Source organism: Cibotium barometz, chromosome 34 (genome assembly GCF_041138505.1).
Source record: "Cibotium barometz isolate CiBa-2024 chromosome 34, ASM4113850v1, whole genome shotgun sequence".
Classification (NCBI taxonomy): Eukaryota; Viridiplantae; Streptophyta; class Polypodiopsida; order Cyatheales; family Cibotiaceae; genus Cibotium; species Cibotium barometz.
Window position 1 is genome coordinate 4,519,889 of NC_141079.1, and position 72,089 is coordinate 4,591,977.

At 43.6% G+C, this 72,089-nt stretch overlaps 1 protein-coding gene across 1 annotated transcript; it reads left to right on the forward strand.

Annotated features, from left to right (window-relative positions):
* The first annotated feature begins 13,084 nt into the window (after positions 1-13,084).
* LOC147618635 (beta-galactosidase-like) lies at positions 13,085-58,575 on the forward strand. The gene is made up of 18 exons (XM_086773668.1): positions 13,085-13,727; positions 13,964-14,059; positions 14,306-14,418; positions 14,562-14,628; positions 14,773-14,865; positions 15,093-15,230; positions 15,351-15,439; positions 18,745-18,850; positions 33,712-33,799; positions 44,570-44,691; positions 44,824-45,164; positions 45,460-45,569; positions 49,750-49,859; positions 50,075-50,185; positions 56,566-56,676; positions 56,955-57,166; positions 57,728-58,055; positions 58,279-58,575. Exons 1-18 carry the CDS (start codon positions 13,539-13,541, stop codon positions 58,387-58,389), a joined length of 2,535 nt encoding a protein of 844 aa, XP_086629794.1. The 5' UTR covers positions 13,085-13,538; the 3' UTR covers positions 58,390-58,575.
* The last annotated feature ends 13,514 nt before the right edge of the window (positions 58,576-72,089 follow it).

The following is a 72,089-nucleotide window of genomic DNA, read 5'->3' on the forward strand; positions in this document are numbered from 1 at the left end:
ATCTCGCACCTGAGCTTAACCCCATCCAATCCCACAGGTTAGCCTCCCTGCCCAACCACTTAGGTGGAAGAGTCGGGTGTGTCATTTTTTTATTTAGGCGTGGGGGTTTATACCCTGGTATGAGGGAGATAAATCCAATGCCCCCTAGCTAGCACGCTTTATAAGATTGTGTGTATACTAAGAATAGATATAAGAATCACTTTACTTCAACTTTGCAAGAATCATCATAAATACAATCATTAAAAAAAACAAAATGCTTACTACCATTATGCATCAAACCAATTCCCTTAGGACCAAGACCAATTACTTTAGGTCTTACGATCCGAGTCAGTTACATTGGACTCCCTTTTCATGCCAGGTATTGCTAGCCTCTCGAGGATTGCCCTTTCTAGTTTTGGATTTGAAGTAGGCGAATCAATGAGGAATAAGTACCTATTTCATATGATTATAAACGATCATTCAAAGAGTGGATCACTCTATCGATCATTATTAGGTGTGGCTCACACCATTGACCATTCATATAGCAGCTCATTCTATCAACCATTGTTAGGTACAATTCACACCATCAACCATTCAAAGAGTGGCTCACTCTATCGACCATTGTAAGGTGTACCTCACACCATTAAACATTCAAAGAGCAGCTCACTCTATCAACCATTGTTAGGTGCGGCTCTCACACAATTGACCATTCAAATAGTGGCTCACTTTATCGACCATTTTTAAGTGCATCTCACACCATCAATTAGTCTTTTCAAACAAGGAATATAGTTCTTTTCAACTTCCAAACAAAATTTTCACATTCACATCATCAACAAATTGTGTTGCTAATTTAATAGTTTCCTTATTCTTCCTGTTCAAAAACTTGATAATTTCCATCCTCATTTATGATGTTGAGATCTTTAAGGGAAATTTATTTTCTAGTCTCTCTTAACTAAGGTCCTTTGAGAACTCTTGATTATCATTTATGGTTCCAGTTTGGTGATCATTTGAAATTGACTAGATTAACTTACCAAATTTGATTCCCTTGGCAATTTCCTAAAACATAAAAGAAGCACCAACCTGATTTTTAAGCGATCAAAACTCATTGAGACTTGAAACTATCATGGAGTTAGATTCTATTGATTGTGGCTTTGCTGGGATGTGATTATGAGATTAATCTCACAAGAGGAACCACACACATTTTTTCATTGTATTTAAACAACTACTTCTTGATGTTAAATTCATAAGGAAGGGTGCTATAGTTGTTTTGCTTACAAGAAGATACACTTATAAGAAGATAATAAATCCTCGGTATAAAACAATTTGAAACTGTTAGACCTGATTCTCTTTGATGTAAGACATACACTTAAATCTAGTCCTTTACATTAAATTGGTCATTGAGTCATATGCTTTGTAGGCAACTTTTCAGGGAGACTTTAGAGCTCCAACCATAATTTCACTAGCGCAAAGACTTTGCAGAGTCCTTATGGGTGCAATTTATGTGGGTCACGTTAGCACACCACATGTGATTGTCCTAACAGTGAATCCAACACCATGTGTGATTGTCCTAACAGTGAATCCAACACCATGTGTGATTGTTCTAGTTTCCGTATCCTATCCTTACAAAGTTTAGGGAAATCTCATCCTAGCAAGGTATTTGAAAAAGAATGACCAAATACAACCATTCTACGAATTTAAATTGTGATAAAATACTTAACCTTTCCTTGTAAATATTTTTTGACGATTGTGCATACCCACGAATTGTTAGCATTGTATACTTACAACAAGAAATAAACATGATGAACACTTTTTCTAACATAGTTAGATTTAGATCCTAAGCTTTCTTGATACATTTTCCTTAGATTATTTCCTCATAATGTAGCTTCTATTAGAGCTAATTATTGCTTTCTTTTTAATTGTATCAATGAAAACTCAAACATTGTCCTAGCATAGCAACTCAATATATGGGCATTGGACCCAAACAAGTATTGTTAACCTTTAGAGATTTTCTTCCTTTCCCTAACTAAGGCGGAAGCAAATAAGAATTAAATTATAGCATCTACTTTCATAAAGAGAGATTTATATCTAGTAGACTATGATAGTGTTAATCTAATTCTAGGATTAACAAGAGCTACTGCCATTATCTTACATCAAGGAGTCATGGTAGATACACCAAAGGGTCATACATTCAAGATATGAAGCAATAGTGTCCAAAGCTACAACTTGGACAGGCGCCCGTAATGGTGTGACAGAGTATTTATGGCAATTCCCACTTCAAGAGCGTGTGGTAGTAGCAAGTTAGGATGAAGTCCTAAGTGATGTACTTCATGGATATATTATGAGAGTAGTCATTGTAATAGCGTTAGGCCTCTTATGAGCCTAAAGTTCTCGACCGACCACAGTTTAAGTGAGTGTGAACACTTATGGCCATGTATATAAGTAAATTTCTCTCATAATACAACATACTCTCCCATTGTGGAATTGAGTCTTGCTCTTGCTCCCTATTGAATGCTAGTGAGTGTGTGTGAGTGAAGTGAGGTGAGAGGAGGGACGAGGACCCGTAGTGCATTGTGGCGGTGTGACAACGCTCGCAGGAGATGCAGTGGAATTGCTTCTCAAGGACTTGTAGAGCTTGGAGACCTCAAGGGTTACAAGCTCAGCCATTGGAAAGATCCTCACATGACAGTTACGGTTCACCAGGTAAGCTCTTTTTGGATGTGTTTTAAGGAGAGTTTGGGTGAGCCATAACATTTTTGGCACCGCTGTCAGGGAGCCATCCCTTGGCTTTTTCCATCGTTTTGTCTCTAATCTACGCATAACCCATTGCCCATTATCTTGATTAGTGGTTTCCATGAAAAAGATGTGGGTCTATTCTATTATTGATTTGTCAAATCTTTGAGTCTAGAATAGGTAGATAAGTTCTTATTAGAGAAAGTGATTAAATGCTTTATTTTTTTTAGAAAATTGGGCTTTCCTAGAAGGGGGCCTTGCCATTGTAAGTGGTATTTCATTTATTTCCTTACTAAGTTGTGTGAAGAGGTCTTCACTTGTGTTGATTAATAGAGAAACTTTTCTACTCCAATAGGCAAAAATTACGCTATGATGCTACTACACTTTTTATGCTTGTGAGAATGCTTATAAATGTTTCTGTTACAATGATGGAGGGATAGCTCAGGGAGTGAGGATAAGACTTGGGTATGATATAAGAGTTATTATGAGGACCGAAAAGCTTAAGGAAAATGATCTTGGGAAGAGAAGCATGTAAGAAGATATTGGGTTACATAAATAAGGCTCACCAATAGAGAGAAAGTGACTAGGATGTAGGAAATGGAGTGAAATCAAGAACGTTGAAGAGAAGGAATCAACTTGATGTTTTGGGGAGCCTTCAAAGTTGTTATATAGTGTATAATTCCTTACAATAAAAGAACTCCTATCTTAATGGTGGTTAAAGGTTGGGAATTTGTTCTATAAGTCTTGGGATCAAGACTTGGGGCTTGAATTTTTTTTATTCGCTATCACACCTAAAATTTCCCCCAATTATGCTATATTTCTGTAGCTTCCTAAAAGCTCCAAATCCTACTCTATAATTGCACCCCTAACATCCCTACTCAAAAAATTTGCTCCAAATCCTACTCTAAAATTCTAAGATCAAATAACTTTTTTATTTTGATATGTGTCATTACAAAAGGTAAATAATTTTTTATTTTGATATGAATGTCATTACAAAAGGTAAATAAAAGTTACATTGCCACAACTTCTTTGCTAGCTTCTCTCAAGCAGCATGCTTCTTCCCCTATCCCCTCCCAGTGTCAACTAAAGGGACACTATATGAGGAGGTTAATCACTATGTTCACAAATGGTAAAAGGAACCTCCACGTATCTCCTCACCTACAACATCTACCTCAGTGTTTGAATAGACTCCTAGATACATAGTGACAGTTGTCACTAAGCAACACTACATAACTATTTCTACAAGGAGATGTCTAGGGGCTATAGTGATGCTAGGATATTCAACCTGAAAAGATGCAGGGGGGAAGAGAGCTTGAGCTCTTGCAAGCACACACACACTCACAAAACCCTAATAGAGAACACACAAGGTGAGAGGCTGAATATCTTCTTCTTCTTCACTCAACACTCAACACACCATATACAAGATAAGAGTACACATAATATGAAAGGTACTCAATCAATACATACACGGGTTCTCTATAGTGTGAACCCAACTAAAATGAGCTGGCGCTATAACTATGCCAGTCTCTAGAATGGCTGTCACACAGCCTGTCATCCCACTAGCCGCATATCACCCAAGATCTCACCAACCATGCCAGTGGTGTAAGTGTGGGGCCTAGGGTCATCAGTGTCCACCGCCTCACTAGACGAGCTCGATATCTCAACACTCCCCCTCGAGCTCAACTCCATCTCATGTACACCAAGCGAAGCCCTGAATCTGCGGAGCTTCTCTGTACCCAATGCTTTGGTGAAGATGTCAGCTACCTGATCCTCTGTGCTGACATAAACAAGGTCAAGGTCTCCTGTCAAGACCTTCTCTGTGACGAAATGGTAGTGGACCTCTATATGCTTTGTGCGAGCATGAAAAACTGGGTTCCTGGCCAACTGTATACTGCTAATGTTGTCACAGAAAATGACAACTTGTCTATCCACTGATAGACCCAAATCTGCAAGTAGCTTTCTCAACCAAGCTACCTCACATGCTGCCATAGTAGCTCCTCTGTACTCGGCCTCTGTACTGGATAAAGCAACCGTAGGCTGCTTCTTGCTGCTCCAAGTCACAGCAGCACTCCCCAAAGAAAACATGAATCCACTGGTAGATCTTCTATCGAGATACTACCAGCCCAATCAGCATCTGTGTACCCATGTACACATATCTCTGTCCCAGTCTCATAGAATAGTCCACAATGCAAAGTAGACCTCACATACCTCAGTATGCGTCTCACTGCATCCAAATGCGGTTTCCGTGGAACCTGCATAAACTGACTCACCAACCCAACAGCATAGCTCAAATCTGGTCTGGTGATCGTCATATAGATCAAGCTTCCTACTATGCATCTATACATAGTAGGATCCTCCAAGATCTCTCCTGAATCTGCACTCAACTTGCCATTCTGATCCAATGGCACTGAGATAGGCTTACAGCCTGTCATACCATACTTGGACAACATGTCCAAGCCATACTGTCTCTGCAGTAATCCAATACCATGTGGTGACCTAATCACCTCAATGCCCAAGAAATATCTGAGCTCCCCCAGATCCTTCATCTCAAACTTTTGTCTAAGCAAGATCTTTACATCAAAGATCTCTGCATCATGGTCCCCCGTAATGATCAAGTCATCTACATAGATGACAACAAGCACAACCCCTCTATCACCATGTCTCACATACAGTGAAAAATCTGCATTGGCTACATGAAAGCCAATAGTGACAAGATATTCAGAGATCTTGTCAGACCATGCTCTTGGTGCTTGCTTTAAGCCATACAAGGCTTTCTTCAACCTGCAAACATGCTCGGGGTGACTCACATCCTCATAACGAGGTGGCTGCAACATATACACCTCTTCTTGCAAATCCCCATGCAAGAATGCATTCTTTACATCCATCTGATGTAAAGACCATTGCTTTGATGTAGCCACTGTTATCACAACTCTCACTGTTGCCATCTTGGCAATTGGGCTGAAAGTTTCCTCATAATCAATGCCATATGTCTGCGCATACCCTTTGGCTACCAACCTAGTCTTATACCTGTTTATGCTTCCATCACTGTTATGTTTTACTTTGTACACCCACTTGCATCCAATGGCTTTCTTGCCTTCAGGCAATTGCACTAAATCCCAAGTTTCATTTCCATATAGTGCATCCATCTCCTCATCCATGGCTTTCTCCCAACACACATTTCCAACAGCCTCATCAATGCATGTGTGCTCAACAACCTGCACAACCTTTGCTATATATGCATAGTGATGTGCCACATAACCATCATAAGTAAATCTCTGCACAGGATTTTTCACTCTCCTAGATCTGCGTAGCTTTTCATTCATGGCTTCCATAGCCTTCTTTACACCAGGTGTTCTCATAGCTGGGATCCCAAGTTCCTCATCAAGGCTCATCTCTGAGCCACTAGACTCTCCATCAACATGTGTCAGGCATACCAAGGGGCTCAACCACTTTCTCTTTTCCTTTACATGATGTACTAATCACATTTGCAGCACTGGAATTATGACACAGCCTGCCACTCCATGGTCTATCAACAGACCCACTAGATGAGGACTCTCCTAGTCTACTCAAAGACTGTGATTGCTGACCTGCATTCTGTGCAACCACACTTCCACTCACATTAGCCCCAACACCTTCTTTTTCAGCAGCATACCAGCTGCTCATCTCATCAAAGACAACATCCTTGCTTACCCTCAACTCACGTGTAGCAGGGTTATAACACCTGTATCCCTTTTGCTCAAGGGAATATCCAATAAACACACATTTTTAGCTTTTGGATCCAGCTTAGTTCTCAGCTCATCTGGCACATGCACATATGCAATGCATCCAAAGACTTTTAGATGAGACAAATCTGGTTTTCTGCCAGTAAACCTCTCCTCTGGAGTTACATCATGTATGGCTGCAGTTGGTGTCCTGTTCATGATGTAAACTGCTGTAGAAACAGCCTCAGCCCAATAGCTATGCGGCATATTTTTCTCTTCCATCAATGCTCGTGCAATCTCAACAATGTGCCTGTTTTCCCGCTCAGCAACTCCATTTTGCTGCGGAGTGTATCTACATGTAAACTGTCTCCGAATACCATTCTTCTTCAAAAATTCAGAGAACTCATTGGAGAAGTACTCTCCCCCTCCATCTGACCTTAGGCACTTTACATATTTCCCTGTTTGCTTTTCAACCAAAACTCTGAAATTCTGAAAGTGAGTGAACACCTCACTCTTCTCCTTCATGAAATATACCCACACTTTCCTTGTGTGGTCATCAATGAAAGTCACATATTACCTGCAGCCTCCCATAGACATGGTCTTCGTAGGACCCCATACATCTGAATGCACAACATCTAGTGCATTTCTGCTCACATATCTGTTACGTGGAAACACATGCTTTGTTTGCTTCCCAAATCGGCATGCTTCACATATTCTCTGCATACCTTCCACTTTAAATTTTGGCAGCCCTGTCACAATTTCTTTAGTCTGCATAGACTTCATTCTCTGCACATTCACATGTCCAATTCTTTTATGCCAAATGTCTGTGCCTGCAACAATTCCTGAACCATTTGCAAACATCGCAGCACTCATTTCAGGCATGTCTACATTCAATGTAAACATTTTGCCCACTTTGTTGCCTTTTGCAACCAACCTGCACTTGTCTTTAAAGTCTTCAACATAACAACCATCAGGGTTAAACCGAACCTGCAAACCCTGCTCAATCATCTGGCCAACTGAAACCAGATTCTTTGTTATGTTTGGAACGTGAAGTACATCTGCAAGGTACTTCACTTTGCCATCCTGCATAGACAATGGCACATCTCCAACATGGGCAATTGGATGAGCAGTGTCATCCCTTGTTTCCACAAAACCGGGTCTTTCCCGGTTTTTCATCTCCTTGAACCACTCCCCATGACTTGTCATGTGGTTCGAAGCACCTGAATCCACATACCATACATCATCTTTTTGTGCTGCTTCAACATTTTCAGACATGGCATTCACGACATGCTACATAACAAACAACCTTTCATTATCCTCATTATTTCTGCTTGAGGATGCATAGTTGTTTTGCTGCACTTTCCCATTTTGCATGTCAACCTGCTTCTTATAACATTCTACCTGCACATGTCCAGGCTTACCACAGTAATAGCATTCACGTGCATCATTATACTGCCTTTGCCAATTTCCACGGCCTCTTTGACTCCCCTTGCCTCTGAATTTGCCTCTTCCACCTGCGTGTTGTTGTTGTTGTTGTTGTGTATTCTAGGACTGTTGTTGTTGCTGCTGCTGGCCATAATTCTGATTACTTGTTCGGCCACCTCCTTGACCGCATCCAGGGCCTCCTCTACCTCGTCCTCTTTCTGAACTAGACACCAAATTTGTAAAGTTGGGAATGTTTTCCCGAGTCTGAATAGACGTCTTGAACGCCTTGTATTGTGGCCCGAGACCACGTAGACAGACTTCCACCTTATCATCATCATCTACTGACACACCAATAGATGCAAGGGATTCCACAATACCCTTTATCTTCAATGCATAGTCATTCACAGACATGCTCTTTTTCTCCACAGTATGAAGTTCGTTCTTCAACTGTATCTTGCGTGCCTTGGTATTTGTTTCATAGAGTTTAACCAAGGTGTCCCACGCCTCCTTGGGGGACTTGGCATCCTGAATATGCCCAATCATGGTGTCCTGTATACTAATGGAGAGCCAATACATTACTTTCCTGGCTCCTTGGTTCTAGTCTTTAAACTCTTTCATATCTGCAGCAGCAGTCGGATTTATGTCCCCGGTATCTCTGGTGCCTCTTCATGCTCACCTTCTATGTAGTCCCAATAGCCCTTTCCCATCAGGAAATTCGTCAACCTGAACCTCCAAGCATGGAAGTTATTCTTATCAAGCTTCTCAGCCACAATTTGGGTTATGCCATCATTTGACATCTTGCCAGATACACAAATTTACCAGAAACAGCACTCTGGTTTTTCCTGCACAAACTGCTGTATTTTCTGCAGCGGTACTGTAGTACTCTCAAATGTCACAACCAGTGACTTCAATGTGCATACATACACCCAATGGCAACTGTTCACCTCTTTGCAGCACCCACAGTGTCTGCACAGTCAATCTGTCTTCCTGCAGTTCTTAAAACAGAGTTCTGCAGAGAATCGATGACTTACCCGCAGCGCTCGAAATCGCCTGCTTTCTGAAAAACGTAGGTCCAGACGCGCCCGAAACGCGTTTTCGGCCTTGAAAATTTTTGTTCGATAGATCAGTATAGTTACCCTATAGCTTTACTCCCGCGGAAAAAGCTCCTCAATCAGAGATCGTTTGCCGATGCCTCTCGTAGAGCTCCCGACAAGGGTGTAGTCACCAACGCAAATAGGGAGAGTAGTTGAAGCTCTTACCCTCGTACCGCTTCCTGTGGTTCTCTTGCTTGCAGCTCAGCCCTTAGCACGAACCAGGCTCTGATACCATGAAAAGATGCAGGGGGAAGAGAGCTTGAGCTCTTGCAAGCACACACACACTCACAAAACCCTAATAGAGAACACACAAGGTGATAGACTGAATATCTTCTTCTTCTTCACTCAACACTCAACACACCATATACAAGATAAGAGTACACATAATATGAAAGGTACTCAACCAATACATACACGGTTTCTCTATAGTGTGAACCCAACTAAAATGAGCTGGCGCTATAACTATGCTAGTCTCTAGAATGACTGTCACACAGCCTGTCATCCCACTGGCCGCATATCACCCAAGATCTCACCAACCATGCCAGTGGTGTAAGTGTGGGGCCTATCCCCCAGGCGGGTCATCAGTGTCCACCGCCTCACTAGACGAGCTCGATATCTCAACACAACCTTATGCTCATACAACCGCATTGTACATTGTATTATAGTGGACTTCAAGAGGAGCTCCAGGTCTCATACCACATGCTCACATTAAGGAATAAATATTATAGGCGTGCATATGCTGTTGAGAGAACAAAAGGAACAATTAATTAATGGCAAACACCATGAAAGAAGAACTTTGGCACACATCATCTAATCCTCCTTGTCATAATAAAAAAAAACCTTCATTCATATGGTTTAGCACACAAAAACAATTAGGGCCACCAAGGTGAAAGAGCTCACTCATGCACTCAAGGTGAAAGAGGGCACTCGTGCACAGCTATTTCTTAGCCATGCCACTATTCTTTTTTTATTCTTATCGTGAGAAATCATGCTTGTGGTAAGCACCAAGGTTGAAAAGCAAAGAGAGATGTATCCAAAAGATAGATTAGTCGCTTTGATACCCTTTTTCAATATGCTTCTCTTTCTCTTGACCTTTCTCTCTCTATGTCTCATTGCTTTATTGCCATGTACTCCCACTTTTAATCTTCCAAATTCCTTGAATCTCCTCCCTAATGCAAAGATAATAGTCTTCTTATGGTAGAGAGGAGGTCATGTTGTATTTATTAAATTTTTTGGGGTGGTGTTTGAGTACTCTCAAAACAAGCACTACATTTAAAGGAATGCAACAATGGCCTCTAAGGAGGATTGCCTTTTCTTGTCTCTAACTTAGTTGAAGTTTTTTTAATCCCCTTTTAAAGACCTAACATGCTGCACTTGTAGGTCAAATACGTTACTTTGGGTGCCAATATATGATCATATATGAAAAGGGATACATTTTTGGGTAGTTATTCTAGTTGGGGAGGTGGTAAAGAAACCACCCTTTGTGTGGCCTCTCTTCACATAAGAATGGGCTCAAGTTGAAATGAAGCAAGTGGGATAAGTTCATAAGCATTAAAAAACCACCAAAAGTAAACGAGACATTTGTTCTCACCACTAAAGGTATTCATAAGTTCCTTCACAAGGATCCCATATAAAAGTTAGGCTCTAATGTCTCATCTTTCCATGCAATGCTGGACTTCCTCATATGAAGTCATGTCTCTTGGAAAGCTATACCCTCATATGAGTGTGTACCAAGCATATTTTATTGTTGAAGTTAGATAGTTCACTCATATGACAAAACATTAAAATCTCTTCAAACACGCGACACGTTCAATTAACAAGCATGAAACATGGCATATAAGCTACATAATTGAGATCTTGAATTGTACCAATTTATCAATATATATAAATCTCATTCCCTTACTTGTGACCCAAGCATTCAATCCCCAAAACTTTGAGAGGACACTAAGTTCTAGCAGAAATAAAAAAGGATTCCTTGTGAGCTTTTTAAACAACACTAATAATAAAATGTTGGAAAAAATAATTTATTATGAAGTAGTAAATCCCAATTTAATCTCAACGAAATAAAAAAGTATAAAGATGATGCAATTGGGAATCAAAAGCCATGTAAAGGTAGGGATTAGATGGGAAAAGCAAGGAGGCTACATGGAGGACGTGAGCAAGAAAAGGAGAGAAAGCAAAGATAAAGCCATAAACTTGGGATAAAAGGCTAACACTGAAAGCTAGGTTTCCTTAAACATTGAGAAAGTGACATTAATAACACCACAATTGTTATGAAGATTTAGCATGAGTTTGTCTCTCTCCCAAAAGGAGAATGGAAATATTATGTGCAAATATGCTAATATGCTACTAAATTATAATGGAAAACATTAATTTTCATGGTAATGCTAATGAGTAATCACCAATCTATCAAGTTTATGGAGTATAAACAAATGATTCACAAACATTAAAAAAGAAAGGAAAATACAAGTTAAGTCAATACCCAAGAAGGAACAAAAGGAAAACACAGGTTGAGTCAATACGAAGGAAGGAAAAAATGCCTCTTTAAAGTTTAGGATCAGAACACGAATGTAGTAGACAATTTACATTTGAACGAGCACACACAACATCGCATTTGGAAGTTAAAACTATGAGTAAAGTGTGTGAGAAAATTTGTAAGTGGAATTGAGAATGGATGAGTTGTAAGTCCAAACTTATAAAAAAGGTTTGTTAATCAATGTTCCAAGAAAAGTAACTTTGATTTGACAAAAAGAAAACTTACATAAGTGAGTTTAAAAAGGAAGTTTTTGGGTAGAGAGCTTAATAGACATTTTTGATAGGCGCCCAAATCAAGTAAAGTAACAATGCAATCATTTGGTGCAAGTGCCCTCTAAGAACAAGGAACGAGGTTGTGGAGCATGGAATTGGTTTTTTCCTATCCACTGTTGAGCTTTTGGCACTTAAAAAAGTGGGCATATGATCTTGGTGACACATGTCACTTCTTTGTTCATGCAATCACAATGATGGAAATATGTTAGCCAACTAATCTATATGACATATGTGACCTTAATGTAAGCCTGTCTGAAAGGATAGTTGTTTGATAGAGTGTTTTATGGTGGGTTATAGAATAAAGTTGCATCCGCTAGCATCTAGGTTGCTCATGGGTGTCCATTGCCCCGTCAACTCCTCACGTGTCTCTGAGTGGGGTAGAATTCATGAAAAAACCTTGCAAAATATTTTGCTTGTAAATACACTTTTCAACTTGCTTAAATTAAGAGCATTTTTGTTTGATTTCACCATTGTGGAAATTGAAAAAAAAAACTTATGAGATTTGAAGTTGCAGTCTCTTAATTTCGTCTACAAGAAACTTCTTTGTAATAACCACATCGGGTTGGGAAGATTTATGTAATTAGCCTAAGCTTTATTGATAAAAGGGTGTGAAGATGATAAAGTTGGTTACTCACAAAAGATTTGCCCATATTTATGTGTACAAACAAATTGGAAAAGATGCACATGTAGAGAGGCTCATTTGTCACATTGTTGATTAGCATGCCACTATGAGCACTTCTAAAAAAAAACCAACATGTCACTAGTGGTACTTTTTTGCATTGGTTGAAGCTCATAGAAACAATCTCTTGTCCTTCATAAAAATTTTTGATAGCTCGAGTGAAAACTCCCTTGGCTTGTGGCGTGGATTTGAACCCCTAACACAAGTATAGTATGATTTTTAACAATGATATGATGCCACATGGGTAAACGTGCATCGAGAAAATGTTGTATAGCTACCATGTGTAATACTGAAAGTGTTGGAAAAGGTGAAATTGGTACATTTTATAATGGGTAAACCATAAGAATTTGATTGAAGAAAGAACCTTATTAGACACCAACCTTAACCTTGTCCTTTTCTCATTGGCTAGGGGAAAAAATGTTGTCTTGGAGGACTCTTTTGGGGTATGGCGGGACATGGATGGGGCCCTTTTTGTATACACACTTGGGCGGGCAAGAAATGGTAGTGTGTACTGTGTAGGTTATTAAAGTCTAAAGCAATGTTTGGTATTCAAGGTTCAAAGAAGAGAGAGAGAGAGAGAGAGAGAGAGAGGGGGCGCGCAGTGGCCAGTTGGCCAGGGCATGTGGGCGGTGGAAATGGGCTCATTGATTCCCTCCCCCCAAAAAAAAAACAACACACGCACAATGGTAGTTCTTTTTCTTGGGTGTCAGCTTTCCCTCTCTCTCTCTCTCTCTCTCTCTCTAGGTGGTACACTCCACTGAGTCCACTGCTGTGTACTCTTAGCCTCTTCCCCTCCCCGCGCCTTTCTTTCTTTTTTTTAACCTCACCTGATACGAGAGCTTTTGCTCGCCTTTTTGTCCTGGGAAGCTCCGCAACGTTGCATTCCTTAATTCCTCACATAAAAATTAGACTTCTTTCTTAGTTTTGCAAATTGCTGCTCTATTTATTCCCCTTACCTCTCTCATAATGACGATGATAAGTGTGCATGTGGATTGCTCACATTTTGCATTCATTCTTGTTTGAGAGAGAGAGAGAGAGAGAGAGAGAGAGAGTGTCTCGTGCAAGGACTGTGTGCGTGCGTGTGTGTGTGTGTCTGTCTGTGTAAGAGAGAGAGAGAGAGAGATGGCCTCTCTTCAGCTGAGGAGCTTCCCTGCTTATCTTCTTCGCCTGATGCACCTGCTCATCATCATCTTCTCAACAGCTGCATTGAAGAGTTACAATGTGAGCTATGACCACAGGTCTCTCACCATCGATGGACACCACAGAATCCTCAACTCTGGCTCCATCCACTACCCTCGGAGCACCCCCGAGGTCACCATATTTCCAATTTTTCTTCTTGCTCATCTCACAGCAAAAATAAGCTCGAATTTCAGAATTGCAATGTCAAGAAAGAAATTCAGTATAGAATCACCATGCAATGCTAGCTTCTTTTTTTCTTTTCTTGTCATTATTATTATTATTTTCACTCTCTCCACCAGAGGGAAAATCAGAGGCCATGGTTCTGTGTGTGTGTGTGTGTGTGTGTGTGCGCTTTTTTGGGGGTGTAGATGTGGCCGGATCTCATTGAGAAAGCGAAGGAAGGAGGGTTGGATGTCATCGAGACGTACATTTTCTGGGACGAGCACGAGCCTGCCAAAGGAAAGGTACACTTAAAATAGATAAATATTTATGTATTACATAAAGAAATGCTTGGATTAATCGAATAATATTCTGTATTGCAATGCATCCGTTAATCAAACGCCCAAGAAAACCATTTTTGAAAACACCTACATTAATCTTATGCTGATTCTGATTTGATTTTCATTGCTTTGATTCTTTAATAAATGCACCTCTTTAATCTGATGCGTAAATCGAGCAGTTATGAATTCAATTGATTTTAATGAATGCAGTATGATTTCGAAGGAAGGCGAGATCTGGTGGGGTTTGTTAAGGTGGTGCAGAAAGCAGGCCTCTTTATGAACCTCCGCATTGGCCCTTACATCTCTGCAGAATGGAACTTTGGGTATGCTTAAAAACAAAATAAAAAAACCTTCTCATTTTTTTTTTCATAAATCTAATATACCCCATGCTAATTCAACTAGCCTTTGCTTCCCCCCCTAAATAAACTAGTAGTTTTGATAATTTCTTGAAAAAATGATAAACCAGGGGCTTGCCAGTGTGGTTGCACCTCGAGCCTCACGTTGTGTTCAGAACAGACAATGTACCATTCAAGGTCTGTCTCTCTTCAATTATCATTTTAATCCATTAATTGGACATAAGCTCACAATTGTCTTGTCTTTGTTTGCATAATAATGCAAACTAGATGAGACTAATACTTAACTCCTTTTTTTTGCTTAATTATGGGCTTTTATTTTAGGCCCAAATGGAAAAATTTGTGAGGAAAATTGTCAACATGATGAAGAAAGAGAAGTTGTTTGCATGGCAAGGTGGCCCTATCATACTGGCACAGGTAAGGTCTATGATCATACCATGGGTAAGATGTGGATGATCGATCCCATTAGGGGTGGTTAATACATGTTAAACTTATCACAAATTTGACCCTAATGATGTGTTTAAGAGTCCAGATTATAGACTCCAAAAGCCTCGACAGAACCCCATTGCTTGATACTCATGAGTCATAATGAAACCATAGCTTGAAATTTTTTTTTTTCATGAAATTTTCTTTCCCTCTTGCAGATAGAGAACGAGTTTGGAACATGGCCAGCAGGCACCTCTGAGCATGCTTATGCAATGTGGAGTGCAAAGATGGCTGTTTCCATGAACACAGGCGTGCCGTGGATCATGTGCCTGCAGTTCGATGCACCTGACCCTGTGGTAAGCTTGCTTAGTCAACCCTTCCTCAAGCTACCTTATCCCTTCCGCTTGACTTAAACAACCCTTTTTCTTTCAACTCTCAACTCTTGCCCTTGGTTCTTTTTAACTTTAAATTAACAGATAAACACCTTCAATTCCTACTATGCCGATAATTTTGTCCCCAATGGCGAAAACAAACCCAAAATGTGGACAGAAAATTGGACTGGATGGTGAGTTTTTCAGACTAGAGAGAGAGAGAGAGAGAGAGAGAGAGAGAGAGAGAGATTTATATTAACGTCTATGGAAGACCCCAAGGGTCTATGAGACTATAATTAATACAATGGTACCATGGAGAACCTCCTGGATCCGTGTGGTGGAGGGTCCTGATGCTGTGGGTCGGGGGCGTCTGGCTCATAGAAGAGCTTCTGTGGGGCACGAAGCTGAGTGTGGGCATGGGTGGTGGGCTCTAATGTTGGAGCAGAGGCGCTGGTATGGATGGTGGACTCTGATGTGCATGCGTGTACCATAAAGAAATCTGTGATGGCTGTGGGAGGTGTCCTGTTGGGGCTGGGCCTGTCTCTTTTTGCGTGCCACCTCAGCACTACATCCCTGCGTTGTCCGAGCTCCATCAAGTTCAAAAGTCCGAAATGACATACGAGACTAAATACATAACATGAAGACCTCCCGGCAGAACTAGAGCTTCATGGGAAGCTACGGTTAGTCTAGCCATGTGGTGCGAATCTACAGTTGGAGAAGGTAAGAGTGGATGAGCTTGTTAATGTCATGCATGGTGAGGGGTAATAGTTTGCAATGGAATGATGGCAGGCAGTCCATGTTAAGGAACAATCTTGTAATCGTGGCATACCACACCCTCCCATGTTCATGCTGTGCCAGTCCCTTGAACAACTCTAGTTCAAGCACAGGGAGTTGGTGTTTGTCCATGGACCATAGTGTAGATGCAGTTTTGGTAGCCAGTTGGGGCTGCCTTTGAAAGCTTTTATGGAGCACTCCAAGGGGTGGAGCCAAGGGTGCCAGGATCGGTTTCAAGAAGGATTCATGTTTGTGTTTAGGGACATGGCAAGAAGGCAAGGGAACAAAGTGGAACCGATGCACAGATCTCTACACCAGATTTGGAGCGGAATCAGGGTGTTCAATGAAAAAGTTGCCAGGAAGGGAAGGATGACAATTATGGGAGACCATATGTGCAGACAGAGGATGATGACAGAATTGTCCAAGGTCAAGGTTGGAATCCCATCATCAAGTTTGGCAAGAGAGGATGTCATGTGCATGCACATGGACATGCTAATCCAAGGCTAATCCTTGATTTGCAGCAGATAAACATTAGATTAGGGCTCAAATTTATGCAGAAGACCTCCATGTGGGCAAGGACATTAGTCGGCCAGGTGGACAAGAGCCTGCAGATGGAGATGGCAGCATATATAAATATTGTTGTCCATGGAGCTGGCCGACAGCACGTCGGCCAAGTTTGTTTTTCTTTGTAGACCACCAAGCCCTCCTATACCTGGTAGATAAGCCCTGTATGACAGCCAGAATCACTCGGTGGCTACTTATACTTCTTGAGTTTGACTTCATCGCGTTACGGTGAGGAAAGGCTCTCAACATGTCCTTGCAGACCACATGTCAAGGATCCCCAATGGTGAACAGCCAGTGGGAGTAGATGATGATTTACCAAGCAGCCCTATTTCAACTATGCTTGATTCGTGAATGGGGGGAGGAGGTGGCACACGTTTTAGCCAATGGCTTACCTGTTGATCTCCTCCTTAACAAAGACCACACTCATCACTTAATCAAACAGGCGGTCCCCTACCACCTCATATTGCAGGTCAACTTTATAAATAGGGGTGAATGATTTTTGTTCTTCCTTGAACAGGCTCACTCTACCAGTGCTGGGGGACACTTTGTAGTAGATATCATTGCTTGTAAGGTCCTCATAGTTGGGTTATGGTGGCCCACTCTAATGGATGACATTGCAGAATACGCCAAATGGTGTGATAAGTACCGGCGTACAACAATTCCCTATTTCAAAGACCACATGCCCCTGTACCCTATAGTGTCTTTACAACTATTTGAGAAATGGGGCATAGATTTCATTGGACCTATCAGTCCGGCAGCCAAATATACTTAAGCTTGATACTTGATTAAGTGTCACAAGAGCCTATAAAAGGAATAGCATTCAAGGAGTTAGGTCATAGATTAGGTAATATGTTTCCTTTTTGGAAAGCCCAAAGGCCACAGAATCATGTGCCTTTTTGTACTATATGAATATACTGATTACTCAGCCACATATCTCTCTCTCTCTATTCTTGCATCAAGAGTTCCTATGGAGTGCTTAGGGCTGAAAGAAGACTACCTAGAGCTTCCACATGTCACAATCCATGTGGGCCTCTGTGTGAGGAACCAACGGGTGACCCTAGCATACCATACCTTCATGCCCCTGTTGCTAGCTATTGAGAAGAATCCAAAGCAAGCCTTGGTAACTTGTGGGTGGCTGTCTAGGGCGTGGAGGCAATGTATGTATGTCACCATTTGGAAAAGTGTGTCTACCACAGGGGGGCTGCCCAGAACTCTGCCAGGATGTGGTACCGATTGCTTGCTCCAAATCATGTGGGAGAACATCATGACCTGAAGCCTGCCTATCCTCCTCCCTCTAGTCCCCCTCACCAAGGTCTGCCCTGAGAAAGGGATTCCGTACATCACCTGCTGGGGTCTGTAAGGTGTGAAAGAGCCATCCTTAGTGCTAGGTCCCTGAAAGTGTCTGAAAGCACTATCCTCTCGTCGATCTGGTCTAGGCTGCCAGGCGCATGGTGAAAATTATGCTAGAAAAGGTGGCTCCCAAGTATACATAAGATGTGACAATATCTACAGGGTCTCCCATGTGAGAGAATTGTTGTTTGGATGCTAGCAAATGAGAGGTGTTAAAGATCATAACCATCTAAAATGATACTATGTGATCTGCATACAATAGGAGGGGGTCAAGGTGCTTGCTATGGAGGAACGTTTGCTATCTGGTTTGTCAATGAAATAGAGATCTCATCAATATAGAACCCAAATAAGGTCAGCGAAAGGGGGCAGCTCTGTTTCACCAAAATCGTGCTAGAGATCTCCTTGACATACCTCCTGGAGCCCTGATCAGGCCTGTTATTGACTCAAAGTGCTGTGATGCCCCATATCTTCTTGGATGGTACAAGTAAAGCCTGCGTACGCCTAAGAATGTCCCATATCTTCTGAGATGGTACACTCTGAATCCTGTATATGCCTAAGAATGCCCCATATCTTCTCGCATGGTACACTCTGAATCTTGCATATGCCTAAGAAGGCGTGCTTGAGAGAGAGAGAGAGAGAACTAGCTGAAACTATAATCTTACAATGACTTTTGCCGGAGTAATTAGTGAGGAAAAGCTAGTACATCACATAGCAACCATGTGGCCATTTGTAAAGTAATTTTTGGTATATCTTCTATTACAAAAAAAAAAAAGAACTAGCTAAAACTATAATCTTACAATGACTTTTGCAGGTTTCAGTCATATGGGAAACCCACCCCATACAGGCCCGTAGAGGACTTGGCATATGCTGTGTTAAGATTTTTCCAGAAGAATGGAAGTTTCCAAAACTACTATATGGTGAGTATAAATCCTTTCAATTTTTAATTATTGGCCCTCGAGCCTTTTTGCAGCCTGTTGGTATATGCATCACTAAAAAGCACTGTGTCTTCAAAGTCTCGAACTCATAAGGGGTTGATATTGTGCTTGGCGAGGAATAGTGCAAGGGTAAAATACACATGAAAGAGTTAGTCTTCTTTTGAAGAGATGAAGTAGGTCAATTTGAACAAAACTCTGGTTTTTTAGGCCAAGCTCTGGAAGTGCTCTACAAATCCAAGCGACTTCACAAAAGGCAACTGATATACCTCATCATTTGCTTGACTGCCTTCCATTGAGCCTCTTTGGGGTTTGCCACTACCACATCTGCTATGTTAGGTCTTGTGGCCATCGAATAGTCTAGAAGTCTTGTGAACATTTGGTTTATTCCATGACTTTCTCCATGGGAGTAGAGTTTGGTTAACAATTTTTGCATGTTGATGAACATATCCAATAATGGCTTGGCTCCTTTTGTTGCAATACCTCAATATGCTGAGTGACGACATAACGCAACGGTCCCGAATCTTTTGTTCTAAATTGTTTCAAGAGGAAAAAATGAGGGGGAGGAGGAAGGTGATGTTATGCTAAAGAAAGGGTAGGATAGCAAGAACAGAAGAGACCAATGGTGAATGTGCGATGAGTATTCTTAAAATTGCTATTTTTAAGTTGTCAAGGAGATAGAGATTTTCCCTAGATGTCTCAAATCCCTCCACAAGACAAACCATGAAGTCCATAATGCATAGTATGGACTACGACATTCCCACTAACATCATCAGTGCCCAATAGTGGGTGTAGAACTTACATCAGATATATACACTAGGCAATGGTCGCCTTCCCAGATTTAGCCTTGGAGTCGTTGGAAGCACAGGGTGCAACATGATCATGGTATGTTTGGGTTAGGAGCTGGTTTGCCTCACATTTTACCTACATCAGATATATACACTAGGCAGCGGCGGTCGCCTTCCCAGATTTAGCCTTGTTGGAAAGCAAAGGGTGCGACATGGTCATGGTATGCCTGGGTTAGGAGCAGCTTCTTCCCAGCCACCTGTTTCTCTACCTTATTCCCAGATTCCTGTTTCTTTTCCTTCCATATTCCCCGCCACCACCACTTCTCTTGTTTCTCCCCTCCCACAAACCCTCATCCCAACCCCTTCCCATGTGCCATCCTATTCACCCCCTCAAGTGAGTGATTCCATGAAGCTGACTGCTACCAACTACCATACTTGGTCGTTTTATACGCAATTGCTTCTTGAAGGAGCAAGTGTGTGGCCCTCTGTCACCACTCCTCACTTGGTGGATCCCGCGTTTCGTGGAGTTCTGGATGTACGGGCCCGTCTCATCATCATCCATTGTATGACACCATCTATCCAGGCACAATTCATATCTTCCCGGAGTGATGCCAGTCAGATGTGGAATGAGATTCAGAGGAGGTTCGGGAGAGTATCTTCCGTGAAGATTGCTAAGTTGGAGGCGGATCTTGAGAAGATTACCATCAGTGACTCAGATAATATCATTGATAAGATTGGGGAATTCACAAGGATCAAGAGGCAGCTTGAGGAGTATGGGAGCTCGATCAACAACCTGATCCATAAACTGCTTGGTAAGCTGCCATCATCCTTTGACTCTTTCAAAGATCACATCTACTTCCGTGAGCCTCTACCCTCTTTTGAGGAAGTTGTAACTTACTTACATGACAAATGTTTATTAAGAGGCAAAGGGAAGACAAATTCTGCCTTTGTTGCCCAAAGTAAGGGCAAGTTCAAAGGAGGCAAAGGAGGCATCAACAACAAAAGCGAGAAGTCAAAAGCAAGGATTCTAAGGAATCCAAAGGTTCCAAAGAGGAGGAGCGTGCCTATTGTGGCAAGCCTGGCCATACGGAGGCTCGGTGTTTTGCAAAGCGTAATGATTCCAAAGCCGCCAAAGCCAAGTACAAAGCCAAGGACACCTCCAAAGATGCTGACAAAGATTCCAAGGACAAAGGCAAGGACAAGGTTCCAGAGGAGGGCAATGCCAAAGTGGCATACATGGTAGTTACAGATTCTCCCGTTTCTTCACAGGATTCCTTCCTTGTGGTCGCAGAGATCACTTCTGATGCAGAGGTGAGTGCCACACATGAAGAAATTGAGTGGATTGGTGATAGCGGCGCTTCGGCACATATGACCAAACATTCTCACATTATGGAGGATTACAAGCTACTTTCTTCTTCTGTACGCATTGGAGATGATTCCTCCTTACCTGTCCATGGAGTTGGTAACATTTCTTTTGGTTTCTCTGCTTCTTTACATGATGTTTTACATGTGCCACGTATTTCGAAGAATTTGTTTTCAGTGAACATGGCTGCTCGAAAGGGACTTGGCATTTATTTCGATGATGAGGTGATTGAGGTGATTGATCGGAAGACTCTTACGATTGTGGCTAATGGTGTTCATGATGAAGGCCTCTACAAGATCACCAACTTCTCTTCTCAGATTTCTTCCTTGGAATCTCATCTTCATCAGCTTTTCTCTCCCTCCCATGCCTTAGTTTCTATTGTAGATACTTCTTTGTGGCATTCACGTTTTGGTCATGTGCCTATTGCCGCTCTGCAAAAGCTTCATTCCAAGCAACTTGTAAGTGGACTTCCAGAGTTGAGAGCTCTCCCACACATTCGTTCCTCTTGCATGATGGGGAAACATCACAAGGAGTCCTTTCCAGAAGACGCTACACATAGAGCTACTCGGAGACTTGAGTTGATCCATGCAGACTTGGCTGGTCCTATGGAGGTTGAGTCCCTTGGCGAGGCCCGTTATTATATGCTCTTGGTGGATGACTTCACACGGAAGGTATGGGTGTGTTTCTTGACACGCAAATCTGATGCATTTGCCAATTTCAGGTCTTGGCTTCCAATGGTTGAGAACCAATCTCAAAGCAAAGTTTCATTCTTACGAACTGACAATGGTGGTGAGTTTGTACCTTTTGATGAGTTTCTTACTTCTAAAGGCATCCAGCGGCAGACGACTGTTCCTTATACTCAGCAAAATGGAGTAGTGGAGCGGAAGAACCGAACAGTGAAGGAGATGGCTCGATCCCTCTTGCATCATGCGAGTCTTCCTCCCTCTTTTTGGGGTGAAGCTGTGGCTACCTCAGTTTATCTCATCAATCGCTCTCTCACAAAGGCGGTCGATGGGAAGACACCAGAGGAGGCGTTTTCTGGACATAAGCCCTCCGTCTCACACTTACGAGTTTTCGGTTGTGTTGCGTTTGTACATGTGCCAGGTCAAAAGAGGACTACACTTTCCCCGAAGTCGAAGAGGATGATCTTTACGGGATATAGTTCGAAGTCGAAAGGAGGAGTCAGTGGCCCTGAAAATCCAAGTTGGAGGATTACAGGAATTATGGTGGAATTATGGGTTGGATACATGGGAGAGTTTGCATCCTGCAACTCCAGCATTCCAATCGAAGGGATCGGCCATAATAAAATAATTGGCGATCATGCAGTGGGCTTACCTTTGACACCAAAGCCAACAAGGTAGATATCCTAGCTGGACAGAAGGACCAGGGGAGACTCAGGCGACCTCCCATAGTGAGTACAACCCAGTTCCACGGCATCACGCACTCGTGGAGCCCTCCAAGAGAGAGCACAGGCCCTTCAGAGGACCAAACAACCCCACATCTAAAGACCCAGGCCCTTTACTCATCAGCTCCAGATGGGGACATTCTCCAGCACCATGACGAGTCTTGATACATGAGGTTTTTATGCGTAGTCCATTGTATACACAGGAGGGCCTGTGTAGTGCGTTGGCCCTGTTTTTCTTTTTCATGTTGTCTTGACATCCAATTTACTTACGGATCATATGTATCATCCTTTGATCTCATAGACCCTTAACGTCTTTTGTGGACAAAAAATAAAAATAAAAATTGTCGTCTCTCTCTCTCTCTCTCTCTCTCTCTCTCTCTCTCTCTCATATGCTTTGCTACAGTCCAGATCTTCATTGTCTTCGTTGTTGTAGCTTTTAGGATGTCTTATGCATCTCCTGTTACAGACTGTAGAAATCCTCGATCTCATAGGCCATCTTGGCCTCTTGTGCTCTTAAGTAATCCAGAGAGAGAGAGAGAGAGATTAACGTCTGCGAAAGGCCAAAGTGACCTATGAGACCAAAACATAGTACACAGCTGATGGTGTCACATCAAAAAGACAAAAAGGACTAAAAAGTCCTAAAATAGTCTTAAACAACTATGAAAGGAAAAAACTCCTACTGAGGTACAACAAAAGTGTATAATATCTACAACTAGCATAAGACTGTGATGATGATGATGACTTCTGGAAGAGAGAAAGAAAGCTGTATCAACGTCTACTAGAGACCAAACTCGACCTATGAGAGAAAAGACCGAACTCGGCCTATGAGACAAATCAGTGTACCTGTGTGGGGTATCCTCTGTCATCCCAACAAAATGAAAAAGTACTGAACTAAAAAGCTGAATCTGGGTGTGCAATAAGTACAATGAGTGGGGGAGGTGATGGAGCTCTACTACTAGGAGAATGCAAAGCTATATGCATGGAGTATACAATCATGATATGCAACCTAGCTAGCTCCATCCTGTACCATACGGGGGGTATAGAATGGTATACATCAATGAAGAGGGTCTCCACAGCTCCCTGAAGAACATGCCTGGGTCTGCTCTGAAGCGAGCCAGTCGCTCCGCACCCTCTCTGTGAAACTGAGCTCTGATCTCTGTCATCTCTCTCTGGTATAGGCGTGGTGTCCGAAAGCCAGGTGTCCTCTGTCTCCTGCGGACTCTGAGTGTCTCTGCTCTCTGGAGAGTAATTCCCTGCTGTGTAGGGGCTGGGAGTGGGGTGGATCTCTGAAAAAATGTAGTAATCTGTGTCTGTCGTCCCCCCTCTGGAGCTGTCTGAGCCTGTAATGATGCCTCTCTGTGACGCTGTATGTCTAGAATGAATCTCCCCAGTATGCGCTGGTCTGCTGCCTCAAAGATCTGGCCTAGGGGATGTGGCTCTGTGAATAAAATGGGATATCTCTCTCTGATGGCTGTATATGCTCTGCGTCTGCATACATAATGCTCCTCACTCTCCACCTCCTCTCTGCACAATCTGCATACCCTCTCCTCTCGGGGGATCCGTGCTACTCTGCCAGTCTCGATCTCCAATCGATGTGATGAGACTCTAAGCTGACCAATAGCTACTTGGGAGCCGTGTGGTAAAAAGCCCTCCATGTATCTAGGCCTCTCTATAAATCCATCATCAGTGATACTCATGAAGTCATCTTTGTAGTATAGCAACTTCGGCGGAAGAGGCTGTGTAGGCGATATCCATGTCTCTCGTGTATAGAGCTGCCATAGGTCCTGTCTCAAAATACACTGTTCCTCTCACTATGAGAGAGACGGATATGTGGTGCATCCCTGTCATACTGGAATGGTGGTAGATGATCCATGTCTAGGCCATGCTGTGAGAACCAATGTGTGACCTGTGCATACCATGATCCTCTGTCTCCTGCCTCAGCCAGCTGTCTAGATGCCTCAAAAGCTAAGTATGACAATCTGTCCTGTGGCATCTCTCTGAATCTGTCTGAATCTGGAATATGGCCTCTACCATCATAGGAGGCGTAGCAAACTCTGCTCGGATAATGTCATGAGGTACCGACGGTTTGCTGCGTATCATGCGTGCCATCATGAGGGCCTGTGGTCTCTCTATCTGTGTCCACCAATGGGTAGCAAGTCCTGGCGCCCATACCGCTGCTCCATACATCAGTGCCGGTGTGACTAATGTGTCAAATAGCCACCCCTTCGTTCGGGGCTCCTGAAAATGCGCTTGGTGGCACTGTCTCTCTAGCCTAGCCAATGCTGCATATCCCCGTGTCAATCTGGCTCTCGCTGCTGAACCCATGGTGAAGCGCGTGGCTGCTGCAGAGAAGGTAACCCCTAGGCACACGTATGATGTCACCACCTCCACCTGGCGTCGTGCAAGAGTGAATGTCAGCTGACTCCTGCCCTGTCTCGATGTATGAAAGACCATAACCTTGGTTTTCCCAAGGTTCACAGTAAGACTCCTCTATGTGCAGAAATCATCGAGTGCATGTAGATGCTGCTGTAGACCTCCTGGAGACTCAGACACTAATACAATATCATCAGCATAAAGCATAATATGTACTGAGGTACCTGCTAGATCAACTCCATCTCCGCCTCCCCATGTAATGAAGTCAGCCACCTCATCAATGTATAACCCAAATAGCGTGGGGGAAAGTGGGCATCCTTGCTTCACACCAATGGTGCTAGCAATAGTCTCGGACATACCTCCTGGGCATCTGACTCGCCCAAAAACCTGCTCATATAATGCATAGATGCCCCATGTCATATCTGCTGGTATGCCAAGAGACTGCAGGTGCTGAAAGAGCCTCTCTCGTGGTACTGTGTCAAATGCCTTGCGAAAATCCACAAAGCAGCAATAGAGCTTTCTCTTCCTCACTCTGGCCTGATCAATCATACATCTCAAAGTGAATACATGGTCAATGGTAGAGAAAGCTCTCCTGAAGCCTGCCTGCCCAGATGAGCGTAAACCTGCTCGCTCAGCATATAAGCTAAGCTCTTGCTCCAACACTGCACCATAGAGTTTGGCCAACACGTGGCCAACCATAACCGTCCTATAGTTACTCGGATCTAGCATATCCCCTGTTTTGTGGATCGGCACAATGGTGTGCATCGTCCACTCCGCAGGCAAACCCTCTGCCAGTGCCCTGTTAAACAGGTGTGCAAGAAAAGGAGCCAAAGAATCTACTGCATATATGAGATGCTCACCCTGTAGGCCCATATGGTCGGCGGCCTGTCCATGCTGTAGGCGGCGGATAGCTTCCTTTACCATCGAGTGGGTAAAGAAGCTAGCTGTGGTAGGTCGAGGCTCTTGTGGTGGCTGAGGTATAGGTGGCTGTTGTGGGGCGTGGTATAGGCCCTCTGCATATGTGTGCCATGTCTGTGGGTCTGCAATGGGTGTTGGTGTCCGGGGCTCTCTGAAGTGCCGCCATGAGATAGGGCTATCTCTACTCATGAAGAAATGGAAGATCTCTAGCTCCTGTATCTCTGCGAAGGCCCGCCTTTTGCGGCGAGTAAGTCTCCTCATCTCTCTCCTCGACTCCTGCTCTGTGATGGCTCCCAAGGCTCTTTGTATGCGGAGCCGTGAGTATAGGGCTCTGCACTCGTCATCATACCATGTGTTCTGGGGCATTGTCCTAGATCTCGCAGGCTCTCCTTAGTGGACACGATGTGGGAAGCTCTGTAATGCAGCCGTGTGTAGGAGTGATGCCAGTTGGGCTGTAATGGTATCCATAGGTGCCAAGGGATCCATGAGTAGGAGCCCATCCTCTACTCTGCCAGTGTATATGTCTGCCATGTCATTTGTGAAGTAGATGGTAGTGTGTGGCGTGGGTATGTGGGGGGCTGGTGATACTGGTGATTTGGCTAGTGAAAATGCCAAGTATGTATGATCTGCCCCAATAGGATGAGGTGGGATGGAGAATGAGGTGACAAGCTGTGATGCCTCCAAAGACCCCATAATGTAGTCCACCACCGTGCCTCCGCCGGTCCGTGTATGACCCCCATGTGGGAAGCATGTCAGCCCTCCTGATCCCGGCCACTGTAGCATCCCGTTATAAATAACGAGACGATGCCTGGCTCCCAACTCTAGTAAGTGGTCCCCATAATGTCCTCTGTCTGGTCCAGTGTCCTCTGATGCCCGACTAGCCCCTATCTCCTCTGGAGATCCACAGGGTGGAGGATCTCCATGTCATCATAGTCATACACCTCACACTGTCTGCTCTGTGTGTGGGCATTGAAGTCACCCGTAAGAAATACTTCCCCTAGTGTAGAATAATGCATAATCTCCTCAGATAAGTGTATGGCGAGGCTCCTGTCTCCTTCTCCTGTGGCATGTCCTCTGTAATGACATAGGAGGATCCTGATGGAGGAAAGTAACATAGGGCTATGTATATAACCCTGTCCTGTGAGAGCTCTGTAAGCTGATCCACATGTATCTGGCCTCTGGATCCTGTGCTACCACTCTCGGTCTACCCTGTAGCTCCCGTCTGAATAGAACTGCTACTCCCCCCGACCCTCTCGAGGTACCCTGGCGTGTGGTCCTCCTGTATGCTGACTCCCAGTGGAATCCCTCTACTCGAGGTAGCCCTCTCTCTGGGCTCTAATGTGTCTCTGTCAGAAGTATGATGTCTCTTCCCACCATAACATGCTCCAGTCGTCCAGGCTGCACCCATAGTGAACCATTACAGTTCCATACTGCCATGTGTATCTCTGTCAGTGGCATGGTCTGTGTCCCATAGGCCCCAAACCGCTAATCCATGGGCCGGCCATCAATGATGACCCGACCATCTCGATAGAAGGCCTTCTTGCCTTCTCTCCTCGCGTGTAAGACTCGTGGCATGCAAGCTCTCCTATGCTCTAGCTGCATCCTCGTGAGATCATCATCCAAGAAAATAGGAGCTCCCTCTAAGCCTCGTAGTATGACCCTCTTCCTCATGAAGGTGACCCTCTCCGTCTCTCCTGCAAACTGTAGGATGAGGGCTCGCTTGCGTGTTGAGTCTTTCCCGGCTCTCCATGCTTTGGTGAAGGGGAGAGGGTCCTCTTCCCTGTAGCCTAGCTTCATGCATAGAAGCTGTCCATCTTTCTCGGGAGTGGAGTTGGGTGTCTTGTGACTCAAATGTTGAGGCGGCGGGTATGCCTCATCTTCTCCTCCTCAATGGTGGTGTGAATGATTTGATGTTCTTCCCTTTGAGTCTCCTCCCTCACTTCTTTGCGGATGTTCTTCTTCACCACCTCAACCCATCCTGACTGCTTGGCTTCGAGATACGGTGATGATGATGATGACTTCTGGGACCAATAACAAAGAACAGACCATGGGTGGCTGCCCATTTCAACCTCTTGTACTCTCGCCGACATTGGGATGAAGCAGGGCTGCCCACTCTGTCCGAGTTTCTTTGGCTTATACATTGATGAGATCTCGGACTTTTGGTGGACTGGGAGGAAGCTTGGGCAGCATACTGATCCCTCTACTGCTGTATGCAGATGACATAGTCCTCGTTTCAGATTCAGTGGCTGGATTGCAGAGGCATCTGGATGCTCTACAGGAATTCTGTACACAACTTGACCTAATGGTCAACCTTGGCAAGCCCAAGGTGATGGTCTTCCACACCTCTCCAACACACCTCAGGGACCACAGCTTCATATACAGGGGAGATCCAGTTGAGATTGTCACCTCGTACACCTACCTTGGAGTGATATTCAGCGGGCCCAAGTATACCATTGTACCGGAAGCAGATGCCCAGCTGACAAGGGCATGCAGAATTGACCTTGTTTGAGTGGCAGTGCTTCCAGGCACACTTCCAGGAGCCCAGGACGAAGCTCTGGCTGTTTGACACACTAGTCACACCCACATTGATGTATGGCACGGCCTTTTCGGGCCACAAGGCATAGAGACTTAACCAATCTTTAACCCGCCGCAAGAAACGCATGTTCGAGGAAACCAAACACTGGGACATGTACCACTTATTTTTGAGCAACGATTCAGCTGAGGCTTGGCGGAGGATACGGGAACACCGTTCACGCACCCCTATCTCTGACCCCGAGATCTGGCATACGTATGCTCAATCACTATATGATGTGCCAGATCAACCGCCTATACCCTATCCTTCAAAGCCTCGGCCCACCCACTCTACTTTCTTTACAGCAGGTATGTTGGAGAGTGCTATACGCCGTACGCCGGCCCCAACACAGACGCGCGGAGGTCCACACAGGCCTTAGAGGTGAGCATTTTTCATATGCAGCTGACACAGTGGCGCCATTTATAACACATCTCTTTAACAGGGTTATCATAGAGGGGTTCCCGCCCGCATGGACTTTGGACTTTACACACTATTGCCCCCATCCATAAGGCTAGCGACCCTACGGATCCGGGTAACTACAGGACTATGATGGTAGGCCACACATTGGCCAAACTTTATGGGTCGGTCATTGAGCATGAGCTCAGTAAATTGGCAGAGATCTCTGGATTCAGAGCTACTGGGCAGGCTGGTTTCCGCCAAAACCACTCCACTCTTGATCATACCTTCACACTCAAGAGCCTCATAGAGGAGGCGAAGACTCAGAGACGAAGATTATATTGCTGCTTTGTGGATTTCCACAAGGCATTTGACACTGTGCCTTGCGACAGACTTATGCAAAGATTGCAGACACTTGGGGTACCATCAAAGATGATATGGGGGATTATTGCTTTGTATGACAGAGTTGTGGGTCGTGTGCGATGCCCAAGTGGATTATCAGAGGAGCTTGCTAGCACTATTGTTGTTAAGCAAGGATGTCCATTATCTCCGACCCTGTTTGGATTATACATTGATGAGCTAGCAGATTTTGTGGACAGAGGGGGGGACAGTGGATCATCTTTGGCAGATCTATATGTAGCTTTGATGCTTTGCGCAGACAATGTAGTACTTGTCTCGGATACACAGCAAGGGTTACAACGGCACATGGATGCCTTGGGAGAGTTTTGTAATCAGAGGGGCCTGACGGTCAATCTTGGTAAAACCAAGGTTATGATTTTCAATACCACGGAGCAAGGGCTAGAGACCACCCATATCATGTACCAGGACAAACGTGTGGATGTAGACTTCATATGTATATTTGGGTGTCAACTTTACTAGCTTGGCGGTGAGGTTCTCCATGAGACAGGCAGTTCAAGACAGGGTAGCCAGAGGGTATGTAGCTTTAGCTTTACTTGAGAGGCAATGCCACTAGGCGCATTTTCAGGAACCCCATACAAAGGGATGGCTTTCGATACCATGGTCACACCAGCCTTGATGTATGCATCCCCCATCAGGCCATCTGGGCTCCAGGACTATCAGCGAGCGGGTGGCGAGGTTTAGAGCGCCCACAGATACTTATGTTCTCACGGATGATTCATAGTAAAACCTCAACGCCACATGAGATAGTTTTGGCAGAGTTTGCGTCTTCGCCCATGCTAGTGGAGGCACTCTTTCAGACAGTGACATTTATTCAGCGGGTTAGGCACATGCCCCCAGATAGATTACCGAGACAAGCCCTAGAGTCATCAGAGCGAGTAGCAGCATCATGGCAATAGTCATGGTATGCAGAGGTTTTACAGTGGGTTTCACTACATAGGATGAGTATGGACAGGCTCCCTCCATTTCAGTATGATGAGGACCATCCGACCATGAGACTCCCATGTGGAGAGGAACCGATTGATACATCAAGATTTGATATAGCTATACACACGTCATACATGGATTGATCCTCCACAGCCTCTTCCTGTGAAGAGGCAGCACTACCTCGATCATTTCTTACAGCTCACAGAGGATGGGTTTGTGTAGAAACTGGGTTACATGGATGTATATGTGTCTCATGCCATGTGCACTACTATTGGGCAGCTTCGAGTATCTTCACACTCTAGAGATAGAGGCAGGGAGAGCTACAGGGCCCCGAGGGAGACACGTATCTGCAGATTGTGCCACATAGATGTGGAGACAGAGGAGCATCATGTTTGCCATTGCCCAGTATACTATGAGATTCAGGGGAGATACCACTGTGTCTTCAGGGAGGGATTTGGTCCACTCAGCAAAGTTGTGCAGTTTCGTGATCAGAGATGCTTGGGGGGGATTTTTGATGGAGTTACGACGTCATAGAGAGCGGCTATTACAGCAGCTTCCACAGCAAAGGGATACATCTCAGACACGGATCACTACCTTCTTCCAGCCACTTAGTGGTGGGACATCCTCCACAGCTCCTTCAATCCAGACCTGAGTCACTCAGAGACGCACTCTATCTACATCTACTACCAAAGGAGTGGCATCAGCCCGAGCAAGAGAGCTACGATCCAGGAGACGCCCCCGCCCACCTAGCCCTCGCCCCCCAGGTCTCCACCAGACACAGATTGATGAGATCTTGAGGAGACAGCAGAGAGGACAGACCCCAGATTGATCTAGCACAGATTGGGAGATATCTTGCCCCTAACCTGATGTATGACATCCTACACCCAATCATCGACACCGGTTGGAGCTAGATGCTTTATTGGATGTATTTACCCCCCCCACCCCTCCCTCCCACCGACCCACCCACCCACCCCATAGTACTTAGCCAAAGCCCTGTATGAGATTTATCTCCACATTATAGAGTACTTTGTACTTTTTTTTTCTTTTGTATCCATTTGTTGTCCATTGAGACACGATGATGATTTACACAGGTTTTGTCTCATAGGCCGTTTTTTGGCCTCTAGAAGACGGCATGGGAGACGTCTAGTCAGAGTACTCACCATGGAGGACATTGAGGATATCCGCCATCGACCGATGAGAGACATCTTTGGATAGTGATGTATATGATGCTTACCTTTGTTGCTGGAGTTTTCCTTCCCAAATGTTATCCATTAGGAGCTCCTAGTACCTTACTTTTCCTCATAGTTGTTGTTTCATTTCAATTAGTTGTTTAGCTGTTTTAGCTTTTCTTACACAGACATTGTATCAGATCCACCAATTGTTGTAACCGTTTTGGTCTCATAGGTCATTTTGGCCTTTTGAAGACGTTAATATATCATTTCATTTCATTTCATCATTTCTCTCTCTCTCTCTCTCTCTCTCTCTCTCTCTCGCACCATCGGAGGATGCCCACTATCTCCGACCCTCTTTGGACTCTACATAGATGAGATCCCAGACTTCATTGATAGAGCCGGAGGCAGAGGAGCTTTTCTAGGAGGTATTCTTGTTTCCAACCTTCATATGATGATGATATTGTACTCATTGAACATTCTAAGGATGGGCTATAGAAGCACATGGATACTTTACAGGATTTTTGCACACAAAGGGGCTCTCAATCAACCTTGGAAAAACCAAGGTTATGGTATTCCACACCTCCTACCCAGTTGTAGGCCATATAGAGATCACTTACATGGGTAGTAGGGAGTTTGCTGCGGCTCCTATGTTGATGGAGGAATTGTTCTAGACAGTCACTTATATACACAGGGTGAGGGAGATGGATCCACTTCGACTCCCCCAACTTGCACTATCGCAAAAGATAGCAGCTGGAGGAAAGCATTCATCTTGGTATGGCACAGTACTTGCTTGGTTTCAGGCACATGGATTACAGATGGACCGGCTCCCTCAATTTCAGTATGATCCAGATTCCCCATACATTAGGTTTAAAGAACTAAACAGATTCATTAGACGGCAATTAGGCAATCCCCTCCAGGATGAGCTTGCATTAAGATGACGTTCTCACAATGACCACAGATGAATTTATCCATATGCCTAGATACTTAGGATTGAGGAGTTCATATGTCACATGCACTCGGGATTTCAGTGCGCCAGATCAAGGTGTCGTCATGCAGTCTTCAGAGTGAGGCTGGGTAGTGAAAAAAAATACCAAACTGGTTGGGCAGCTTGCAAAGAAGGTAAATGGGCAATCTTTCGCTGGGGGAAACTCTATCCAATCATAAGCCATGCTGTGCCCAACTCTGTAAGATTTTGTTTGTTTAGAGTTAACACTGGGGATTAAAAATCATCAATGTTTACCTAGTCAAAAACTCCCAGTTAGAAGCATGCACAGATTAGATGAAGGTCGACAAAAGCATCTTAGAAAGTTTCTAGAGGACCAATCGTTTTAAACAGAAGATTTTGAGTCATCACGTATATCTTTATGCTATATTAACGGACATGCAAATTTCACATTGTGAAGTTTTCGTCCAAGTTGTGGCCAGTTGATATTGTGTTAAGTCTTTCTATCTTTAGTGGTGCATATGCCCTATCAACTACCTTTAATCCTTAGGCTTCATTATGGGTGAGTCTGCCTTGCATCTCCAGAGCTCTGACAGAAACTCAGTATACATACCTTTGTATGAATGTATGCTCGTGTGTGTGTGTGTGTGTGTGTGTGTGTGTGTGGGAGCATATATTGATACCAAGTTCTACACTCACTATTGGGCACTGATGATGTTAGTGGGGATGTCGTAGTATCTAGTCCATACTATACATGATGGAGTTGATGGTTTATTGTCTTGTGGAGGACTTCCATGAGGTTATAAACTTCACTTTCTTATAAGGTGAATTTGGGCATGTTCCTGGATTCATCTAGGTATATATATTTATGCTGTATTAGCGGACATGCAAATTTCACATTGTGAAGCTTTCGTCCAAGTTGCGGCCAGTTGATATTGTGTTAATTCTTTCTATCTTTAGTGGTGTATATGCCCTATCAACTACCTTTAATCTTTTAGTGCTAGGCTTCATTATGGTTGAGTCTGCCCTACATCTCCGGAGCTCTGACAGAAACTCAGTACACAGACCTTTGTATGAATATATGCTCCTATGTGTGCGTGTGGGGGGGGGGGGTGGGGAGCATATATTGATACCAAGTTCTACACCCACTGTTGGGCACTGATGACGTTAGTGGGCACTCATGACGTTAGTCCATACTATGCGTGATGGAGTTGATGGTTTATTGTCTTGTGGAGGACTTCCATGAGGTTACAAATTGCACTTTCTTATAAGGTGAATTTGGGCATGTTCTTGGATTCATCTAGGTATATATATAGGTATATCATTGTTTGGAAGAGAGCATCTACTACCAGAGGAGCAGCCCCAAACTCTTCCCTAACAATCTCATGTGGTATGGATACCTTGCTCTGGACCATTCCTGGAGATTATGAAAATCTGTATTTTTTCCAAGCTTTGCTAGTCTTTCTGCCCTAAGTCTAGTCCCCAAAAGGCTATCTCATAGGATACTGCAGGAGAGAGAGAGAGAGAGAGAGAGAGAGAGAGAGAGAGAGCTCAAATTCTTTTTGTTTATAGTATCATGGAGGCACAAATTTTGGTCGTACTGCTGGTGGTCCTTTTATAACAACTACCTACGACTATGACGCACCTCTTGATGAATATGGTATGAGATTTCATTTTTTTGGACTATGTCATAATTTCATACAGTTTGGTTCAAGCTTTATTCATGAAAGTGCCAATTCTCACTTGACAACTCATTTGTGCTTATATGAATTGTACCAGTCAAACTTACATTGTGCACTGGTTTGACAACTAGATGTGGAAGAGCATGTTGCTGTTAGTGCATGTTCTTTCAGATGCTTGCTCTGAACTCTTGCTGGCCACAACATTGTCTAGCTCGCCTCCTACTGGGTTAAACTTGAGGTTTCGTGTCGCTGAGCGCATACTTATTCCGCTCCCTTTCTTTCCTTTTCACCAGCATTGCTTAGCAAGAGGGCATCCACATGCCATTCCTGGGCTGCATATGCTGGCCTTTTTTCCCTTTTGTGCTGTTATCTCCTCCTGTGTTGCAGCTTTCCCACAGCCTTCAACCTTCCCGTTGTCTGTTATTTTGAGTGTTGCACAACCCCTTGTCCTGCATGCACAGTCTCTTCTTCACTTTCTTGAGGAATGACATTAAGCTCTAATCTATCAAGGTGTGATGCACAACCTCTCACCTCCTCACTTTTCCTCCTCCCTCCTTCGACTTGTTCACTTTCCTGAGGGATAACATTAAGCTCTAATCTATCAAGGTGTACTTGCTTGAGTTTGTTACATTTGTGGTTTGAGCCTTCTCACATGACCAACTCATGCTGCATAACAGCCCAGAGTATTGCGCAAGAGGGTCAAGTGGCCATTTGTGATTCTACACTCCTTGGTGATTGTTACACTCTTGTGCAACCATCCACAATCAACTTGTATCTAGAGCACCAAATTAACATGCACACAAACTCAAAGAGAGATGGAAAGCAATTGATGGTGGACGCACAAACACAGAGAAATGAAAATGAAATGAAACGAAATGATATATTAACGTCCTCAAAAGGCCAAAATGACCTATGAGACAAAAAGGCTACAACAATTGGTGGATCTGAGACAATGTCTGTGTAAGAAAAGCTAAAACAACTAAACAACTAATTGAAACTGAAACAACAACTATGAGGAAAAGTAAGGTACTAGGAGCTCCTAATGGATAACATCTGGGAAGGAAAACTCCAACAACAAAGGTAAGCATCATATACATCACTATCCAAAGATGTCTCTCATCGGTCGATGGCGGATATCCTCAATGTCCTTCATGGTGAGTACTCTGACTGGACGTATCCCATGCCGTGCTAGTATGGTTTTGATCCTCTGTTGTAGTCTCCGTCGGTGTCGAGATGGGCCTCTCATCTTGGGGCGCCTGGACCGCCCCAGCTCTATAGCTCGATCAATGAGTGTACCTCTGGTGCGGCTATACTCTGGGGCTAGCTGCAATGCCTGCTGGCCTGACTGCTCAATCTCTGGTTGAAAGAAGTCCGTAATCTGCCTCTGTAGGTGTCTCTCCCTCTTTGATCCCCTCCCTCTCAAGAGACCCTCTCTATGTCTACGTAGCTCCAGCAAGTATAATCCAAGGCATCTCTGATCCTGGTATCTCATGACTCTGGAAAGTGGTCCGAAACCCTCTCTGAACAGGCAATGAAAACGGCCTCGTATCTCATAATATACTGGACAGTGACATGTAATGTAACTCTGTCTCTAGCTCCATCTGGTACAACTGACAAATCCTGGCCTCAGCTGGTACTCCTCTGAATCTGCCAGTCTCAATCTCTAGCTGGTGTGAGGATGTGCGCATTTGATTAGTAGCACACCGTACCCCATGAGAAAGATGAGTATCCATGTAGCTGGGTCTAATCACAAACCCATCCTCCGTGAGCTGGAGAAGATGATCTCTATAGAAAGTCATCTTCGTACCAAGCTCGTGTGTCGGCTGTATCCATGTCCTCCTAGTGTCCAGCTGAGTCAAGTCCTGCCCGATAAGTCTGGTAATCTCTGCCCGTGTGAGAGAGAGGGAGGGTGCATCCAGGGAGTACTGAAATGGAGGTAGCCTGTCCATACTAAAGCCATGCAGCTGGAACCAAGCTGTCATCTGTGCATACCAACATGATCCGTCTCCCTGTGATGCCAACTGTCGTGCAGACTCCAGGGCTAAGCGAGCATATCTGTCTCTAGGGAGAGCCCAAGTGCTATGTATAAAGGAGACTGATCGAGTGAGTGCCTCTACTACCAATGGGGGGGCAGCCATCTCTGCATGGATAATATCATGTGGTACGGAGGCCTTGGCCCCAATCATCTGGGAAATCATAGAAACCAAGGGCCTCTCCGTACATCTCCATCCATCAGTGCTACCAGCTCGGCTGTGGTGATCCACTGAGGGTCCCCATATCTCCACTCCATACAGCATGGCTGAAGTGACCAAAGTGTCAAAGAGCCAGAGCTTTGTTTGAGGTTCCTGAAATTGAACCTGCGAACACATCCTCTCTAGTCTCCCCAATGCTGCATAAGCTCTGGTCAATCTGGTCTCCGCTGCTCTCCTCAAGGAAAATAGTGGGCCACTAAAAACCACACCGTGGTAAGTATATGCATATGTATACTCCACTGTCTCTTGACCATATGTAAAGGTGGGTACTGACCTCCTAACCCACTGTGCTGTGGTGTTAAACACCATCACCTTGGTTTTACCAAGGTTAACAGACAATCCACTGTCCTGTGCAAACGTGTGCAATGCATCCAAATGACGCTGCATCCCGTCTGGAGAATCTGAGATCAACACAATAACATCAGCATACAATAACAGCGGAATCCATGTCCCTGCTGGCTGTGCTCCTCTGTCACCCTCCCGCTCTACATAGTCCGAAACCTCATCCACATACATCCCAAATAAGGTGGGAGAAAGGAGGCAGCCCTGTTTCACCCCAATAGTGGAGTGAACCATCTTAGATATACCTTGAGTAGTACGTACCTGCCCCACACCTGTCCTGTATAAAGCCATGATTTCCCAAATCAGCTCTGTGGGCACTCCCATCTCCTGTAGTCTGCCCATCAGTCTGGCTCCTGGTACTGTGTCAAAAGCTTTGCGGAAATCCACAAAGCAACAATAAATCCTCCTGCCATATAATCTGCCCTCCTCAATAATAGCTCTGAGTGTCAAGATATGGTCAAGAGTGGAGAAACCTCTCCTGAACCCTGCCTGCCTTGATGCACGTATGTCCTCTCTCTCTGCCCATCTACTCAACTCCTGCTCAACAATAGATGCATATAATCTAGCCAATGTGTGACCAATCATGATGGTACGATAATTCCCAGGAAGCATGGGATCCCCTGACTTGAAGATAGGCACAATCGTGGACATATTCCAAGTCTCAGGAAAACCCTCACACATGGCTCGGTTAAACATCATAGCAATAAGCTCTGCAAGCATATCTCTGGCATGAATAAAGTGCTCTGCTACCAAACCATCATGATCATATGCTCTCCCAGTCCTCATCCTGTCAATAGCTTTCCTTACCATCTCAGCAGTAAAGAAAGCACATGTCTCTGGGCATGGCTCCGATGGGTCTGGCAGGGGCGACTGTCCTGGTGCTGTGTACAGGGATGCTGCATACTCACCCCAAATCTCTGTGGAGGTAATGGATGGTGATGGTGAATGCTGATGAAATAGTCTCCATGCCTCGCCTAAGTCGTGACTCATAAATAACTGATACAAATCCCTCTCTAACTGAGCAAGATAAGCCCTCCGTCGCACTAGGTGCCGGAAGGTAATCCGTGACTGTCTGTGGGTGGTAACACCCATGAGCACCTCTCTCTGTAATCTGATCCTCATCTCTCTGCACTCCTCATCATACCAGCTGTTCTGGGGCATGTTCCTAGATCGTCTCCGTGTAGGCTGACTATGGGGATATGCCTCTGATGCTGCAGCATGAAGCGTCTCTATCAATATCTGAGTGAGCTCATCTAATGGCCGTCCCGGCTCCTCGGCACATAAGCGTCTGTATATCTCATCCGTGTACATGGTGTCAGTCTCCCTCGTAAAGGTATAACGAGTGTGTGTGGAGACCTGTCCCAATGGAGCGGTGCTGAATTGAAATGTGAGAGTGAAGGACAAGATAGCATGATCCACTGCTACTCCAACCGGCCTAGTGCTTACCATAAAATCCTGAAAAGAGGGAATGAGACTGGGCTGAGCCATAACATAGTCCATTGTACTAGCACCATGCCGATGTGGAAAGCTAGTGAAACCGCCTGTTGTCGGGAATCTATGTAGGCCATTCAGGATGGCCAATCCATGTGCAGTCCCCATGTCTATCAAATACCGCCCATACACAGTATGTTCCTCATCCTGCGAGAGTCTAGATAGGCCCATATCCCTAACATCAAGCTCCCTCAACATCTCCTCTGAGATATCATAAAATACTGTCTGGTTATGGGCGGTCCTGGCAGTCCCCCAGGAGAATGGTGTCACCATCCCTGGAGAACTCCCAAATGTCATCATCCAAAATAGAAAAGGGAGACTGCCTGCTAGGTGATGCATACACTGATGTACTAGGAGCAAAATAGCATATAGCAATGTAGAGATATCTGCCCGTCTTTGCCCTCAGTCTAACCCACATGTACCTAGCCTGCTCATCTCTGCGGACTATATGTATCAGTGGCTACAGCTCCTCTCTAAACAATACTGCCACTTCTCCTGAGCCCCGTCCTCTATGCTCTGAACGAGTCTCCTGTCTACAAGCTGTCTCCCATCGGTATCCACTAACATGTGGCATGGACTGTCCAGGAGCTTGATGCGTCTCACAGTAGATGATGATGTCCCTCCCAGTGAAACTATCCTCAAAAGCCCCTACATCAAGGCGTAGAGATCCATTACAATTCCAAGTAGCAACTTTGAGTGTAGTCCCATAGGTCTCGCGCCGTCATGAAGAGCGCCTCTCCATAATCACCACTCTACCATCTCTATAGAAGGCCACTTTCCCTTTCTCTCGGGTTGCCCTTATCTCGGGCATAACTTCTTTCATGTGGGCAAGTTGCGAGAGTGTGAGGTTATCTCCAAGAAATATTCCCGTCTTCTTGAGTGTAGGCCGTCTCTTCAAGAAGTCGTCCTTCGCTTCCATGGAGGGGAAACGAATGATAAAGTGCTCTCCTGAGAAGATTCGCCACTACCTTCTCTCTTCTTTCCCACTCTCCATGCCTTTGTGTGCGTGGCTTCAATGCCCATCATAGAGAAGAGCTCCTTGGTTTCCCCTTCTGCATCATCACGGTCTTTTAGACCGGACACTCATACATGTAAGGCCCGGGTCTTCCTCTGCTCCTCTTCAAGGGTCATGTTGATGATGGTGGGAGTGGGGATGGGTGTGGTGATTCTTTACCTTTCCCTTTCTTGGCGACCTCGATCCATTTCTCCGCCTCGTCCATCTTCTTTTGTGTCTCTGTGATCACCTCCACCCATGAAGATCTCTTCTCTTTATGTTGCTCCTCCTCCTCTTGAATGATCCTCATTTGTTCCTTGATGGTATTCAGCTCTTCAATAAAGGAGGGCTGAAATTTTCCATCCTCAAGCTTGCCTTGTGAAGTGGCTTCCAACTCCTTTTTGAGGGCTGAGAATTCAGCCGCTTGACTTTTAGCATGCAATTTGGCCTCCACTAGTTCCTCCTTTAAGGCTGAAATCTCAGCCTCTTGCTTGGATGTTCTCTCTTCGAGCTCTTGGATTTTATCAAATCCCTTCTCGAGTTTGGAGAGGCGGTTTATGATTGCGGTAACGGAAGAGTCGACCATCTTCTTGTTTTCTTTGATAATTGTGCTGAGCTTGTCCTCCACCTTCACGAGCTCCTCTTTTAACTCCGGTCTTGGCCATGACTTTTTGCAGTACTTCCCGATTGGAAATTAATCCATGACACCTGCGCGCAGCGCGAAACAGCAGCAGGGGGGGGGGTAGGTGGCCCAGGCGAGGCGGCCGAACAGCAGAGAGAGAGAGGGGGGGGGGGGCGGCGAGCGAGCGAGGCAAAGGGGCGGGCCAGCCCAGGCGAGGCGGCCGAGAGAGAGAGAGAGAGAGAGAGAGAGAGAGAGAGAGAGAGAGATAGGGCAAGGGGGCTAGTGGGAGGGGGCGCAGAAGGGGGGGGGGTGCGGGGGCGGGGCAGAGGGGCGGGCCAGCCCAGGCGAGGCGGCTGAACAGCGATGAGAGAGAGAGAGAGAGAGAGAGAGAGAGAGAGAGAGAGAGAGAGAGAGACACGAGCAGGGGCGTAAAGTGAAGAGAGAGAGAGAGAGAGAGAGAGAGAGAGAGAGAGAGAGAGAGAAATGAAATGAAATGATATATTAACGTAAGGCCAAAATGACCTATGAGACCAAAAAGGTTACAACAATTGGTGGATCTGATACAATGTCTGTGTAAGAAAAGCTAAAAACAACTAACTGAAACTGAAATAACTATGAGGAAAAGTACGGTACTAGGAGCTCCTAATGGATAACATCTGGGAGGAAAACTCCAGCAACAAAGGTAAGCATCATACACATCACTATCCAAAGATGTCTCTCATCGGTCGATGGCGGATATCCTCAATGTCCTCCATGGTGAGTACTCTGACTGGACGTCTCCCATGCCGTGCTAGTATGGTCTTGATCCTCTGTTGTAGTCTCCGCCGGTGTCGAGATGGGCCTCTCATCTTGGGACGCTTGGACAGATGGCGGGGTGGGCTGAGCAAGAGGGGAGTGCAAGGAGGGTAGGGCGGGGGGGAGAGAGAGAGAGAGATAGAGAGAGAGATATGGAAAGCAGTTGATGGACACACGAACCCAACCGTGGGCCTGACTCCACCCACCTCCAAGCGTAGGAGAGTCAGATTGAGTGATACATGGGAATATGGGCCTCGACCACTCCAGACCATAGGCCACCTTGCTTATGGATGACCTATCGGATTAATCACATACCACACTCGGCAATTACTGGGGGGTTCGGCAGGAGAGTAGATTGAGATGTAGGCTCAACACTATGTGCACACCCACTGACTTGTATAGGCCCGATGTGCTATTGTAACCCTGCTTTTATGGGATTTTTTAATGAGATTTTCTGCTAGTTCATGTTACACCATTAAGCATACCCCATAGGCAGTCCATGCCACATGTAACAAGTGATATGGTTTTTCTCAAACAGTGATGACAAATTCGCAAAGACGGGCTTCATGGTTATGTTCTGCTTTCTAGGGCTCCCTAAGCTGTACCATGGCGTACTTTGGGTCATTGGTGAGCCACCCGGGCAAGGTGGTGGACACACCGTCCTCTTGCATCACTCTGTTGGTGTTCTCCCCCCTTTGCCGTATTGTCCATAATCATTATAGGCCCTGCTGTCCTCCTGTGCTTGCGTTTATTTTTACTGTGCCTGGGGCTGAAGCATGCAAATGGGCTTGAGAGATTTTGCAGATGAGATTTGTGGGCAGCAAAGGCATGTTTTATACTGTCCCTACTGCTGGTTGGCCAGCCTCTCCACTGGTCTTAGGCCCAAGGTCCTCCTGTAGTTACTGAATTTTCACTATCCTTAGATGCCTGCCCGTAGGCGATGCCGCGGAGGAAGCATCAATGGGGTTTTGAGCCTAGGACCAAGACTTCACTGGCCTTAGGCCCAAGGTCCTCCTGTAGTTACTGAATTTTCACTGCCCTTAGACGCCCGCCCGTAGGCGATGCCGCGGAGGAAGCATCAAGGGGGGTTTTGATGGTCCTAGGCAAACACCCTCACCACTTGAGCTATCACCTCATTGGCAGCCTCTCCACTGATCCGAGACGTGGTTTGGGAAGACCCCTGGGTATTAGGCTTATTACCCCCATTGGGAGTAGGTTTGGTCATTGACCCTTGGGTAGTCTTGGGCTTGCCATGGTTGTACTTCAAAAATTCTTAGGAGAAAGACACCGGACATCCCACTGAATCTGTTGCGACAGATATGCTATTGGAAAAGGGTTTTAGGTCCTCGGATATTAGTCCTATCTCTGATGTAACTCAATTAATTAGTGCAATAGCAATTCGTGGAGTTCTCTCTTTGTGTTCTTGCGTACTTCTGTATTTGCACAACTTGTCTTGCAGGCTACTCCATGCCAACACGGCTTTTGCCATGCATCTCATTGGAGATGCTAGCTTGTGGTGGGCGAATCGGACCCGTGGCCAGTTAGGTGGCTTTTCCGACAAGAGTGCATATAAGTAGTCTGAGGAGGGGTTTAAAACCCGTTTCTTATATCCTCATTATAAGCAGATTCAGTGGGATGTCCGGTGTCTTTCTCATAAGGATTTTGTGTCTGCTGTGCAGATTGCTCCTAACCTGTCTTAATAGGGTCATCCAGTTAACCCATATGTGTTCCGTTATGCCATTCCTCATGCTCACCCACTGGTATAAAACAGAATATGCAAGCAAGAAAAAATTAAGTGCCTGTATGCTTTTATTATGTAGAAAATAGAGTAGCGATTCTTACACCAAGATAGACAACTAATGCATCAAAATATCTTGATTATCCATGTGTGGCTATGGGTAGTCCACATCATGCTTGACTTAAAATGATTAAGAATCATAATTAGTGGTTACGCAGACCATAATACAGTGTTCAACGTCTTGTTCAAGCATGATTAGTGGTGTTTTATTCAATGATTTCCCATTATCAAGGCCCATTAACATTGCCGGCTAGCTCAAAATAGTGGTAAGCAAGCAATACTTATCTAGACTCTGTGCACAATTAAACGATTAAGTCTTGGCTGATGAGCAATGCAACACATCAATGTTCGACCAAGCATTTTAACCAATAATCAGCCAATCAATCATTCTAACCATGGTTGCTTACCATATCATGTGTGTAAATGATCCCAATACATTGGAGGTCACGACACAAGCTTTGATAAATTACAAGAACAGAGTAGTGGCAGTTAGGAAAGCCCAGTAGCAAAAGGGCAAGGAGATTCCTAATGATGGAGCTGTTTAGGCCATGGATAGTTCTAGTGGGGGAGAGTTGCGGACACGACTCTCTCTGGAGGAGTTCCGAAACAATCGATTGAGATTCCTAATGATGGAGCTGTTCAGGCCATGGAGAATAGCAATAGTTCCAGTGGGGGAGAGTCGCAGACACGACTCTCTTTGGAGGAGTTCTGAATCAAGCAACTGGCTGATCAATGTTTAAAGTGTGACTCCACCAAGCACATCATGAAGGATTGTTCATGGACCTTGGAGATCTGAGGAGGATGCTTCTTCGGAACCGGAGGATGAGTGTGAAGGAGATGCATGTGTGAACATCTCAGCTTTTTTCATTTCTCGGGTTGAGCTGCCGTTGTCCATTGGGTGGAGTATCAAAGTGTCTGATGTCATGAAGGCAATACAAGAGGACATATCATCAGATTTACCTTCGTCTTGGGAGGATAGACCAGAGGGTGTATTTGCATAGTACACAGATTTCTTGGAGATTGTACTGACAACAACCAGGTTTTTGGCTTCAGTGTAGTAGAACTTGGTCTTCTGCAGGTTGCATTGCAAGTCTTTGTGCTGATGCAGTGAGAAAGGAATGTGAGCCTTTGCACTGGATGCACAATGGTCTTGTCGTGTTCGGGATCTTGGGTACCTTGGATGAGCTTTGGTTAGATCTTTTCCTTTTATGGGAAGGGCACTTCATATGGACACATGCAGCTGAGGATAATTGCAATGCAAGTGGGAGAATGTGACACACCTCACGTGTGGTACACAAAAGTTAGGCTCGTGCGCAGGCGCATGTGCCATGTGGTAGGTGTAGACGTGGAAGGGGTCATGGACTTGACCGACAACATTAAAACAAACCGACTAGTAGCATTGGTGCATATATACATATATATATATACATATATATATACATATATATATATATATATACATACATATATATATATATATATATATATACACATATATATACACATATATATATATACGTTGGTAGCCAAATCATCACAATCATCTACTTTCCTCAGCGTTGGACTCAACAGAGCGTTTCTCTGTAGGGGGAGTGCTAGTCTGCTAGATCAGGAGTGTAATAGTCACTGGGTTGTAGTTTACGTTTTCACTTAGCCATATCCATTGTACTAGAGATTTAGTTGTATTACTTCTTCGTTGTACATGATATGTATTGTAGTTTAGGACTCGTGTGTGTGTTGTGTGTGAGTCCCCCACACTCTTCTTTCTACCTCTGAAAGTCCTAGCACATAGGCACAAGTGTTCTACACTAAATGGAAGACTAATTACAATGATTGGAAGAGATCCAAAATAGATCTATTCAGCCTCTATAGGCCGACATGGCCTTTTTGGACACATATTGCAAATATTGCCTTTTTCCCCTTTTTACATGACCTGCCTTGGCCCCTCAAATTTGGGTTCTTGGGCACCCAATGAGTACCCATGGGCTGTCCCTGGCCTTGTGCATGGTCCCATGAATGCATATGTGGTCCAACTTGTTACCTTGCTAATGACCTTAGATGGAAAAGGCTTTCACACAGGTAGACACTTGCATTCCTAAACGACCCAGGCTCTCGATCACGACTGGCTAAAGAGAATGGCCACTTTGCACTGTAGTATAGTGCACATGACACACCTCCTCTGGCCAAATTGCAGCGGCAACGAGGGGAGTGGTGCTGGAAAGACCCCTCCAATGGGCCTGATCTCCTGTTAGAGGTTTCACTAGTGTGTCAGCTTATTTGAACCTCTCTGTTTAGAAAAGTCGAGAACCCATATAGGTGAATGTTAAAGTGGCTATGTTTTTTTTAAGATTTTTTTTAAAAAAAATGCAAATACATGTATTATTCATATTGTAACAGGCCTTTCTATATGCAAATCATGGAACTAAAATCTCCTCTCTAAACTCTTGTTTGAAGGACTCATCAGGCAGCCCAAATGGGGCCATCTGAAGGATATGCATCAAGCTCTTAAGCTGTGTGAACTGGCCATGGCTACAGGAGATGCAACAATCTACATGTCGCTTGGACCAAATCAAGAGGTTTTCCTCTTCTCAACACCATCTTAAGAGCCAAGACCAGGATAGGGTCTACAAAGCTCCACTTTGGCTTTATTCAACAATGAAGGTCTCTTAATGTTCTTGAATGATTAGTTCTGATGGAAAGGTTTGCAGGTCTATGCTTACACCAACGAGACGGAACAATGTGCAGCATTTATATCAAATAGTGACCTTTTGAACACCACTGTACAGTTCAATGGCCATTCATATGACCTTCCCGGATGGTCTATTAGTGTCCTTCCAGACTGCACAAATGTTGCATTCAACTCTGCAAAGATCACTGCCCAAACTTCTCTGATGGCTATGAGAACTGTTAAGAGTTTTGGTGGGTTCAACTGGGAGTGGTATGCTGAAAAGGTTGGGATATGGGGTGAGAATTCTATAACAGACACAAGGTGCTTAGAGCAAATTAGCACTGCCAAAGATACCACTGACTACTTATGGTATACAACAAGGTAACCACTATTCTCTCTCTCTCTCTCTCTCTCTCACACACACACACACACACACAAGCGCGCATGCATGCCATCTACCTGACTTAGGACTAGTTTAAAGGTATAACTTCTTTGGTATGCATGATAAGATTTGCGATGCTGATTGGGTTTGGGGCAGAGCCTGCTGGCATGCCAAAGTGTGTTTGAACCCTGACATATAATATACTGATTGATCTCTCCAAAAACAAGATTTTTTATTTTAGAAGTGGTGAAATTTTTACGGAGGTCTCTGTGCTTACTTTTTGGAATCTCCCAGTTTGCAGGTCTCTGAAAGTGAACCATTTCTAGAAAATGGCACAGACCCGGTTCTTATTATTGACTCCATGCGAGATGCAGTTCATGTGTTCATAAATGGTGAACTTACAGGCAAGGCTTTTTATTATCATGTTTATTGACCTCTTTTGTCATGCATAGTCATGGTCATAGGACAAGTATGACATAGTGAGATACATGCATTGAGGGTAAAAGGAAATATTTTAGGGTAGATGAGAAAGGTTAGACGAGGAAAAAGTTCCACCTGTGTGCAAGTCATCACCTTCTGTGGGGCTTGATTTGCGCAGACCTGTCGCAGATGGGTCAGCATTGCTTGGCCGCCATCTTGGCTGCCCATATGGCTGGCCCGTGCTAGGCCGCCCTACAAGGGCCTGGTCTAGGCGCCCTTGAACTGGAGCTATCTGCCCCAACACTCCCACTGTCCTCTGTGCGCCCAAGCCTGGCTATGCACTGACCTGGCTGTGCTGAACACACAAGGGCAATAGTTTCATGAAGTAACTGGATCTAGAAAAAAGATAAGGAAATGAACCAAGTAGCTACATACACAGTAATGATCATGTGAAAAGATAACCATCTGAGTATAAAACGCTCATATCGGAACCACTTATGGTGTGATCAGTGCGTGTGTTGAGAGAGAGAGATCAAGCATCTACTAAAAAAAAAGAAGCGATATCAAGCATCTGCTAAAGAACCAATGGGCCTCAAAGTGATACAATAATGTCCATGGTGTGGAGAGAGAGAGAGAGAGAGTTGCAGCACACCCAATGTACGTACAGTACATGCATCATTTCAGTTGGTTAATACATTCAGAGGAATCATCACATGGTAAGGACACTAGAGGGCAGAAAAAGATGGCCATGGCTGTGCAGTTAATTGCCAAGGGTGAGAGTGTCGGTCTGCAGTGTGCACAGGCCACATATTGGTTGACATCTTTTAGACTTTCTATGGATACATTATTGACTTTCCAATACACACAATCACAAGCTGCCAAACTAAACAAAGAAGAACAAAACAGAATGTACTTTAGGCATCTTAAATACAGAATGTACTTTTTGGTCTCATAGGCCATTTTGGCTTTCCGCGGACATCAACAAATTCTTTCTTTCTCTCTCTCTCTCTCTCACTCTCCCCTAGTTGAGGGATGTCTGTTGCCCACATGACACACATACATTACTGTTGGTCTCACAAGGGAATAAAAAAGGAGGGCCTTGGTTTGAACATGCTGAAAGTGGGCTTGAAGGGAGTATCTCTCAAGCGAGACCAATGAAACCCTCTTGCTAGTTGTGATGTGGCAGCTGGTCTCATTGTAAATTATGGTCATGACAACATAACACTCAAGTCTCTCCACTAGCTCTCCATCAAACATATAGGACTCCTTGCGCAAGTAACTAGGGGGAACACTATGGCCAATGAAGTTGAAAAAAAAAACGTTTTTATTTTATATATATATATTTTTTGAGTAGATCCTTCTGTAGTAGCAACTTGAGTGCCCATGGGCCCTCTCCTACTCCTCCTCCTTCTCTTCCTCTCCTTCCTTTCCCTCTTGTCCTTCCTCCCTTCTTCATCTTTCTCGTCTTTTCCCCTTTTTCTTTTTCTTAGTCTTCTCTTCTGCTTCTTCTTTTCTTTTTACCTCTTCTTCTCCCATCTCTTTTCATCCCAATTCCCTATCTTCTTGGTCTCCTTAATCCATAATTACAATGGCTGCAACAAAATGACAAAACCTAGAATGTGTGGGATACACCATACTCTAGTAGTTTCTGAAAGATATCTATAACCGACGGTTGTTTTAGCGAGGGATGAAACTTTTCAAAAGAAAAACCTTCAAAACCTGGAAACTTCCGCCAATGAGGTGATAGCTTGAGTGGTGAAGGTGTTTGCCTAGGACCAAGAGGTCTTGGGTTCAAAACCCCCCTTGGTGCTTCCTTGGCAGCATCGCCTATGGGTGGATAATTAAGCATCTACGAGCGGGCGCCCTACGGGCGGTGAAAAATCAGTAACTACGGGAGGATCTTGGGCCTAAGGCCAGTAGGGGAGAAAAAAAAACTTCCAAAATCTTGAAACATTACTTGTGACTATGCTCTAGATGACCTCTACAGGTTGTGTTCCTTCCACAGCAGGTCCCCTCTGTTTTCAGCACCTTTCCCTTGCGTTTTACCTTATCTTAGACTGTCTAGCGCATGTGCAGAAGCAAGTACTTATGTCAAAGATCTCTGATGTGAAGACAAGGGTATGGAGCGCCCTTATATAGGGGTTGGAGGGCTGGATGACCTGGCCGACTTGCACAAGGAGCTGGCCAACCTGATATTGAAAAAAATATTTGCATATTTGTCATGCATGTTTCACACGTGTGGCCCCCCAAGGCTGGGTGTCTATGCATGGGCCGCTTGGTCCATTTAACGGGTTGGCCTTCGGGCTGTCCACAGCCCATGGCCCCAAAACCACCAAGTGCGGGATACACATTTGTGGCAAAGCTTCAGCTTCGCTAAGGCATCTAAATGGTGTTGCAGCCCCTCTAAAGTGTGTGACCTGGTCTTCTTACATCATTGCATAAGAAAGGATAGAGACCACAATCTGTGCCAGCATAGAGCCAGCCTCTCCAAAAATTCAACAAAATCTTCCAATTTATCTATGTACATTGTTGAGTCCAAAGGTTGTAGGGGAGAGTGCAAATCTTGGTTACAGTCTGATAGTGCTATGAATCTCTCCTCAGAGTCCCTCAATTGTGCTCACTTTACCATTGACCTGCCCATATAGCGTCATAGTGGCCTATATATCACTAGCCCTTCCAACTGTAGCCTACTAATCAATTGAACTCTTGGGATTGTGCCAAATGCTTTGCAAAAATCCGCAAAGCAACAATATAGTTTCTGTGGAGAGAGAGAGAGAGAAAGATGGTCAATGGGGCTTGTGCAGTATGACAAAAGCTTGTGGTTGGGATACACATAGGCTACTATCTAAACCATGCGTATGTTTGTATATGTGTGGCTGATGAACTTTAATGGCTGATCTGAGCCATGGTTCAGTATGTTATCTGGATATGACCAAGCACTTGAGAAAATTCGGAGCCATGCTGTAGGTTGCGAAGCATATCCGGCAGAGTGAGAAACTCCTGTATAACCTATGGGAATGTTTGTCTTTTGTAATCATAGGCTAGAGAGAGAGAGAGAGAGAGAGAGAGAGAGAGAGAGAGAGAGATTGTATTAATGTTTTCTGAGGCTGAATACGGCCTATGTGACAATCAAAAGTGGTACAAATGCTTTCCACAGTGGAAAAGGTGGTGACAAGAACTAAAAGTAAAGGCGAGATTGCTAGATATTGATGATTTGGAGTGTTATCGACAATGGAAAGCAGCTCCTTGATGAAGGTAGCTATGGCGAGAGTCTGTCTAGCTTGTGCAAGGAGTGAATGTCATCTCTATCCTCAAAGATGTGAGAGGAGTGGTGCATGAATAGGATCATAACCAGCACACTCCAGCAATGCATGTTGTCTTGCGCACTCCAAGGAAGCACATCTGGCAAGCCCTGTTTGTTTCCGCCCTGCACTAGTGTCCTGTCTGGCTTGAGAGAGAGAGAGAGAGAGAGAGAGAGAGAGAGAGAGAGAGAATCAATGTTTACTATAGACCCAAAGTGTCTATGATACCAAAAAGGGGTGCATACGATCCATGTGTAAACCTGAAGTCATAGAACATGGAAGTTATCCTCTCTGGCCAAAGAAACACAGCCCGTGTACCACACGAACCTTGTATGTACAATGAAACAAGAAGGTACTATCATAAGTCATCCTAAGAAGGTACTATCATATGTCATCCTCTCCTATGACTGGACACGTACACTCAATGTCCATCTCCTGTGCTGGTGTCACTCTATGCCGCTGGAGGATGTCCCAGATCTTAAGTTCATAGCTGACGAGAGGAGGGCTTTGGTCTCTACGGACAGGAATCTGGCTCTTTGGAGGGATTGTGCCCTCTTTCTCAGGACTCCACGTGTGCACGTGTGCTTGGAGCCAACACACTAATCCAGAGAGACTGCTGAAGTGTTTTACAGGTTGTGAAGAGGATGTGATTGCCATCGGCATGCCCTTGCTGAGTGCCTGCTGCCCATAAGGGGGCAAACCTGGACACCTCAATACCTAATATATAATCCACATCAAAATAAGGATGTGAATAACTGCTAAAGGATCGTGCTTGGTGAAGACTTGTGGTTAGAGTGATTGTTTAATGATTTTTTCTTATTGAAAGAAATATCTCACTGCATAATGTGTTCTTGCACTCCAGTTAGTGCCCAGGGTGAATGGGGCAGTCCATCGGTGCAGGTCTTACAGCCAATCAAGCTTCATGCTGGCAAAAATGAAATTGCAATTTTAAGTATGACAGTGGGTTTGCAGGTACGGGAATTTAAACTTGTGCAGGCTTCATGAAACAAGATTCATGGGCTTAAGACCAGATGAAGTGACATGTTTAAGATTATATATCATCTCATTTGATCCTAAACTTACGAACTTTATCAATCTTAAATCAGCTAGTTCTAGACCCATGAACCTTAATTTATTGGTTATAATTTATCAGTCATATAGTCCACTAAGCTGAAATTATTTTCCAGACTGGTGCTACAGGTTATGATTTGACAGGAACTGGCATACAAGGATCGATTTATGTGGAGGGTTTTCAGAATGGCACCTTAGATTTGTCTACACAACACTGGATACATCAGGTGGGCATCTTTGTCAATAATATTACCATCTTGAATCTTCGTAAAGAAAATGCTTCTCTCCAAGTTTGGCTTATTTGAAATTTATATCACAGGAAGAAGCATTGTCTTGTAAGGACTAGCTTAATTATGTTGGGATTCGGAGCCTTGTGTGTGTGAACACTCCCTATGAGTGTGTGCGTGTGTGAACCCACCCTTTGGTGAATATGATAAGTGTGCCATGTGTCACTCATCCAGTGTGTGTGTGTGTGTGTGTTTTCTTTGGGTCAAAAGATAAGGCTGCATGCTTATAAAAGCATTGTACTTGGTGAACGTTAACATATCAATCAATCAAGTAATCAGTGTGTGTGTGTGATTTCTTTGGGTCAAAAGATAAGGCTGCATGCTTATAAAAGCATTGTACTCGGTGAAGGTTAACATATCAATCAATGAAGTAATCATTGAGTTGTGCAATACTCTCTCTCTCTCTCTCTCTCTCTCTCCGGGAGCGGCTAGCTCACTTACACTCACACCCGGAGATCATGCTTTGAGGTATTTTTGCCTCGCCATCGCCTATGTATCACATATTACACCCCCATTATGGTACTGGTTGGAGCTAGACAGATCTACATTGCATTCTTGTATACCCTGCGCATATAGGTTGCATACTGAGCCTCTAGTAGTAGTGCTCCATCCATCACACCCCCCCCCCACTAGCTCAGTACTTTCATAGTTTATTTCATGTTCATTTTGTCCTTTTTTTTTTTTGGACATCCAAAAGACATTGACAGTTGTACATTGATTTGTCTCATAGGTCGAGTTTGGCCTCTAGTAGACGTTAGTACAGCTTTCTCTCTCTCTCTCTCTCTCTCTCTCTCTCTCTCTCTCGGAGTTTACCGCGACGATTCAGCGGTTCAGCTTTTTAGCTCTCTTAGGATGTTTTACTATTTTCATTCTTTCTTTCAGATTTGTTATGATGAGACATCATCATCATCAGTTGTACCTTGTTTTGGTCTCATGGGCCATTTCGGCCTTTAGGAGACGTTAATATATTGTTCTTTCTTTCCTCTCTCTCTCTCTCTCTCTCTCTCTCTCTCTCTCTCTCTCTCGCTGCTGCAGGCTCTCTTGGTACCATGACAACCTACATGGTATCAGAGCCAGGCTAGCCTGCCTCTGTTGCGCCACTTCACACACCTCTTTTGAGCTGCATGTGTTAGCAACGCAGCTGCGCAGCCACCCTTCGCCACCAGCGCTGTGCCACAGCACTTGTATGCCACCCACGTGCTGCCCTTTTGCATTATTTGGCTGGGTGCCCTGCTTCCCACATCTCTCCCACCTATAACTCCGCCGCCACTGTCCATCCGCTACCATGTGCTGTGTTTCCATTGCCAACCACCACCACCACCACCACCACCACCACCACCGATGCCTCTGCCTCCATGGCCACATAAGTAGTAAACTAAGGGATTTTTAGAAATTAGGTAAAATCATCACATTAGAGCCCTTGCACTCACCAAAATTTTGGGGGTTTTACAAGCTTTAGAATTCTGCATCAACATGGAAGTGAGTAGAAGCTACACAACGCTTGAGAAATTCAATGGGGCCACTTCCCAGAATGGCAAATAAAGATGCATCTTCTGATAATGAGAGATGGTGTTTGGAACATGGTCAATGGCACATACCTAAAATCAAGAGAAGGAGATGAGAAGATTCACACCTAGATTGATAAAAATGACAAAGCCATGGCACTCATTGGGCTTGGGTTGTCTTACAACCTAATTCTTGTGGACTTCAACAAGAGCTCTAAAGAGGTATGGGACGAGAACTTGTTTGGCAATAAAATCATGAGCTCCGAAGTTTTTCTTAAGCGATTTTTTTTTTTGGCTTAAAAATGAATGAAGAAGAAACTTTGGGTGAAAGTTTGAGCAAGATAGGCTGTGTATTACAACTACTCTTTGGCTTGGGAGTTACAATGGACGAAGATGATAAGAAGGATGTGCTTCTATCTAGTATAGAAGAGCTCCAAATTTTCAAAAATTCTAACATTTCTAAGGAAGGCTCGAGAGATGTCATATGATGATATGATTGCACGACTGATTGAGGAAGATCGTCGACTCAGAAGAGTCAATTTGAGAAAGGGTTCAATTCTGAGAGAGTTATGGTAACCAATTGGAAGAAGGTGAACAAGGACATCAGATGCAACTATTGCAAAAAGCTTGGACACAAGGAGGAAAGATGCTGGCCAAAGAGCAAGAAAGGACACGTGGCAACCTTGTACAAGAAGCTGAAGAAGAAGATGTCCCTGAAGCTAAGACATCCACATGAAGCTGAGACATCCACAACCACACAGAGCAAGCATTTACAGTTGTGGAAGATCTTTCTCTTGATGAGGAAGATCTTCTTGAAGCCTATGTCTATGAGTCAAGGGATCTGTGCCCCCCAAAAACTGAATAATCTTTGTGTGTTTTCATTTTGTAATGCCTTAATGTTATAAAAGGTTTCATTGCCATTTCATATCCCTGTTTAGAGCAAGGGTTTTTTTTTCTTAGAAAGCTGATTTAGGCTATCATTAGATGGTCAAGCTTTTATACTAGGCCTGACATGGGAGTTCATGTGTTGGTGCCATTGCGTTTCCTTTGAGTACGAGGTGCAGTGTAGAGTCCAAACCATTATGACTATTGAAGGCTTTCTCAAGGATCTCCACCTTCACTCTAAAGTGGAGTTCGATGGTTTTCGGAGCCTTGTGTATGAACACTCCCTGTGAGTATGTATGTGTGTATGAACCCATCCTTAGGCGTGGATAGGATAAGTGTGGCATGTGTCACTCATCCAATGTGTGTGATTTCTTTCGGCCAAAAGATAAGTCTATGACCCTACATGCCTATAAAAGCATTGCACTTTGTAAGGTTAACATATCAATTAATCAAGTAATATCATTGGGTTATGCAATACTCTCTCTCTCTCTCTCACACACACACACACACACACACTTTTTCACTTTTTTTTTTTGTAAATCCATGAACAGTATATTATCAAAGAAATTTACATGAGAGTCTCCAAAACGGAGAGCCTCAACGGGAAATCAGAAGCAAAGAGAAACTATTTCCAAGCATGACTGATGAAGATCTCCTTGGTGGTAAGCATCATAAACAGATTGCCGTAAGGAGCTTTTAAAATACTGATAAGATTGCAAAAACGGTTTCCCAAAATATCTCATGTTGTGATCTTGCCATATGGTCCAGAAAGCCCAATATCTGACCCAGTACAAAAGTAAAGAGTAATGGACCGTGGTTGTAGGGAGTATGCCAAAAAGCCAAAAGTGTTTCCCAAAAAAAGAGTTAGGGAAACGAAGGCGAAGTAACATGGAAATTTTGCGGATGAAGGCCTTAGTGCTGGAGCACGTCCAAAACAAATGAGGCACCGTTTCAGAAGGGGCCATGCATCGAAGACAAGAAGCAGATGCAATCCTTTGTTTAGCAAGAGTGACTCCCACAGATAAGGAACCTGTAAGACAACGCCATAGGAAAAGCTTTTGCTTGAGAGGCAATTTACTCCTCCATAAATTGCGAAGATTCTTTCGCCACCAAGCAAGTGATTTTGTCATATGCCAAAGAGAACTAGCATGTGAATGAATCCATGGTGATGGCTGGAGGAGTGAGTATGTCGTCCTAACCATTAGGTCAGAAAGAATAACAGGATTGGCAGTTACTCCCTCACACACACACACACACACACACACGCGCGCGCGCTCGCGCGCACATTTGCAGGCTCTCCTAATGCCATGACAACCTACAAATTAGTTAGACCATCCAGGGAAAGTATTATTATGGTTGTTTGTCTCCCTCATGTTAGATAGGCCTACCTTGCCTTGCACCAAGTGCATGCTTTTGAAGAAAGAATCTTTTTTTTTCTCGAAAAAAATATCCTTCTATTAGTTAATGAAAGGTAGCCACAAAAGGCTAGATACAACCACAAAGTGCTAGATACAAACTCGCCTCATGTACGGGGCGGGAATCACATGATCATAAGGGGAAGAGACACTTCTTCTCCGGTTGGCTGCTCTGTGAGGAGAAGGCTATCTCATGTAGGGGAAGGGAGGGGGAACAACCACATAGGTGGTCTGTAATGCCAAGTGGGGTCACCACCTCTATCTGTGAGAAAAGGGTCAGGCCTCCAGAACTGTAAGAAAGCTTCCGGTCGCTTTTGCATGCGCTCAAAACCTCCCTGTAACTTTACTCATTGACCGCGGAGAGTATAAATGATGTCAAGCCAAATGCTCCTGATGGACTCAGCAAGCGGAGTATGGATATACCCTCTATGGCCTCGCTGCATCTAGCTCGCCAAATGTTCCAGGCTGCAATGTTGTTGCAAATCTCTCAACTTTGGCATTGGCATGAGCCTAGTCGCCAGTGATCTGTAGGTGGGGCTGTGACTGGTATTGCCGAAATACTATGGTGAGAGACCTGTAGGCCTAGCTCTCCCTCATCCTTCTCAGAAGCCCTGATCACTTTGAAGAAAGAATCTACCTTGACATACCTTGATAACTTGGCATAGACTATGCCATGGCACTTACTCTATGCTATGCATGATGGATTCGATGATTTGAGCTCATGGAATCCTTTACCATTGTTATAGTTCATGGATTTGATGATTTGAGTTCATGAAGTCAGGATGACACTTTCATTTTTGTTATTTTGAGAAATGACATGAACTTTCCATTGTTATAGTTTTTCTGCTTTTTGACTACAAAGCCCACAAGCTTCTCCATGTATCCCTTCAAGAAAGAGCAACACATCAAAATGGGAGTGTAAGTGACAGCATCAGATTCGCCAATGATAGTATCAATTCACAATCCAAAGTACCTATTGCGCTCAGCTTACCAGTCTCTTATGCCATACTTGTTGCATTAAGGTGTCCCAGTTTCTTATGCTATGTACTGGCAGTGAATTTGCATCCAAAATCTATGCATGTTGCATTTGACTTGCTTTCTTGTGAAAACAAAACACAGGTGATGTATTTAAAAACCACTTTAACAAATCACCCCTTGTTACATGCATATGATGTCGTGACAGGGTAGTCATTAGGCGAATAAGCAAAATTTTCCATCATGCTATATATCATTGGAATGCCACATTATCACCAATTTGGGGATTTCTTGAATAATCAAAATTTCCCATCATGTTATATATCATTGGAAAGGTCTCAATGAGTAGATTCTAAATGTGCAATCTACACTAACTTTTGATTTGATTTGCAAAAAATTTACCATGAGCCCATTTTTCTAGAGGTGTGGAAATCCTTAAGGGGCGAAAATGAGAGTCTATATTTCGCCCAATGTTGAAGTGAGAAAACTTCATCCCAGCCCAGCACCGAAGGGTGAGGGATGAGATCAAACACAAAAATCATATTCTAAACTCACCTTATACTCATGATCTGGCAATAAAGTATGCACTCATCTACTTCGATACTCTAGGCAGATAGATGTTGGAAGAATTATCATGACTAGTTTCCTATATTTCATGGAGTGTAGCTTATAGCATAGATAGGATGGCCTTTTGGCAATATGGTTTTTGGTAGATATGTCTGCCATTAGTCACTGCGCAAATAAACTTTGGGGACAGCCAGTATTTTGCTCGCTTAAGACCTTTCATTTTTGCTCATACTTAACCCCCAATTCAGTGCAGCATGTACAGTAAGTACTATATATACAGTTTTGGACCTATACTTGCTCTGAGCATCACATTGAACTTCCTCTAATTTTCCTTAATCTACATCCCCAATCCTCCATATACACTAGAAACCTCTTGATCCTTGTAGCAAGTACAGGCCTGAATGAAGGATTGTAGCATACTATTGAGGGTGTCTGGTGACAGCAAGTGTAAGTGTACAAGAAGAGCTTAGAGTTTCTGTTTCTCAAGATTAAGTTGCTTTGATTTATAGGCATGTATGCATGTATGTTTGTGTGTATCCAAAAAGAGTAGCATACTTAAGGCACTTATCCCTGAATGGGACTTTCTGCTCTCCTGCTGTTTGAGTACTGTTTGCAGCATTCTTAACATCCCTATGGCCAATTTCCACGCTATGCGAAATTGGCAACTGGTTGCAAATTCAACAGTTCTAAATCCTATATGTTCACTTTGCAACCACAAAAAACCTCGGGTAACTATGTCTTCTTACACTTAAACAACCCCAAAGTTGCAATTGGTTAGAAATTTGGTGTTGCATGGGAATTGGCCCTTGACCATTATGCATGACTAGAAAGAGCTATCATGGTGTTTCTTCTGGTTTCCATTTTTGGGAGGTTAGATGATATCCAGCCAGTTCTATTATGGTCCATGTGATGCATCTGGTATTGGAAAGAGATGTATTCTTTGATGAGATTAAGCTTTCCTTGGATGTTTCAGGTAGGAGTCAAAGGGGAGCATTTGAGCATTTACACAGCCCATGGTATCAAGAATGTTATTTGGTCATCAGCACCTATGCTTCCTAAAAATCAATCCTTAATCTGGTATAAGGTATAGCTGCCTCTGCTTAATATTTGAAGCACATGCACACACACGCACACATACGTATGTACGTACATACATACTCTATACAAACATGCATACCTATACATACATACATACACACATACATATACATATACATATACATATACATTACATTTCCTGTTTTCTTAGTTACGAAACTGGAGGTCTTTATTCTTTTACTTGTAACTAAGAGAGACAGGATTTTGGTTTATTTGGGAGTGCGGAAGTACAAATTAATCTGAAATTATGCTTAATTTCAACAGGCATATTTTGATGGCCCAAGTGGAGATGATCCTGTGGCACTTGACTTAAGTAGCATGGGGAAAGGACAAGCATGGGTCAATGGGCAAAGCATTGGCCGGTTTTGGCCTTCTTACCTAGTTCCTTCCAACAGTTGCTCAGACGGTTGTGATTATAGAGGGGTATTTAACCAAACAAAGTGTGTTTTTAACTGCGGAGAACCTTCTCAAAGATGGTAAGTTAATATGTTTTCAACCAATGAAATTTTCTTTTTCTTGTTTTTATGAGTGGCAAAGGCTTTATTCCTATATCAAGTTTCGCTTCCTGATTGAGTTTGATGCGAAAAAGCATTGATTCACACCTCATACATGGATGTGTACATGTATGTCTTTGATGCTTGCTTGCTCAAGCTAGATCATATGGGAGGTTGTCAAGCAAGCCACAATTTTAATGCTGTCTTCATGTGACACAAGCATCATAAGATTGGTGTCCACTACTGTCAAAGATGCTGGACATTGAGCACATAGAAGTCCTTCCAACACACATGCATCTACCCACCCACAGGCACGAAAACAAATACATTGCTCATGCATGTGCATGTACATATTTAGTGATGACACTGATTTCGAGCTTGAGACAAGTTAACACTTTTTTCACACTTCACATGTTTTTTTTCCCGGTACTGCAGGAGTCAAACCTGGGTTCCTCCCAGGAGAGTCAAGCACCCTTACCACTCCACTACAAGCCCCATGGTCAAGATGTTTTTAACATGTTTCCATATTGTTCTCTTCCACAGGTACCATGTTCCAAGGTCGTGGTTGCGACCGACGAATAATCTTTTGGTTCTTTTTGAAGAAGTTGGTGGTGATCCAAGCTTGATATCGCAAGTAGTCAGAGTTGTAGACAAAGTATGCGGGTATATTGCAGAAGATTACCCTCCACCTCTCAGCAAATGGTCTTCTGCAACAGCAAATATGAGTTTTCCACAATTAAGCTTGGAATGTGGAAAAGGGCAAACAATAGCATCTGTAAATTTTGCAAGTTTTGGGACTCCAACTGGTCAATGTGGGAATTTCCAACGTGGACTTTGCCATGCCCCAAAGTCTTTGGGAATCCTGGAAAAGGTAAGGAGATGCCTGAAGTCAAAGGAAAAGGAACTAAATGCAATGTGGTTGGTTTGCAATGTGAGCCTCGAGTAGTTGAATTGTGAGAGTGAAGTGTATGTTTGAAGTTTGTATTATGAAATTGTTGTGTTGATGCAGCTATGATCATGAATTGAGAGAGAGAGAGAGAGAGAGAGAGAGAGAGAGAGAGAGAGACTGATTCATTTGGCTTTTTCTGTAACAGAGATGTCTTGCTCGCAGAAAATGCAGTGTTGTTGTATCATCATTAATGTTTGGAGGGGATCCATGCCCAGAACAAAATAAAAGACTAGCTGTGGAGGCACAATGCTCATAACAGTGGCTTCTCCCATTGATCCCTTGTACCTTGAGAGTACTTGAGAGCTCTTGAAAGCACTTAACTTGTGTTAAAGCTGCACAAGATGTGTTGTATTCATGCCCTCCAAGGGGGTAAAGTGGTCATTGAAGATGAGCAACATTTATGCAATTGGTTAATTTTTTAAGTTATTTTTTCCACTTTTAATTGGTCTATTCCCCATCTTAATGCACTTTTGTCTTCATCTCAATTTTTTTCGGGGAGAGATTTCCTAATTCTATACTCACTCCCTTGCATGGGTCTTGCCCTTTGCAACCTTTATTATGTAGACTTTGTCTTCATCTCATTTAATTTGCAACCGGTTAGAAATTTTGGGGACTGGGAAAACAGCCCACGGCCAGAATCAACAGCTTCTCTGCTTCCAAGGTTGAAAGTGACAACTCTGCACAGTCCTACACTTGTTAGCACATTCATACAAGTGATAGTAAATGCTACTTTTGATTTAGTCTTTTTTTCCCCAAAAAAGAGGCTTTTATTAAGTAAAATAAAATCATAGAAATGGAGATCTCAACCAATCAGGGGCACTATGTTGCCATAAAAGCCCCAAAGGAGTGGAGGAGAAGAAAATGCCATGGTTCCAGATTCTCATAAATCTGTTGCATTTTGTTTGTGCAACTCTAGAACATCCCTATATGCTGATCTAGGTAGCCAAAAGAGTGAACGATGTCACTCCATAGATTGCAAATACATTGGGTGTCATAAACATGAATACCCTCGAAGGTCTCTGAGCATCTGGTCTTCCAGATATGTCAACACTCTGTGACACTAGTAATAGTCTCCCAAGTGGTGTCCATACTTAGCAGAGGTGTATCGTAAATATCTATGAGCTATGCCCCTACGAACAAGCATAATAATAGGATTTGCTCCCCTACTCGAAAAAAGTTGTGGACCAGGCTAAGTCAACCATGCAAAATAGCACCCCGAGGAATATAGATAGGATCAGTGGATTATGCTTATGCAAGGTGGATTGAAAATTGGTGTGTTGAATGTGTATGCTCTTAACCTCATAGGAGAAACAATTCTTTCATGGATTCTCTCTCTCAGGCAGATAGTTGGAGGTGACTTCAACATGGTTGAGCAGCCTGTAGATAAGTAGAGGAGACATGAAAGCATCATTCACCTGCTTGAGAGGACATCCTAGGTGAGATCTTTTTCTTTTATGGCAGGGACTGTTGGTTAGAGGATGGCTTCCATAGGAAGCCATATTCACTCCTTTTCTTGGAGTAATCACATGAGTGGTGCAGGTTGCATTTATGCCCGCTTGCATCACTATTATGTTGATGATTGGGCACTTGATAGAGGTGGCACTATCTTCATTGCCCTAGGCACCTCAAAGTCAAACCATTGTCTTGTAGTTTTGTGTATTAGAGATTTGGGGAGCTGGAACTCTCCTCCCTGAGTAGGTATACGGGTTGTTATTTGGAGAGATTTGCTCCCCTCAAAAAGATAGGGCACAACATAAGGTTTAGGAGTCTTTACCTTGATTGATTTTGGATGACGTGTGCATTACTTGATGCCCCTTTTCTACTAGACGATCAGATACAGTGAAGTACCCGGTTGACAAGCTTACATACAATACGTCTAATTGTGGTGCACTTTGTACTTCGGTTCTTGCATGCGGTGGCATATACTTTCCTGTCTATTTTGTTCCAGGTGTTCTCACATGTGGTAGCCCATGTTCTTCGTCCATGCTTTCTTCACCAGAGCTCTCATTTACATCCACTTTCTTCTTGCCTTTATCCACATACTTGCCACCTCTGAGTCTACCGCCCAAGGGTTGATACTACCAATGCTTTCATCCGGCTGCAATGGTCTTGTCATGTCCTACTAGATGGACCAGCATGCTTAAAATCAGCCTTTGCATCACGTTCCTCGTATGCATAATCAACCATAACAGGTCTAGGTTGGTACCAAGACTCATGCTCACTGAAATGGACATCCCGGTTGATGTAAACCTATCTTGTGTTTGGATCATAGCATTTATATCCCTTCTTCTCTACCATGTAACCTGTCGCCGTATCCCAAGATCAACCTTGTAGGCATCAAACTCACCTGAAAGATACTCCCCACCACCATCTGTGCGTAGACATTTTATGTAGCAGCCATGCTCCTTCTCTACCATTGTCTTATACTCACAAAACACCTCAAATGCCTCGCTTTTGGCCTTCAAAAAATAGACCCAGGTCATGTGGTTGAAATCATCAATGAATGTAATATAATACTGTGATCCCGACAGTGTTACATTCTCACAAAATCCCCATATGTCTGAATGCACAATTTCCAAAGGATACCGGCTTACTCTCCTCCTCAATGGCAATCAGGACTGTTTTCCAAACTGACAAGCTTCACGAACATGCTCATAATTGATATGTCCAAACCGTGGTAATCTATGCACAATCTCCCTTGTCTGCATGGTTTTTAAATTCTGTAGGTTCACGTGACCTATGCGTTTGTGCCATAATTCCACCTCAGCATTCTGTGCATGACCTTTCTTGACATACATGCCACTTTGAACAGAGGGATTTCCAGCATCCAATGCAAAGAGTCTTCCTTTCTTGCATCCTCTTGCAAGTACTCGACCTGGTTTGCCATTGTGAAACTCCTCAATAAAGCATCCACACCTATTGAAACGGACCTATAGATCTTGATCTGTCACATCATCTATCCGATTGATGCAAGATTCTTTGTGATAGTAGGTACATATAACACATCCCCTAGTGCATTTTGTGTGCCATTCTTAGCTAGCAAAGGTACGCTACCAATGTGAGTAATTTTATGCATTGTATCATCTGCGGTGGCCACATAATCATCAGACGGCATCTCTTCCTTCTGGTCAAACCATTCTCCATGGTAAGTCATGTCATTTGTAGCTCCCGAGTCCAAAAAAAAAATCATCACTCTGCTGTGGCTCTAACATACTTCCCAACACATGATCCATGGCAAAAAGATGGTCACTGGACTTGCTGGCATATATATTTCATATGTTTGTACATTGAGCCACCTTCATACCCGACATAAATGTCCATATTGGTGTCTACCACCTCGGCCTCTATAGCTTTGATTTTGCTTGTGGTAGCAATCCCTTTCAAAATGACCATACTTGCCATAAAAATGGCATTCTCCATCATGCTGCACATGACTTGTTTGGCCTCTTCCACGGGGTTGGGATCTCCCCTTGCCTCTAGGCATATAGTCACCTCCTCTAGGCATAAAGTCGCCTCTTCCTGCATGGTGTCCATAGGCATGACTCTCATGTCCATGACCTCTATTGTAGCCTCCACGTCCTCTGTGACTACCACCTCGGCACAACTGTGATAAAAAACTTGATCTCTGTTGGATCCACTGCTAGAGATGCACCCAAGCCAAGCTTAACCTCCTCGGGCATGCATAGTGCCACTAGCTCCTCAAAGTCCAGCATAGAGCCACGCACGGAGATAGACGTATCCAAGGATTTATACTGGAGGGCCAAGTCCGTTTAATGTAACAGACACCAAGTCATCATCCTCGACACCACAATTTATGGATGCCAAGTCCTCTGAGATCTGTCTAATTTCAGCCATGTAGTCGAACATACTGCGGTTTCCTCCCCACATACCATGCAACCCTGTTGCTTTAATTGGATTTTTCTTGCTTCCGTGCTGGGTGCCATACAACTTGGCAATGATGTCCCATGCATCTTTTGGCGTATGCACTTTCTTGATGTGCGGTATCAATGACTCTGACACACAGAGAAATCCAATGTAGGACTTTTCTTGACCACTCTATCCATTCCTTGTATGCTCTCTTCTGCTCAGCTGATGGGTCAACTTCTGGTAATTCTGGACATTCATCAGCTCTTGTAATGAGCTCCCACAAGCCTTTTCCCATCAAGAAATTTTCAATCTGTAAGACCAAACACTGTAGTTATCCTTCGAGAGTTTCTCACCCACCATCTGCGTTACCTATGAACTTTCTAACATGATAAATCACCTTGCTGATTTTAGCTCAACAAGCATCAATCTCATACATACATGTAGCATGTGACCATGTTGTATCCCACACAAACATTCAACATATGACATCAATTCTGTGTCAGCATTTATAGTGTATGCACTAGGCCATAGCATTCAAGACATTATTGTCTTATGGCTATGGCTATCTAGTTGTTGTCAACACGACATAAGCATTGGATAAATGAGAAACACGCTTTTTGCACCCAAACCACTTCAACTCGCTGTGTTTCCATGGCTTTACTGCAAACAATCACCTCTTTCACCTTACGCAAATCGCATGTGTACAATGCAGCATCAAACACTCGTTGCATAGTAATTCCTGCATAAGGCATCACTAACATGTCCAAAAGCATCACCATTGTGTCACAGAATACACTGAGTACATTGCCAAGTTCCAAACACATAAATGCATATTTATTTCTCTAGTTATTCCAAATAGGAAACCTGAAAAATCGCGCCCCAATTTGTCTGTTCAAGCTGTGCATAATATTCTTGTGGATGTGGTGTATACAAAAAACCAGCACGGATATCTTCTTCAACCTCCTTCTTCACCAGATGTTTTTCCAAATATACCAGCATTCTAGCGCATGTAACGTCATTGACGCATATGCTATCATCACAGCAACTGGCTGGAAGCCGAAATTTGCACTGCAACTTAATCAAGACCTGGATAGGGTGTACAGATCTCCTCTTTTAAAGCTGTCCTGCAAACTGTCCTTCAAAAAATAGCTCTGATACCAAACTCTTACGAGTGTGTGCGTGTGTTGTGAAACAGTAAACAATAGATTTCCCCTTAACCATTCATCATCTTCTTCTACTGTGTATTTCCTCCATACTCTTCTCACGTAGATTACTCTTCTTCTTTTACTAACTCACACCCCTTATCTCTTGTTAGGGTGTGCTCACACCACCACTTACTCATACACACATAGAGGTTCTTCATGCTAGTAGGTGGCATGCACCCTTCAACATCAGGTAGTTGGTAGATTTGGTCCGCACACTGTCATTGGCGGAATGAGCACCAGGACCACCATGGAATGAATGGTAGTCTGGATCTTCATGGTGTGACATGAGAATATGTCCCGATCTCACAACGTGATATTGAGAAATGAGGACTCTTCGTGGGTGAAAATTTCGGCCGGGGCGAGGAGGTGTTTGGGAGGATGAATTGGAGTCAAAGCAGAGGTGAAGCACTTTGGAGGTACATGTGCAAGATTAAAGGTCCTACATGCAAGGGTCATACACCATGGGCCAAGCTTACATCTACCATGGTCCCCCCATCCAAAGATGTACTTGAAGGGTTTACGTTGATGAGGTTAGTTTGCAGAGGTACATGTGTTTGTGTGTGCTGTGTGAGATGGGAGAAGTAAAAAAATTACGAGGTCCGTAAGTGAAATATATAGGGAACATGCAAGGGTAATGGATGGAAGGTTTGCCCGTGTGTGTGCACTTCTCCAACACAAAGACTTCTCCAACTCAACTACTTTCTTCGACTCTCTTTGCTGCTTTCTTTGACATTTAATCGACATCCCTTTTCTTGAAGAGTTAAGATTGTTATAGTGTTTAAGATATAGCATCAGAATTTGCTTATGGTTTGCAATGGAGATGGGTGTGGCAAGGGAATTGGCATTTATTATGGGCTACTGTACCTCCCAAGAAGGAACTCCACACAAGTACCAATGGGATAAGCAATAGACACAAAAATCATTGGGTACTTACCAATGCTTCGAGCTCGTATCCCTTGAGGCTCCAAGCTCACTTTGAAAGCTCCACTCCTCCAAACACCACCTCCACGCTGTCACCCCCGCGAAGTCGCTCACACCACGTATGCAAGGCAACCACCTCTCACTCTTCCACACATATAAGCATAGAAAAGGAACATGCACTAGAGTATACTCTCACTCTTTCTCTCTCTCACACAAGAGAAGCAAGAGCTCTCATAGCACAAAGGGAGGTTGCGTCTTTCCATTATGAGAAATTATCTTATATATAATTGGTCTTTATTCACACTTGGGCGCCCAAAACTTACTAAGGCCTTGGGTGGCCAGTATCTCATAATGTATAACTTTTATAGTGCCTTTGTATAACACTTATTAATGTCCTCAAATGGAGGAGTATATTTGTTAATCCAAAATGGGATTAATGATGTAGGTTTTGTCCGCATAACTTGTTACTAAGGTCTAAAGACCTGGTCGCCAAACTCATGTCTGTAGAAGTTGCGGCATGACTGAAGCTTTTTTAAGGTTCTTCTAAAAGCTGAGTGAGATGTCCAGAACCATTTGTCGACCATATCTTCAAAGGTTATATGCATGTAACTTGGAAGACACCTTAGGCGATGATAGTATAACGTCATTCCTCTCTGATTAGGCCCTATGTTCATATCGAAGAGGACTTGCTTTACATCAAAGCCATTATATTTCTCCTTTGGTTGATCGAGAAGCACGACAATCAACTTCAAAAACCTGACTGTTGCCACGATAGTAGGATCTAGAATATGACGCCACACTCCTATCCACGTCAGCATTTGTTGCATTTGTTGTGCTATATCTGAAAATGTTACTGGTACAAACTGCGAAAAATTATAGCACACATAAGAATCCCTTTGCTTGGCATCATGGAACTGCAGTGGGGTGAGCCTTCGCTTAATAGGCATGTATAGCGGATCAACCCTTTAGGTTGCTGGTTAGCATTGGTACTAATAACTATACTTAGGAATTGTCAAGTACTCCTTATGCCACTCTGGCTGTAGACTGAAATCTTCAATGCGAGGATGGCATCATTTGTTATAATGGCGGTATAACCCCCTCTTGTGTGAACATGATTTGCCTTGCACCATCTATGAAAGCAGTAGCTAATCATGAATGTCACAATTTTGATCTCGAGAGTAGGTCCGCTAAGTGGGGGTTGGCCAGCTTTGTATGTTTCGCCACATTTGCCCATAAGGTACCTTCTCCTACAATTGGTAACAGCTTTTCTCGTTCGGGCATTGGTGATCGGAAAGGATAGGGCACATAATGTTGTCGTGTAGATGATACTGTAGAATAGGCATCTGGCATGATTCTCCTATTGGGTTCAAACGGTGTGATTTGCATCAACACCTTGAACATTAGCTTTGGCTTGAGTAAAGGGGTTGCCTTCCCTGATAAGTCCTTCATATTCTACACATGACAAGGACTCAGCCTTGTGTTTCTTCTTGGCCCTCACGTGAACTAGGGGGTGGGTGGGTGAGTTTGTTAACTTTCACGAACTCTTGGAGTTTTGTGAGATCTTCTGTGATAATATTAGGATATTCTATATGTACTTTATCAAAGTTATATACCACATTAGTCATCACGCCTTCCAAATGTTTATGTATATTGCGGTAGAGCTTTATAATACCAAAATGATGATAGAGGGTAGACTCTGAGAGATTTAAATGTTGGTGTGTATTATAAACCTCTAACCACCCATGACTAATGATCCACTGATTATTACATGCAACCACCTCGTAGTTAGCCAGTGTTGTGGGTATATCATCTGGCATAAACAGGTCAAGTTTATCGACACTGTTATCCAAGATGTCAGAGTGTTGTAACACTCAACACTCAACTACGGAGTGTTGAGTGTTGTAACACTCAACACCAACTACGGAGGTTAAGCACAATTGGATGTAAGGGATAGAAAAATTGGATGTAAGGCATAAACAGGTCAAGTTTGTCAACACTGTTATCCAAGATGTCAGAGTGTTGTAACACTCAACACCAACTACGGAGGTTACGCACAATTGGATGTAAGGGATAGAAAAATATATCAATTGGATTCGTTAGTACTAAGTCCTCTCTAAAGATACCCATAATGATAGTTGGATCAACATCTCTCTTTGTATTTTGGTGAATTAGTGTTAAATCTCCTAAACTGAGGTCGTCAGTTAAGTTAATCTCATATTGAAGAAGGGAGAGGATTAGTGTAGACAAAAACAATGTTAAGGTTTGAGGAGGGGCCCAAGGAGTTACAGGCAACCTATCTCCGAGGCTCGTTCAATGAGTAGTCTCAATTCATATGTAGGCTTCGTTCTTTCAGTTCTTTGCCTTATTGCCAGCTGGCGCTCCAATTCTTGAATCCTTGAGTCTTTTGTTGACAGAAGATAAGATATTGCAACTTCACGTACCATTCATGTAGCCTCAAACTCTTCATATCTTCGTGTAGCTGCTTCTTGTGCCCTTCTTGCCAACGCTTCCAATGCATTAGCATCTTCAATCCTCTTTAATTGCTCTTCGATTAATAACTGGCTGCCTGCTGATTCACATGATCAAGCACTTGTTTATGGATGGCTGGCCAGCATCTGATCTATTTCCAAAGTTCAAAGCTTTAATCTTCTTGGCATGGGATTTGTTTGATTTCTCCCTTTCAGCTTGCAGATTAACCACTTTCTGTTCAGCTACATTGACAGATTCAGTGCGTGTAGAAATTTTCTTTTTTAAACCCTCTTCTTTGACTTGGAATAGTGCATGAGCCTCGTTGAGCTGTTGTGTATGTTATTCTTCTTTTTCTTGAGCATTTGCTACCTCCTTTTGAAGCTGCTCTGTAGCTTGTTTGACTTGTGCTTTCAGCTCTGTGTTTTCTTTGATCCTTTGCACTATGGTTTTGCTGAGCATTTGGTTGTTTACTTCCAGCACCTAGTATCTTGCCTCTTGTTCCTCTGCGGCCTCCTTCAAACTTTTGAGGATGACGTATCTGTGTGTAGCGTTAGCTGCAGTCATTTGTTCCGTAAGCATTTGTACTTGGTTTGAAGCTTCCTGTACTTGCCTTCATAGGGTTGCATTTTTGTCATGTAGCAATGTGCGTAGTAAGTAGGTGACATCATGAAACCCTTTGCTCTTGTTCCTAGATAGACGCACTTGCGGAGGTCGCGCCTTCTGTTTCACCGAATGGTAATTGGAACAAGCTATCTAGGCCCTCCATTATTTCCTGCAGCAATTTGGCTCTAAGTTATGCAAGAAAGAAGTGCCACCAATTGGGCCTTCATCTTCCAGTCTTTGTCGCTTATTTGGGCTTGCATGTTCTTCTGCTCTCTTTCTTTTCTCAGCTTCTTGGCCATCCTCTGTAGTCTCTAGATGTACAGATGTAGCTTCTTCATTCCTTTTGTTAACAGCTTTCTCGGGCACAACTTGTTCAGGGACCTTCTCTGCATCAATCTCCGTTGAAGTTGGCGGAGTATCTTGGTTAGTAAGTAAGGATTGCTCACCTTTAATTAGTGTGACTTTAGGTATCCCTCGATGGATATACCATGCTCACTCCTCCTCTTTTTCTTCATGTACTTTAGCTACACAATTAAGAGGGACCCTATTATATTTGTCAACTGGCTTCACTTGCATCATCATCATAGACATTTCTCTGCACATTTTCTTTGTTACTTTATCCCATATGTTGTCATACTCTACTCCATTGGAATTGTAGTAAACCCTTTTGAGCATATCGTCCATGGGCAGATTCTCAATATTGTGAATATGTATTTGCATTGGTGGTGAAAGTTGCAGAGCCTCACGTATTAGTTCTTCTAAGAGCAGGTCCTGTTTTGTTGTGCCATCTGCCTTTGTTACCATTCCCCACTTGGTGCCTTTGTCATATGACTTGAGGTACTCCGCACACATAAATCGGTGTTTATGGTGCAGGGGAGGCTTTCGGCCATTCTGCCAAGTCCCACTTTCTCCAGCTTATCCTTGACCTCTATATCTTCCAATATTTGTAAACATTCAGGGCTGTGGTACTGGAGCATGATTTTCCCATGTAGCATCTAGGTGTCCTTTGGTGTTGCTGATAATAGAACCCTTGAAATTTTGTGCATATTGGCCAAGATAACTGAGCTTGGTGTCACGAGGTCCGTGCTGATAATAGAACCTTGGAAACTTTGTGCATATGGGCCCATATAACTGAGCTTGGTGCCACGAGGTCCTCTCTTCCTTCATTCCATGGGTGACCTTGTGGTACTGGTTTGGGTCACGGATGGAGTCTCTTCGACTTCAGGCTCTGGTGTAACGGAAGAAGCCATCTATAACATTGGAAGAGGGTCAATCATAATGACTGGTAGGAGCTCATGGTCCTCCCCTTCTTCTCTCTTTAAAAAAAATAATAAAAAAGTGTGTGTAGGTGTGCTTGATGAGAAGTATGTTAGTGGGGTGAGCAATAATAGATGTACGAGTGTTGGTAGAGAAGCAATGCTAACACGTGAGAGTTCTAAGTCGTGAAAGTTTGGGGCTTAAGATGTGAAAGTTCTAAGACATGAAATTTCAGGTTCAGGGCTTAAGATGCGAAAGTCTTAAGCCATGAAAGTTCTAATGCGTGAAAGTTCAGGTTGTTCGGGGCTTAAGATGTTAAAGGTCTAAGACGTGAAAGTTTAGGTTTGGGGCTTAAGATGTTAAAGGTTCAGGGCTTAAGATGTTAAAGGTCTAAGACGTGAAAGTTCAGGTTCGGGGCTTAAGATGTTAAAGGTCTAAGACGTGAAAGTTTTAAGACGTGAAAGTTCTAAGACGTGAAATTTCAAGTGATGATACTATGAAAACTGTCAGAGTTGTATGTATGATGTTTTTGAGTGTAAATCAGAGTGAGTGTGTATTCATAACATGTCATAAACCTCAAAGTCCGATTAAGTGTAGTGTGGCTAGTCCTATCCAAGGGTTGGTCGGATATTCCATGAAATAGCAAACTGCTATTTTACGGGTTTAGGGAATCCTTGCCCTTGTGAGGCGATGGAGGGTGATGATATACAGAGCATGCAAGTAGAATAGATACATGTTATGTGGCGACTCACAAATAGAATGATTTATTATGCAGACTAGTGGAAGAATAATGCACTCAATTGTTTTTATGTAAGGGGACAAGAAAAGAAAATAAAAGAAACAATCCAAGTTACGGGACAAGCTCCTACTTGGGAGAAAAGATCACAAGCAATGTTGGACCTCTTGAGCACAATACCACGACAATCACGAATGCAAGCAAAGAATGAAGAGCAAGCGAGCACGATGAAGGTAAATGCACAAAAAAGGAAAGAAGAAGCTTTTATGTTCTAGCCATCGGTCTCCTCCGACGGCTAACTTAAATGGGCAACCCATATGTCAACGTATGATTTATCCACAATTTGTGATCGTTTCACGGCGTGAAGCAATAGGGCGATTCATGACGTGAACCGTTTTGAAATGTTTCACGATGTGAAGTGCTAAGATTGCTCATGGAGTGAACCTTATTTGGGTGGTTCATGACGTGAAACTATCTGATCCTTAATGCGTGCAAGTTTTCGATACCTTACGGTTGCCTATATGCTCAAACACCCAAAGCCACAAGTTATGCATTCACATAAGAATTGAATACACATGAAATGAATGAAGAACATGTTTCGTGGCATAAAAGTCATATTCTTTTACCTCGTACCCATTTACTGGGGGGTGGATACCTCTTGCAATCTACTCTATTTTATTGCCATAGAAACCAATGTGGTATTGGAATTTGTGGGAATGTTTTGTTTCAACTGCTTTTTAGTTCAATGTGGGAGCTTCTGATTTTGCCCTCTATCCAATTGAAGAGTGCATCCATTGAATTTATGTGGAACCTATTTTGTTTCTTGTGCATTTGGGTGCACGCCTTCCTTTCCCTTCTCCATAACTTTGTTTAGTCTGTTCTCCTTAGTGAACGATATTTGCAATGTCGCACTTCTCTGTTCACTTGGTTGAACAAGCTTCTCTCTCCTTCTCTCTCTAGACCAATTTTTGTATCGTCCTATCACTTGATTTACATGGATATTGGTCCTATTTTTGTTTATGGTCCTTTCCAGTTCTTCTACAGGTACATGCAACAATATTGGATCTTGGGTTGAACCTGGGTACCCATGCAACAATATTGGATCTTGGGTTGAACCTAGGTACCCATGTTGCTGTATTGCCTTGATAATAACCTTGTGCAGATACTAAATCCCCTTTCGAACCCATTTCTTTTGAATACCTTGAGGATGGCGATTTTGATTGGAATATTGCTTTCTGTCTTTGGTTAGCTTTCTTGGTCCCATGCCTATAATAATCTGACCTTTTTACTTTAATCCCCATGAGACCGTTTGTATCATAGTATCCTTGTGCTTGAAGTTGGACTTTGGGAACCCACTATTGACGTACTTGATACTTTTGCTGCTATTTCTGTGGTTTTCTCATATGGGGGTGAGGTTGTGACGTGGATGCCTCTGCTGGTATGACCGCTGATTTTTGTGGCGTTGGTGGTTCCATGTCACCTGTTATTGCCTGTTTTCCTTTGTTTAAGGGGATCCATATAACGGCACAGTAATGGTATCCTTGCCATCATTCAGTTATGCTACTATTTCTTCCCATTGGATATGACAATTACTAGCCCAAATCTAGGACCGTCCAAGAATCATCTCTTCTTCCATGGATCCTACAAGCATGACACACCTTTCCCACCAAGGGATTATTTCTTATAGAAATATTAACGTTTAAAAATCCCATGACTTTTTTATTTGATAAATGCACACTTTGGACTTGTGCATTTGTAGCTTCGAGGTGAGGTTTGTCTAGAGCTACCCATGTTTCATAAGAGATCAAGTTATGACTTGATCGGGTATCAACTAATGCAATGCTCTTTGCATGACACTCTTTCGTAGACACTTTTACACTAAGACGTGCCGACTCAATGTCCACGTCATCCTCATCAAGAAGTGTGAGTGAAGCCATGTTCACATGCAATATTCTCTCCTAGAGTCTGTATTTGGCCTTGACTTCTTCTTGAGCTATTTGATTTTTTCTTTGGCTAGTTCTTTCTTTTGTTTCAATAAATGCTCTTGTGTGAGCATCTCCTGGGTCTCAGTGGTATGTAATACTTTTTGATTTTTTCTCCCATTGATGTATCCTTCCATTTGCAGTCCCTCACAATGGTTTCAACTTGGACCAACCCTTGAGGGGTGATTTCGGACACTCTAAAAGGTCCTAACCCTCTATATTTAAGTTTCTTTTTCTTGGTGCCTCTGACACCATACATGAGGATGAGGTCCCCCATTTCCAGTTCCTTTTGTTTCAAGTTATGGTCAAACCAACGCTTTCTCCCCGTAATTTCTCGATCATAAGCCCATGTGATGCAATTAACCGAGTTTCATCAAGCTTCTTTAAATCAACCAATCTCTCGATTAATGCATTTTCGGTAAGTCTCTTCTGTACTACAATTCGCAAGCGCATGGAACTAAGTACTCCTCCATAGGCATCACCGCATCAACCCCATAAGCTAGACGAAAGGGAGTATACCCCGTAGCCACCTTATACGATGTACGATATGCCCATAGAGTTGTAGTCAACTTATGTTCCCAATCTGTGTGAATCGCTTCTAATGTTTTAGTTAAGATGGCACATAAAATCTTGTTTGTGCTCTCTATGCTTGACCATTTTGCTTATGGATAATATGGTGATAGCTTTTGATGGGACTAAAAGGAATTTGAAAAGTAAGTGCTCTATCACCTCATTAATGAAATGCGAACCCCGGTCACTAACTAGTTCAAGTGGGCAACCAAATCTTGAAATGATTTGTTTATATAAGAACTTGGCCATGGTGCATGCATCAACTTGCTTAGAGGCTCTTGCCTCTGCCCACTTTGTGAAATAATCTATGGCCGATCACATATTGGGTCCTATTCCCCACTTCTCA

What these genes read in the sequence shown, in the direction of transcription:
- LOC147618635 (XM_086773668.1), top strand. Translation starts at nt 13,539, where the DNA reads ATGGCCTCTCTTCAGCTGAGGAGCTTCCCTGCTTATCTTCTTCGCCTG. An exon ending in ACAGAAAATTGGACTGGATG is followed by an intron (nt 15,440 to 18,744) that starts GTGAGTTTTTCA and finishes TGACTTTTGCAG; the next exon opens with GTTTCAGTCATATGGGAAAC. An exon ending in CGCACCTCTTGATGAATATG is followed by an intron (nt 33,800 to 44,569) that starts GTATGAGATTTC and finishes TCTTGTTTGAAG; the next exon opens with GACTCATCAGGCAGCCCAAA.